The sequence below is a fragment of the Nicotiana sylvestris genome, chromosome 7, assembly GCF_000393655.2.
Source record: "Nicotiana sylvestris chromosome 7, ASM39365v2, whole genome shotgun sequence".
NCBI lineage: Eukaryota > Viridiplantae > Streptophyta > Magnoliopsida > Solanales > Solanaceae > Nicotiana > Nicotiana sylvestris.
The window spans coordinates 130,304,401-130,376,489 of record NC_091063.1 but is presented as its reverse complement, the minus strand read 5'-3'; the positions used below and the strand labels follow the sequence as shown (position 1 = coordinate 130,376,489).

General features: G+C 37.9%; 5 protein-coding genes across 6 annotated transcripts; 2 read left to right on the top strand and 3 right to left on the bottom strand.

Moving 5' to 3' along the window:
- Positions 1-39,453: 39,453 nt before the first annotated feature.
- LOC104237516 (uncharacterized) lies at positions 39,454-41,079 on the bottom strand. The gene is made up of 2 exons (XM_009791675.2): positions 40,828-41,079; positions 39,454-39,889 (listed from the first exon to the last, which is right to left on the bottom strand). Exons 1-2 carry the CDS (start codon positions 41,027-41,029, stop codon positions 39,462-39,464), a joined length of 630 nt encoding a protein of 209 aa, XP_009789977.2. The 5' UTR covers positions 41,030-41,079; the 3' UTR covers positions 39,454-39,461.
- Positions 41,080-42,907: 1,828 nt separating this feature from the next.
- LOC138873779 (uncharacterized) lies at positions 42,908-43,627 on the top strand. Its single transcript, XM_070152257.1, has one exon. It carries the CDS (start codon positions 42,908-42,910, stop codon positions 43,625-43,627), a length of 720 nt encoding a protein of 239 aa, XP_070008358.1.
- A 1,995-nt stretch (positions 43,628-45,622) lies between these two features.
- Positions 45,623-48,221, bottom strand: LOC104237517 (uncharacterized). Of its 2 annotated transcripts, none has more exons than XM_009791678.2 (5): positions 48,014-48,221; positions 47,834-47,926; positions 47,618-47,734; positions 47,055-47,516; positions 45,623-45,730 (listed from the first exon to the last, which is right to left on the bottom strand). In XM_009791678.2, the coding sequence occupies exons 1-5, from the start codon at positions 48,164-48,166 to the stop codon at positions 45,713-45,715; spliced, it is 843 nt and encodes a 280-aa protein (XP_009789980.1). In that variant the 5' UTR covers positions 48,167-48,221; the 3' UTR covers positions 45,623-45,712. The 2 variants fall into 2 exon arrangements, with proteins under 2 accessions (XP_009789980.1, XP_009789981.1); XM_009791679.2 differs by having other exon boundaries at positions 45,623-45,727.
- Positions 48,222-48,501: 280 nt separating this feature from the next.
- Positions 48,502-50,733, bottom strand: LOC104237518 (uncharacterized). Its single transcript, XM_009791680.1, has 2 exons — positions 48,756-50,733; positions 48,502-48,668 (listed from the first exon to the last, which is right to left on the bottom strand). The coding sequence occupies exons 1-2, from the start codon at positions 50,731-50,733 to the stop codon at positions 48,502-48,504; spliced, it is 2,145 nt and encodes a 714-aa protein (XP_009789982.1).
- A 12,702-nt stretch (positions 50,734-63,435) lies between these two features.
- On the top strand, positions 63,436-64,320 carry LOC138873778 (uncharacterized). Its single transcript, XM_070152256.1, has 2 exons — positions 63,436-63,669; positions 63,985-64,320. Exons 1-2 carry the CDS (start codon positions 63,436-63,438, stop codon positions 64,318-64,320), a joined length of 570 nt encoding a protein of 189 aa, XP_070008357.1.
- The last annotated feature ends 7,769 nt before the right edge of the window (positions 64,321-72,089 follow it).

Genomic DNA, 72,089 nt, shown 5'->3' with positions numbered 1-72,089 from the left:
AGACAGGAGGAGCACGAATAGCACCTTCAAGTCATTCTGCAGACTCTAAAAGACAACCAGTTATATGCTAAGTTTTTTAAATGTGAATTTTGATTGAGTTCAATAGCATTCCTGGGTCATGTCATATCAATAGAGGGTATTCATGTGGATCTTAAGAAGATTGAGGCAGTCAAGGACTGGCCTAGACCCACATTAGCTACAGAGATCTGGAGTGTTTTGGGTTTGGCGGGCTATTACCGTCGTTTTATGGAGGGATTTTCATATATTGCAGCCCCGATGACCAGGTTGACCCAAAAGGGTGCCCAGTTCAGGTGGTCAGACGAGTGTGAGGCGAGCTTTTAGAAGCTCAAGACAGCCTTGACCACGACGCCGGTGTTGGTATTGCTCACAGGATCAGGGCCATATATAATGTATTGTGATGCATCTCGTATTGGACTTGGTGCGGTGTTGATGTAGAATGGAAAGGTTATTGCATATGTTTCGCGGCCGTTGAAGATTCACGAGAAGAATTATCCAGTTCATGATTTGGAGCTAGCAGCCATGGTTCACATGCTGAAGATTTGGAGGCATTATTTATATGTCGTGTCGTGTGAGGTATTCTTGCATCACAAGATCTTGCAATACTTGTTCAATATGCGTAGCCTTTCCCGCGATCGCATAAGTCCTTAGGAGGCTGCTCATCGCGAACGCGACGATTCTCACGCGAACGCGATGAACACTATGGCCCAGCACTTAAAACAAAAGCAGAAACAGGAAAGGGCCATAAATTCATATTTTCAAAAACTAGAAGGCATAGAGGCGATTTTCAAGAGACAGGTTCTTCCCCAAAGTGTTGGTATATGATTCTAAACCACTTTCTTTCAATTACCCATTGCATTTCATCAATTTTCATCCAAAAATCTAGGTTTTTCATGGTAGAAATTGGGGGATTTAGGTAGAAATAGGACTTTTTGTATAATTGGGATTCAGACCTTAATTTGGGGTCGGATTTCGAAACTAATTGCCTATCGGGCTCGTGGATGAATGTGTAATCGGGTTTTGGTCTGAACCTCAAGTTTTGACCAAGCGAGCCCGGGGTCAATTTTTGACTTTTAGGGGAAAATGATAGAAAACCTATAATTAAGCATTGGAGTCGAATTCTTTTGAACTTATTGATGTTGTTAAGTTAATTATGGCTAGATACAAGTGAATTGGAGGCAAAATATAAAGGGAAACGGTATTTGAGGCTTTAGTTTGGCCGTGGAACCCGAGGTAAGTGTTTGTCCTAACCTTAGCTTGAGGAAATAGGTGTTATGTCTTATTTGCTACGTGTTAGTGTTGTGTACGACGTATAGGTATGGTGACGAGTATCTATATGTTGGTGTCGAGCATGCCCGTAAGTCTTACACTACGACTGTTATAATTCTTATTATGTACTATTTATGCTTAAGATGACGATTATTCATGTTGGACAAGACTTATGGTATTTTCTTGGTGTTTGACCATTGTTGAGTATTGACCCAAGTTGAGATTTATTTTGTGAAGTTAACTGTTGTAACGAGATTGGTTATAGCTGATTCCCTTGTCGGGATGTAATTGTTTCTATTGCTGACTCCCTTGTTGGGATGTTATTATTTTCTACTATTTGGGTGAGGAAAGAGTGATAAAGCACGAATGGTGATGCCGTGCACATTTACATTATACTGATGCATATGGTGAGGAAGAGAGATAAAGCACAAAGGGTGATGTTGTGCATATTCATACTTATTCATATGGTGAGGAAGAGTGATAAAGCACGAAGGGTGATGTCGTGCATATGTTTATTATTAACTACATGGTGAGGATTGAGAGTAAAAGCACGAAGGGTGGTGTCGTGCATTCATTTTCTGTTTGCTATGATTATTTGTTGTTATCAGTTCAAGTGCATTAATTGTTTCGTTTCCGTTATTTCTGTGTTTCCTTATTCTAGTATTCCCCTATAGCATGTTGCCCCTTCCCATTAATTTCTGTTTAGCTTCTATTATTGTTATTCTGTGAGATATTGTCGAACTACACAGGTTTATGATGTTTGTCGTATCCTAGCCTCATCACACTTCGCCGAGGTTAGGTTCTACACTTACCAGTACATAGGGTCAGTTGTACTGATACTACACTCTGCACCTTTTGTGCAGATCCCGGTACTAGACCCTACGGACCGTAGTTTGAGGTTGTTGCCTTCAATCCAGTAGAGACCCAAGGTAGTTCGCAGGCCTTAGTGTCCCCTTCTATTATATTTCTTTTTTGTTTATCTACTTACGAACATATGTACATTTCCTTGTTTAGACCTTTGTATGTAGTATTCTTAGACCGTAAGTGAGATTGTGACACTAGTTCTGAGTGGAGTTTTATTATGGTTTCGTATTTATACTAAGTTAATCTGTTAAATTCCGTTCTTCCATATTTTGCTCCGCTGTTATTCTTATATTAACTTGTAAATTGTTAAAAGATAAATAAAAAGGTAAATTAATCAGTAATGTTGGCTTGCCCAGCGGGTATAATGTTAGGCACCATCACGGTCCCGACGGTGTGAAATTCGGGTTGTGACAAGTTGGTATCAGAGCTCTAGGTTGCTTAGTTCTCACAATTCACAGACAAGCTTAGTAGAGTTTGAGGGATCAGTACGGAGACGTTTGTGCTTATTCCCCAGAGGCCACAGAGTTAGGAACAGTTTCACTTCTATTCATCTCTGTCGTGCGGTTTGATTTCTCAATGTTAATTGAACTTCTACTCTATTCTTTTGCAGATGGCGAGAACATGTACCACTTCAGCAGCTCGAGCCCCCAGTGGTAGCTCCTACGGCGGGCAGGTGACGAGGATGACGCTGTGCTAGGGGCCGAGGTAGGGGCAGAGCTCAGCCTAGAGCAGTAGCACCAGCGGCGGAGCCTCAAGTACAGTTTGATGATGAGGTTCCGGCCTAGACAGTTCCAACGTGCCCAGCTCAGGTCCTAGAGGGGTTCATCGCTATCCCGATACTCCAGGATGCTCTAGTCCGTCTAGTGGGCCTTATGGAGAGTGTCACTCAAGCAGGCATACTTCCTGTAGCACCAGCCATCTCTCAGGTGGGGGAGGAGCACAGACTCCCGCTACTCGCACTCCGGAGCAAATGGCTCCCCAGTTTTAGTCTCCAGCAGCTCAGCTAGTTTGGGTAGTCCGGCCAGATATTGTAGATCGGACCGGTGATGGATCAGCTATGTCTTTAGATGCTTTGTGGAGATTGGATAGGTTCACCAAGCTCTTCACTACTACGTATGAAGGTACATCTTCAGAGGATCCCCAGGATTACTTGGACAACTGTCATAAGGTTCTTCGGAACATAGGGATAGTGGAGACCAACGGTGTCGACATTGCTGTTTTTCGTCTGTCAGGTTCCGCCAAGAAATGGTGGAGAGATTATTGTTTGGCCAGACCAGTTGGGTCACCAGCTCTCACTTGGGACCAGTTCCCACAACTATTCCTCAAGAAGTTCCTTCCCATCACTTAGATAGAGGAGTACTGCAGGCGGTTCGAGCATCTTCAACAGGGTTCTATGACTGTCACCCAGTACGAGACGAGGTTTATTGATTTGGTTCATCATGCTCGTATGATACTCCCCACTAAGAGAGGAGAGAGAGAGAGAGAGAGTGAGAAGTTTTAATGAGGGACTCGCTCAACCTATTAGACTGCAGATGGCTAAGGAGACAGGGAGCGAGATTTATTTTTTAGGATGCGGCCAATGTGGCCAGGCGGGTTGAGATAGTTCTAGCTCAGGGAAGCTGTCAGGGGTCTTTCAAGAGGCCTCGTCACTTTGGTAGATTCAGTGGTGCCTCATCTGGAGGCAGGGATTCTTTTGGTAGAGGCCATCCTCCCAGGCCATTTTATTCAGCACTTTAGGATTCTCATGTTGCTCCGGGTGGCCGTGGTTCTCATATGCAGTATTCTTATTAGTTGCCCTATAGTGCACCACCAGCTCCTATTAGTGCACCTCCGCTCCAGAGTTTTCAGGGCGGTTACTCAGGCCGTTAGGGCCAGTTTCAGGGTCAGCAGTCTCAGCAGCCGAAGTCTTGTTATACTTGTGGCGATACGAGGCACATTGCTAGATTATGCCCTCGAGCCTCGAGCAGTTCTCAACATCAGGGTTCTTATGCCATGGTTTCGGCACCGGTGTTCCACCGCCTGCTCAACTAGCTAGAGGTAGGGGTAGAGGTGTTAGTGGTGGAGGTCTGGCCATTAGAGGTGGAGGTCAGGCCGCTAGAGGTGGAGGTCAGCCAGTAGGAGGCCGTCTTAGGGATGTCGTTTAGAGTGGTGGGGCCCAGCCCCGATGTTATGATTTCCCAGCCAGGACTGAGGCTGAGTCCTACGATGTAGTTATTATAGGTATTGTTCTGGTTTGTAATAGAGATGTTTCAGTTCTATTTAATCCAGGGTCTACATACTCCTATGTGTGATCGTATTTTGCTTCATATTTGGTTGTGCCTCGTGATTCTTTGAGTGCTCCTATTTATTTGTCTACACCGCTGGGTGATTCTACTATGGTAGATCGTGTATATCATTATGTGTGGTCGTTATTGGGGGTCTTGAGACCCGTGTAGATCTCCTACGTTTCGATATGGTAGACTTCGATATCATTTTGGGATAGATTGGTTATCACCTTATCATGCTATATTGGACTGTCATGCCAAGACCGTAACCTTAGCATTGGTGGGGTTGCCTCGTTTGGAGTAGGAGGGACTCTTGATCATTCTACCAGCAAGGTTATCCCATATATGAAGGCTCGACGTATGGTCGATAAGGGGTGTTTGGCTTATTTGGCTTATGTTTGTGATTCTAGTACCGAGGTTCCTTCGATGGATTCTGTACAAGTTGTTCGAGAGTTTCCAGAGGTATTTCCTTCAGACCTGCCGGGGATGCCATCCGACAGGGATATTGACTTTTGCATTGATTTGGCTCCAGGAACTCAGCCCATTTCTATTCCGCCATATCATATGGCCCCTCTAGAGTTAAAAGGATGGATCGATGAGGATCTGTATAGATTTTCGACAGCTGAACAAGGTCATCATCAAGAACAAGTATCCATTGTCGAGGATTGATGATTTATTTGATCAGCTTTAGGGTGCAGGGGTATTTTTGAAGATTGATTTGAGGTCTGGCTACCATCAGTTGAGGATTAGGGCGCCCAATGTCCCTAAAATAGCTTTTTGCACTCGGTACAGGCATTATGAATTCCTAGTGATGTCATTCGGGTTGACAAACGCCCCAGCAGCTTTTATGGATTTGATGAACCGGGTGTTCAAGACTTATTTGGATTCCTTGGTGATGGTCTTCATTGATGATATTTTGATATATTCCCACAGTCGGGACGAGCACGAGCAGCATCTTCGAGTCGTTCTTCAGACTCTAAGAGACAGCCAGTTATATGCTAAGTTTTCGAAATGTGAGTTTTGGTTGAGTTCAATAGCATTCCTGGGTCATGTCGTATCAATAGAGGGTATTCATGTGGATCTTAAGAAGATTGAGGCAGTCAAGGACTGGCCTAGACCCACATTAGCTACAGAGATCTGGAGTTTTTTGGGTTTGGCGGGCTATTACCGTCGGTTTATGGAGGGGTTTTCATATATTGCAGCCCCGATGACCAGGTTGACCCAAAAGGGTGCCCAGTTCAGGTGGTCAGACAAGTGTGAGGCGAGCTTTTAGAAGCTCAAGACAGCCTTGACCACGACGCCGGTGTTGGTATTGCTCACAGGATCAGGGCCATATATAATGTATTGTGATGCATCTCGTATTGGACTTGGTGCGGTGTTGATGCAGAATGGCAAGGTTATTGCATATGTTTCGCGGCAGTTGAAGATTCACGAGAAGAATTATCCAGTTCATGATTTGGAGCTAGCAGCCATTGTTCACGCGCTAAAGATTTGGAGGCATTATTTATATGGCGTGTCGTGTGAGGTATTCTTGCATCACAAGATCTTGCAATACTTGTTCAATACGCATAGCCTTTCCCGTGATCGCATAAGTCCTTAGGAGGCTGCTCATCGCGAACGCGATAGTGCTTATGCGAACGCGATGAACACTGTGGCCTAGCACTTAAAACAGAAGCAGAAACGGAAAAGGGCCATAATTTCATATTTTCAAAAACTAGAAGGCATAGAGGCGATTTTCAAGAGATAAGTTCTTCCCCAAAGTGTTAGTATATGATTCTAAACCACTTTCTTTCAATTACTCATTGCATTTCATCAATTTCCATCCAAAAGTCTAGGTTTGTCATGGTAGAAATTGGGGATTTAGGTAGAAATAGGACTTTTTGTTTAATTGGGATTCAGACCTCAATTTGGGGTCGAATTTCGAAACTAATTGCATATTCGGGCTCGTGGGTAGATGGGTAATCAGGTTTTAGTCTGAACCTCGAGTTTTGACCAAGCGAGCCCGGGGTCAATTTTTGACTTTTAGGGAAAAATGATAGAAAACATATAATTAAGCATTGGAGTCGAATTCTTTTGCACTTATTGATGTTGTTAAGTTAATTATGGATAGATACATGTGAATTGGAGGTAAAATATAAAGGGAAAGCGGTATTTGAGGCTTGAGTTTGGTCGTGGAACCCGAGGTAAGTGTTTGCCCTGACCTTAGCTTGAGGAAATAGGTGTTATGTCTTATTTGCTACGTGATGAAGTCTTGTGTACGACATATAGGTATGGTCAAGAGTATCTATACGTTGGTGTCGAGCATGCCCGTGAGTCTTACACTGTGACTATTGTGATTGTTATTATGTACTATTTATGCTTAAGTTGACGATTATTCATGTTGGACAAGACTTATGGTATTTTCTTGGTGTTTGACCACAGTTGAGTATTGACCCAAGTTGAGATTTATTTTGTGAAGTTAACTGTTGGAATGAGATTGGTTATAGCTGACTCCCTTGCCGGGATGTATTTGTTTCTATTGCTGACTCCCTTGCCGGGATATTATTTTTTTCTATTGTTTGGGTGAGGAAAGAGTGATAAAGCACGAAGGGTGATGCCGTGCACATTCTACTTATGCATATGGTGAGTGTGAGCAACTAATTTTTGCCCTACATGAAAATAACTCGTAAAAATAAACAAAAAATAATTTTTTAGGGATTTTAGAAGTTTTTGTTTATTTAGTTGCATTTCATGCATTTTAATATTTTAAATCATAAGAAAATGATTAAAAAATTTCACGTTTTAATTTCATGTCAAATTAGGTCCAATTTGCATGTAGGAATTTATTTTATTAATAAAAATCACAAAAAGATCTTTTTACATATTTAGCTTTTAGTCTTTAGAAAGTAGTGTTTTTATTTAGTTTTAAGTTAATTAGTTGTTTTAATAGATAAATAATTTTAATTTTTACAAATTAGATTGATTTAGGATTAATTTAGGATTTTATTAAATTTTAAAATCAAAGAAAAAGAAAGATGAAAAAAAAATGATTTAGTCTTCCTACCCCAAAGTTAATTAGCCTAAATTCATGACCCAATTCCCTAAATCCAAACTCAATTACCCTTAGCCCATGGATCCAAGACCATACTCATTCCCCATTTGACCTAACCTAATTCCTACCACCTATGAAATAATGCCTAAATCCTAGAACTAAAGACCTTGACAAAAATGGAAAAATGGCGGGAGACCCCCCCCCCTTTCCCAAAAGAGATTTGAACCATCTCCTTTTCAAAAATCAAAGGATTGTCATCTCCTCTTTCAAAAGAGACGAAGGATTTTTATTCCTAATTTTCAAAGAAACGAAGGGCCATCACTGTTTCCTAAATCTCGACTCCAAATTACTCCAAAAATCAGCTCCCAAAAACACCCATAAATGAGCTGAAAATCCACCCCAAACAACTATGATAACACCTGATTTTTCTTCCCAAGATATACCATCTTAAGCTTCAAAAAACACAGCTGAAGTAGTAGCTAAAATCAGCCGAAAAAATAGCTCGCAAACAGCCCTAAATCAGCTGCAAAATGCAGCACCCAAACCAGCCAAAAATCTCAATTAAAAGCACCTCGAAGCTGCCCCTATTTTTGAGTTGAGTTCGTCGCATAGTTATGATTTGAGTCGAGGTCTTCAGATGAGTTTTATCCGGCGAGGTTGCTGATCGAGTTTCCATCAAGGCTCAGCTGAATCGCTGAGATACACGAGCTCCAAAATAAGAGTATTGTCTTAAGAAGGTCAGTATCTATAAAATTTCGTCATATTTTTGGGCTATGCTTTGCGAACGTAGAAACTGGAACAAAGAATTTATTTATCTGGTTATTATAATGTTGAATTCAATTAATTCTCCTTGCACTTCTATAGGATTATTAATTATTTGTTGACAACTGTTAGAATTATGGCCTTTTCATTTCTTTGGTCTAAAGCAGAGACGAATTGGTTTAAAAGAAATAGGAGAATTTTGTGGAAGTTTAATGCTTGTTGAATTGTGTTAAGGCTTCAGGCTTCATCTAAAAGTTGTTATAGATAAGATGTTTTTCTTTATATATTTAATCACCAAATTGATAATTACACCATTCATAGACATCGTAGGTTGCTTTAGGCGCACTATAATTAAATCATCGTGGTTATGGGTACAATTCCTATGGCGTAGTCACGATATGTAAATCCCAATTCGGGTGTGCATTTCATGCGACCCGATCATAACAACTTCGAACATCAATAAAAATAAATATGTCGCGAATCGCGAGAGCATTTCATGTAGCGTGGTCTGCGGCGTGTTCCAAAACGGCAAGTTTATGACAATCGTAACTTGTTCAAGAAATAATTCCATAAATCCTAAGAAGGGATTAAAATAATTAAAAGCGATAATAAAGTTTAAAATGCACAATAGGTTTAAAACATGTAATTAATCAGATAATTAGACCAATTTTAATAGTTTAAGCGACCGTGCTCGCACCACGGAATCCGGAAATGCGTAACACCTTCTCCCGGGTTAACCGAATTCCTTATCTAGAATTTCTGGTTCGCAGACTTTTATATAGGTCAAATTTCTTCGACTTGGGATTTTAAAATAAACCGGTGACTTGGGACACCATAAATTATTCCACGTGGCGACTCTGGAAATTTAAATAAAATAATTGTCACGACCCAAACTGGAGGGCCATGACTAGCACCCGGCCATACTTGTCGAGCACCAACGTACATTTTATCTAACCTTCTTTATTATCTTTTAGGGCTGACGAGACAATATAAATGGCAGATATAGATCATGGGCAACCAACAATAAAATATGATGGCATGAACATACATAACATGGGATGACCATACAATCAAGAAACTATATATAAGGTATGAGCTACCACGCTGCCATGAAAGACTATATAACAAAAATTCAGCCTACAAGGCATACCAAACTATACATGAGTCGACACCTATCTATGAGCCTCTAAAGGAACATAAGTGCTACAACATAGCCGGAACCGGGCCTTGACATACCTATAATGTCTATAACAAAAATGCATACCAAGACCACGACAAGTCCGGAGAAGGGATCTCGCCAATCACCGCTGAACTGGATAGCCTACTGTGGTGGGGAGCTGCACCTGCCTGTCTATCAGGACCTCCATCACGACATGCATCATCCACAAATAAAAGGACATCAACATGAATAAAATACTGAGTATGTAAGGCAGAAAACCATAAGTACGAACAGTAATATAAGCAGGGATAGAGAATATACAACTTGTAACATCTGCGTACCTCTGAGGGCTACTGACATGAAATGCATGATACATATGTATATATACATAAACTTTTAAAACATATGCCTCTGTGGGAATCATCATCATCAATCGTACCCGGCCGTAATAGGCTCGGTAAAAAATGTACCCGGCCATTATAAGGCTCGGTAGTATCGTACCCGACCACGTGGAGCTCGATAAAACCCAACTGATTAGTGGTTGCACAATAGGTGCCATACCCGACTTACTATAGCACGGCTCGGTAGAGTAAAATAGATACATATATATAATGCATGCTCGACTCATGGAATCACGTTCTAAACCTTTCGAAGTGACGTAAGGTCGGTATCCTTTGTACACGTTATTAGGACTAACTCTTCACTATGAATCTTATAAGAATCAAGAAGTACTAACAACATTGATAACATAAGAATAAGAGAAGAAACATTAACATCTATCGTTCCATAAGAGGGGAAACAATATAAGTACTGCTAGCTTCTAAGAGTAGAGTATCTTTGGAAGCTCGTTCATTACATTATGTACAATCCCAGTCGTGCAAAAGAAGGAAAGGGGTAGCCTCACATACCTTGTATATACTGCCCCAATCTCAAGCTATGCAATTGTCACAACTCCTTAGTCTACAATAAGAGAAACGATACTATCGTTATCATTTAAGTGTCATAACTATTATGTATCGACCACAACCTATTTTACGATGAAACAGACAACACCTCCCTTATATATGACTTCACACAATTCAAAACAATCACTAAACAGCCCAAACAACATCAATAATAATCATATTGAGCATCCCAAAATAGTCCACGCACAACCTAATCACTTCATACATACGACGGCTACCGTAGTCGTGTCAAATGACCTGGAACTGTTACGAAGAACTACCAGCCCACAACCCTACATATATATGGTGTTTCTACACACCCTTACTCCTCCAAAACTTCACAAAATAGTAGTAAAACATGCAGCCTAACGGCAACACAAAACAATCCGCTACAAGTGAATAACTCGAACTCACGGCTTCCGATCACCATCCCGTGAGTTCTTACATGTATAGAACGTATTACCATGAATTCACAGCAAACAAAATGTATGAAAGAGAGTAGTAAACTTACCTTACTTTTTGGAAAACTTAGCCCTTCCCTTGATTCTTCAAACTCTAGGTTTTACCCCCAAATTAGAACTTGAAAGAGAGGAAAAATCGATTAGGGTTTGTGGATAATTTTTGGGAGGACGTTTGCAGGGTTTTAGGTCTGGTTATTTGTGATATATAACGAGGGTTATATTTCAAAAGATAACCCTTTAAATGGGCTCTTTGGCCGACTCGAAATTTCCTATTTTTGGGCTATCATTTAACCAAGTAGGTGACACACCTACTTTTCACCTAGCAACTTGTGCAGTCTTGAAAAATTCCCTATATCTCTTTACTCCAATGCCATATCGACAAACAGTTTAATGCATTGGAAACTAGACTCATCGATCTTTAGTTTGGTGGGTAGATCACTCCGTAATTACTTTAAAATTGGAAGAAAAGTTTTGTAACATTTGACCTAATGTTTAAGTAAAATTATGAACCTAAGTTGTGACAACTTTTGTCGACCTTTATTTCATAACTCATTTGACTTCAAGACTTATGATACAGATATTATATGATTCAAATACCTTAAAATATGACCTCTTGAGTGTATTAAGCACCTCTAGGTTTACCCGAAAATACGGCTGACAACATCTTTGATTCGTTTAACTTCTAATACTTGTTAACCACTCTTATACACCTTTGTATAATTTAAGACCAATAGGATTAACTTCTTATCCTCTTAAAGATAATTTCTTCATGGATTTACATTGACTACCTTATGGCATAAACTAACGTACGTGAATATAGGTTGTAACACCCTCCCTCCCTTAGGAACATTCGTCCTCGAATGTAAGGGTTTATGGGGAGTCCAAATCATCCTGGATTCCAACGAACATTTCCGGTCAATTTTCTCTTATAAAATGGTCTGCCCAATGTATCGCCTCACAAGGCGACACAAAGCATTATGGATATATACATTATCTGCATATCACCATTTTGTATTTAGGAAGAGTATTCTCAAATTATTGCTTACCTCATAGAGTCGTTTCACCTTCTAATGTATCTTGCGTTCCACCAGCATCCTTGTTATCTTCATTCTGAAATAGGTAAGGGTATTTAAACTTTATCTCCTCTTCTGCTTCCCATGTCATTTCTTCCATATTCTTGTTCCTTCACAATACTTTGACGGAAGCTACATATTTTATTCTCAGCTTGCGGACTTGTCGATCTACTATAGCCACTAGCACTTCTTCATATGATAGATCCTCTGTAACTTGTACATCTTTGATAGGGACAACTCGAGAGGGGTCTCCAATACATTTCCTCAACATAGATACATGGAATACCGGGTGGACAAATTCTAATTCGGATGGAAATTCTAACTCATAAGCAACTTGTCCAATTCGTCGAAGAATTTTATACGGCCCGATATACCTTGGACTCAGCTTACATTTCTTCCCAAAACGCGTAACACCCTTCATTGGTGAGATACTCAGGAAAACCCAATTACCAACCTCAAACTCCATATCATGACGTCGAACATCAGAATAAGACTTTTGCCTGTTTTGCGCCGTCCTCAATCGCTCTTGTATCACTTTCACCTTCTCAATGGCTTGGTGAATCCAATCTGGCCCATATAATTTTGTTTCACCAAATTCGAACCATCCAACTGGTGATCTACATCTCCTCCCGTATAGTGCCTCGTATGGGGCCATTTTAATATTGGAATGGTAGCTATTACTGTAGGTGAATTCTATGAGTGGAAGATGGTCATCCCAATTCCCCTTAAAATCTAGAACACATGCTCGTAGCATATCTTCTAGTGTCTAAATGGTACGTTCAGCCTATCCGTCAGTCTGCGGATGAAATATAGTGCTAAGATTCACTTGTGTGCCTAAACTTTTCTGAAAAGACCTCCAAAAGTTAGCCGTAAATTGAGTTCCTCAGTCTGATATAATAGATATCGGCACACCATGAAGCCTAACAATCTCCTTGATATACAACTTCGCCTAATCTTCAACCGTATAAGTTGTCTTAACTGGCAGATAATGGGCACATTTTGTAAGTCAATCAATTATCACCCAGATGGAGTTAAACTTATGATAAGAGCGAGGTAATCCAATAATGAAGTGCATATTAATCACCTCCCATTTCCAGGTCGGAATCTCTATATTCTAAAGCAATCCACCGGGTTTCTGATGTTCTATCTTTTCTTATTAACAATTGGGACACTGGACTACAAATTCTGCAATGGACTTCTTTATGTTATCCCACCAATACTGCTCCTTGACATCATGATACATCTTTGTTGAGCCGGGATAGGTGGAATATCGGGATTGATGAATCTCATTCATAATCCTCTCTCGCAATCCTGCCACATTAGGCACACATAATCGGCCCTGGTATCTCAGTTCCCCATCTCCTCCGATCTCAAAAGCCGTAATTTTACACTGCTGAATGCTCTATCTCAATCGTACTAAGATATGATCTTCATATTGTTGTGCTTTTACCTTGGCTACCAAAGATGATTCTGATGTATTCTGTACCGTAACACCTCCATCATTAGAGTCTAATAATCTGATTCTCATATTGGCTAGCTGATGAAGTTCTTTAGTCAACCCCCATCTACCTGCCTCAATATGTACTAAGCTTCCCATTGACTTACGGTTGAGAGCGTCTGTCACAATATTAGCTTTACCGGGATGATACAATATCTCGACATCGTAGTCTTTCAGTAATTCAAGCCACATACGCTGTCTCAAATTCAACTCCTTTTGATTGAAGATGTATTGTAAACTCTTTGATCTGTGTAGATATCAACATGGACGTCGTATAAGTAGTGCCACCATATCTTTAAAGCATATATTACTGCAGCTAATTCCAAATCATTGGTTGGATAATTCTTTTCATGCTTCTTCAATTGTCTTGATGCATAAGTAATCACCTTCCCGTGTTGCATCAATACGCACCTCAAACCTATACCTGAGGCATCACAATATACTATATAACCTTCTGTTCCTTCAGGAAGAGTGAGCATTGGTGCAGATGTCAATCGATTCTTCAGCTCCTGAAAACTACGTTCACAAGCGTCAGACCACTGGAACTTGGTAGCTTTCTGTGTTAACTTAGTCAATGGTGCTGATATAGAGGAAAACCCTTCTACAAACTGCCTATAATATCCTGCTAGCCCCAGGAAGCTGCGGACTTCTGATGGTGTTGTAGGTCTCGGCCAATTCTTTACTGCATCGATCTTCTGAGTGTCGATACTAATACCCTTATCATATATCACATGGCCAAGGAATACCACTGAGTTTATCCAGAATTCACATTTGGAGATCTTAGCATATAACTTACGATCCTAAAGCGTCTATATTACTATCCGTAAGTGGCCCGCATATTTTGCCTCCAAACGAGAATACACTAGAATGTCATCAATGAATACGATCACGAACACATCAAGATAGGGCCTGAATACAATATTCATGAGATCCATAAAAGCTTCTGGGGAAATTGTTATCCCGAACGACATCACCAAGAACTCAAAGTGCCTATATCTTGTCCGAAAGGCTGTCTTTGGAACATCCTTATCCTTAACCCTCACCTGATGATACCCTGAACGTAAGTCAATCGTGGAGAAATACTTGGCACACTGGAGTTGGTCAAAAAGGTCGTAAATCCTTGGAAGTGGATACTTGTTCTTTATAGTAAACTTATTCAACTGTCAATAATCGATACACATCCTTAACGACCCATCTTTCTTCCGCACGAACAAAACTGGTGCACCCCATGATGAAGTGCTAGGCCTAATGAAGCCCTTATCCAGCAAGTCCTTCAACTACGCCTTCAACTCTTGCAACTCTACCGGGGTCATTCTGCATGGAGGGATAGAGATCGGTTGAGTGTCAGGCAATACATCAATGCTAAACTCAATCTCCCTTTCCGGAAGAAGGCATGGGAGTTCATCTAGGAAAATATCTGGAAATTCATTGACCACGGAGATTGATTGTAGAGTAGGCGGCTTCACCTATGCATCCCTAACACGAACGAAATGATAAATGTAACCTTTTGAGATAATTTTCCTTTCCTTAAGATAGGAAATAAACCTACCTTTCGGTGTAGCAATGTTTCCCTTCCATTCAATGAAGGGTTTACCAAGAAATTGTAACCTAACCATCTTCGTACGATAGTCAACATTTGCATAGCATGAGGCCAACTAGTCCATTCCCATTACCATATCAAAATCAATCATATCTAACTCAAATAAATTTGCTGAGGTTTGATGACTACAAATCATCACAGTGCAACCTCTATATACCCTTCTATCAATCACAAAATCTCCTATCGGAGTAGATACCGCAAGGGGTTTACTTATCAATTCAGGTTCAACACCAAACTTATTATCCACAAAGGGTGTAACATATGATAATGTAGATCCCAGATCAATCAGCGCATATACATCATAAGAAAACACATACAATATACCTGTAATAACATCTGGAGACGACTCGAGATCATGTCGACCTACTAGAGCATAGGTTCGAGTTTGAGCACCACTCGAACTCGGCACTGCACCTCTACCTCTACCACGACCTGTTGACTGCTGAAAATCTCGTGCTGGAGGTCGAACTAATAAGGAAAAACTAGACATAGATCCAGTCGGCTGAACCATACTACCACCTCCTCTGTTAGGACAATCCCGTATCATATGGCCAAGGCTGTCCACAAGAATAGAACGCATCAGAACCTCGATGGCACAGTCCAAAGTGGGCCTTGTCGCACTGATCATAACGTGGTGTTAGGGGTCTCGTCTGACTACTATCCCTGTGATTTTGCGAGCCTGATGCCCTTGAACTCTAACCTGGACCAGAATAGGTAAATCGATCATATTGAGGCCTCTGAAACTGTGGAGGAGCACTAGCTACAAGAGGCGCCGAACTCCTCGAAGACTGGGGTCTGACACTGCCTCTGAAGTCATCAGAATACCCTGTAAATCTCACCCTCTTATGTTGGCCCCTATCCTGCTCCTTATCTGCCCTCTGCTGAAGCTTACGATCCTTTAGGGTCTGGGCATAAGCCTAAATACGAGAAATATCCATGCCTTCCACAAAGGAGGTTGTCATGCACTCATTTATCAGATGTGGTCCCAACCCGTTCACGAATAGATGCACCCTATCACTTATCTCGGCCACCATATGGGGAGCATACCTTGCTACAGAATCAAACTGCATATTGTACTCTTGCACACTCATATTACCTTGTCTAAGGATCAAGAACTTATCAGCTCTAGCTCGTCGTATCTCAACTGGCAAGTAGTGACGAAGAAAGGCCTCAGAAAATTCCTTCTACATAGCTGGAGGAGCGTTCGGACCCCTGGATCTCTCCAACCTATCATACCAGAGAACCGCTAAATCTCGTAGCCGATAAGAAGCCAACTCTACTGCCTCTGTATCACTAGCATGCATAACCTACAGTGTACGATGAACCTGATTAATAAAAGTGTGTGGTTCCTCCTTGGGGTCTGATCCAGTAAACATAGAAGGGTCTAGATTAACAAAATCACGAACTCTCATACAACAAAAATTAAGCCGACAAGGCATACCAAACTATACATGAGTCGACACCTGTCTATGAGCCTCCAAAGGAACATAAGTGCTGCAACATAGCCGGAATAGGGCCCTGAAATACCCATAATGTCTATAACAAAAATTCATACCAAGACCACGATAAGTTCGGAGAAGGGATCTTGCCAATCACCGCTGAATTGGACAGCCCACTGTGGTGGGAGAGCTGCACCTGCCTGTCTATCAGGACCTGCAACACGACATGAAACATCCACACATAAAAGGAAGTCAACACGAATAAAGTACTGAGTATGTAAGGCAGGGAACCATAAGTACGAACAGTAATGTAAGCAGGGATAGAAAATATACAACTTGTAACATCTGCATACCTCTGAGGGCTACTGACATGAAATGTATGATACATATGTATATATACATAAACTTTTAAAACATACACCTCTGTGGGAATCATCATCATCATATTGTACCCAGCCGTAATAGGCTTAGTAAAAAACGTACCCGGCCATAATAAGGCTCGGTAGTATTGTACCCGACTACGTGGAGCTCGATAAAAACCAACTGGTTGCACAATAGGTTTTGTACCGGCCGACTATAGCGCAGCTCGGTAGAGTAAAATAGATACATATATAATGCATGCTCGACTCATGGAATCACGTTCTAAACCTATCGGAGTGACGTAAGGTTGGTATCCTCTGTACACATTATTAGGGCTAACTCTTCACTATGAACCTTATAAGAATCAGGAAGTACCAACAACATTGATAACATAAGAATAAGAGAAGCAACATTAACATCTATCGTTCCATTAGAGCGGAAATAATGTAAGTACTGCTAGCTTCTAAAAGTAGAGTATCTTTGGAAGCTCGTTCATTACATTATGTACAATCGGAGTTGTGAAAAAGAAGGAAAGGGATAGACTCACATACCTTGTATATACTGACCCAATCTCAAGCTATGAAGTTGTCACCACCCCTTAGTCTACAATAAGAGAAATGATACTACCGTTATCATTTAAGCGTCATAACTATTATGTATCGACCACAACCTATTTTACGATGAAACGGACAACACCTTTCCTATATATATGACTTCACACAATTCAAAACAATCACAAAACATCCCAAACAACATCAATAATAATCATATTGAGCCTCCCAAAACAGTCCACGCACAACCTAATCACTTCATACATACGACGGTCACCGTAGTCGTGTCAAACGATCCGGAAATGTTACGAAGAACTTGCAGACCACAACGCTACATATATATGGTGTTTCTACACACCCTTCCTCCTCCCAAACTCAACAAAACAATAGTAAAACACGCAGCCCAACAGCAACACAAAACAGTCCCACAAAATAGTCCGCTACAGGTGAATAACTCGAACTCACGGCTTCTGATAACCGTCCCTTGAGTTCTTACATGTATAGAATGAATTACCATGAATTCACAGCAGAAAAAATGTATGAAAGAGAGCAGTAAACTTACCTTACTTGTTGGATAACTCAGCTCTTCCCTTGGTTCTTCAAACTCTAGGTTTTACCCCAATTAAAACTTGAAAGAGAGGGGAAATCGATTAGGGTTTGTGGATAATTTTTGGGAGGAAGTTTGCAGGGATTTAGGTCTGGTTATTTTTGATATATAATAAGGGTTATATTTCAGGAGATAACCCTTTAAATGGGTTCTTTGGACGACCCGAAATTTCCTATTTTTGGGCTATGATTTAACAAAGTAGGTGACACACCTACTTGTCACCTAGCAGCTTGTGCAGTCTCGCAAAAATTCTTATATCTCTCTTCTCCGATGTCGTATCGCCAAACGGTTTAATGCGTTGGAAACTAAACTCATAGATCTTTAATTTGGTGGGTATATCACCCCGTAATTCCTTGTAAATTAGGAGAAAAGCTTTGTAACATTTGACCAAATGTTTAAGTAAAATTATGAACCTAAGTTGCGACAACTTTTGTCGACCTTTGTTTCATAACTCATTTGACTTCAAGACTTATGATACGGATATTATATGATTTAAATACCTGAAAACACGACCTCTTGAGTATATTAAGCACCTCTAGGTTTATCCGAAAATACGGCTGACAACATCCTTGATTTGTTTAACTTCTAATATTTGTTAACCACCCTTATACAACTTTGTATAATTTAAGACCAATAGTATTAACTTCTTATCCTCTTAAAGATAATCTCTTCATGAATTTACGTCGACTACCTTATGTCACGAACTAACGTACATGAATATGGGTTGTAACAATAATCCTATTTCGAATTATGTTACTTTAATTAAAAAAACTCCTTTATATTACCCTTGGGTGTAAAAAGGAGGTATGACAGCTCTGATGACTCTACTGGGGAGAGAACCCAGAACTTCTGGTTCAGGGTTCAGAATTTAAGCTTAGAATAACTGTTATAGTTGCTTTTATTTATTATCTGATTTTTATGTGTTTGAGCTTAATGTGCTAAATGTCGTTTTGTACCGCTTTGATATTGTTTGAACTGTATATAAATTGTTACAAGACCCTCTTCTCTCGGAGTCTTCTATATCATCTGGGATGTGTGCATTTCGTGTGACTTCTTTTCTGTTAGAGTCATATGCCAATTTTAGAACGAGGTTTGGACAAGTTGCAAAGCCGGTGAAGTTTCTGTATTCCCGGTACGCTGCCTCCTCTCCCCCCGGTTCGAGCTGTACGCTCGGGTAAGCCAGGTCTAGAACAATACACCCAGGTTTTAAACCTAGAATAACTCATCCTTATGTCAGATCCCTAGTAGGAACGCTTGTTTGCATCATGTGCATTTGACTTTGGGAACTCAACACAAGGGGTTGGGTCCGTCTAGGACAGGTGTACCCAAAAATTACAGACCATCGTGATGTATCCTACGTGCAATGTGAACATTTATTTGTTTCGGCTTGCATGTTGACCGGCTAGGAAAAGAAAATCAAGAGAAAAAACAAGAGTGAGGTAGGTATTTGAAAATCCTGAAACTCTACCGAAAGTTTGAAAACAAAGAATAAAAAGAAAAGGTCATTTCAAAATGAGCCAAAATTTTCAAGTGCCACATTTTCCTAATTCCGTCAAAACTTACCGAACTACGCTGGTCTGATTCTCACCGGATGTACGATACGTAGGCAAACCTCATTGGTTCCAGCACTAATTTAAAAAAAAAAAACAAAAACAATTTCCTTTAATTCTGTCCTTAGAAACATTTCCTTAGAAAATTCAAAAAAAAATAATATTTTAAACCCCAAAAAAATAGTTTCCTTCTTTCTGAAGTCTTTCATATAAAAAATAAAATAAAATAAAGTAATCAATCAAAAATCAAAATCCAAAATACGGGTTTCCTTTATTTTGAACTATTTTGTCAAAAATTCAAAAAATAATGAATTAAAAAAAATCTTTTCCTTGTTTAAAAGTCTTTCTTTCAAAAAAAAAAATTGAACAATTGAAGTCCAAAAATATTTTCGCTTTTCTTTAGAAGTGCTTTTGTAAATAAATAAAAACTCAGAAATCCAAAATATTTTCTTAAAAGTCCCTCTTTCGAAAATTAAGAGGCAACATCCAAAATCCAAAAATATTTTCTTTCTTCTTTAGAAAAAGAGGAAACAAATAAAAATTCAAACAAAAATATTTTATTTTTACTTTTAAAACTCCCGAAGTTCAAATCAAAAGCAAATGAATTTTTAGAAGTCTTTCTTTCAAAAATAAAACAAAAAATAAAATCAAAAAATAAAAAAAAATATTTCCTTTTTTCTTTTAAAGCATTTCTTTCAAAAATTCCAACCAAAAAAAGTTAGTTTATTTACTCCATTTTCGATCTTCCCGAACTACGCAAGATCTGATTCATGCGGCGCCATGATACGTAGGCAATCCTCATCGGATTCGATCATAGCTATAAAATTAACTGAGTGAAGAATAAACTGAAAAAAAGAGAAAGAAAAATTGAGTGTAAACATAAAAGAGTGAAAAAAAGAGAAAAGAAAAGAGAGTGCCAAAAATAAAAGAGCAACAAAAACAACACGAGAAAATCAAGAGTGATTAAAGAGAGGCAGAAATTAAAAGAAAAAAGGTACATATTGAAAGGATTAGTTAAGGCCAGAATGAAACATGCAACCGTGCAAACACATGATAGAAGCGTTTAACCATTAGGTGCATTGCATCTCAACGTGCAATTTCCTATATGTTAAATGCCTCAAAACTAACCAGGTTGTTGGGTGTACAAATTAGCCAGGTTCCATTCAGGTGGTTGGTTTTTTTGGTAATCTGGTTTCCCATCCTTACTTCACAACAATGGAAAGGTTCCTATGGCCTCTGAAAGCTATCTACAAATCATCGATCCTGAGGATAGCCCAGCACCGTCTATTCAACAACTAGAATTCGCAGTTGTTGAAGAGAATAAGATGTTGCATCTCGGCATATTGAAAACGTGGGACGTCTGGTCTAATGGTAGAGAACTGCTAAGTGCAATCCCTGGGTTCTCTGAGTTGATCCCCAGGTCAGGTGAGGTTACCAACGCCCCTGTGCCCAACCCGCTCATCCTATGCGGGCACCTTCCAATGTCGTCCAATGTTCCCGGCATGCCTTCTGTGGTTCGCCCCCATATGCCAGTTTCTAGAGCACCTCCAATATTGTTCTCTGCAGCACCAGTCTGCACCAGAACACAACCAACTTTACCATGGATGTATGTTGAGCCTCCAATGTTCACCTTTCAAGGTCCACAACTTCAATCAGAAATAACATATGTGACCCCGTACTCTTTCACTCAACCTCCGCAATATGATTTCTCAGTGTGTGAGCAAGTGATTTTTGTCCTATATGAAATACTCCTATAAAATTAAAAAAAATAGATTTTTTCCAATTATTTACCATTTTGTAGGATTTTTGTAGGATTGTATTAATTGTTTGCATTTTTGTGCATGTTTAATTTTTATTAAAATCATGAAAAATACCAAAAATAACATGCATTGCATTTAGATTTTGTTTTTATATTTTTTAGGATTAATTAGATAATTATTTGTTTTATGAAAAATGAAAATCACAAAAAATGCTCATTTTTTACATTTTTAGCTTTTAATTTTAGATTAGTAATTTTTCTTTTTAGGATCAAGTAATTGTTATAAATATTATAATTAGATAATTAGCTTAATTTAAAAAAATAGATTAATTTAGGACTTAATTAATTTAATTAGGATTTTAAAATTAAAGAAAAGAAAAAGAAAACAAAGAAAGAAAAGGGGAATTAAGCTATTTTTGGGTCTAATTTCGGACATGGGCCAATTTGCATGGCCCTATTCCCTCAAAAATGCCCGGCCCATCTCTCTAACTTACCCAAATCCCCTACCCTTTAATAAAAACCTAGACAATAATAATAAAAGATCAGATCATATAGACATTAGAAAGGGACCTAGAAGAAAGGCTCTTCTCTTTAACATAGCAAGAAACGGCGCATCTGAAACCATCTTCCTCACAACAAAATTCTCAATTCCCCATTTCTCTTTCCTTAATAACTTTCCCCAATAAAAGATAAAGATATATGGCTGATTATCTTTGATTTTAATTCTTGGAGAATAATATTAAGAGATGGGGCAGCAGCAATCGAAAAACGAGCTTCTGTATCAGCAAGTAAATTGTGGAAATGCCGAAGGCATCAAATCTCTTCACGGTGAAGGCGTTGCCCTGGGGACTGCTGCCATGGCTATTGCTGTCTCGTTGAGCTTCAGTTGGCTCTTTGTCGAGCCTTTATTTGGCGTTTTCTAGTCAATTCTTGCACTGATAGCTTCAGATCTGGGTTTAGTTTGGTTTAGTTGATTTTCCTTACAAATAGGTCAATTCAAGTCCAAGTAAGTATGTTCTCTTTCCTCTGTATTTTCCAGATCTAGTTTAATATAAAGTCATGACTATTTTCCTAGCTAATAGTAGTTTTGAATTTTTTTAGCGATTATGTAGTAAAAGTTGATGTGTGAAATGCATATTATATTAGATTGCTACTAGTTAAAACAAAAATAACAGTAGTGCAAAGCTAAAAAGAAAGTTGGGTTTATTATTTTGACTCTAAAAATTCCTACTGCCATCGGATGTTGATATTCCTGGTCATAATTCGAAATTGCCCTAACATATGACACTTGCTGAGATGAAAGCTCAATTAACCCAAAAGTTGAAAAATAGAGAAATTGGTTTTCCCTTGGTAATTTTGCTGTATTGGTGTTAAATTTTTTATAAAAGAAAAAAAAGTTGGGTAATTTCCCATATCACAACATAAATTATTAGGTAGATCCCATAAAGGCAGCAATACATTTGCCTTGCTCGAAATCTGTGAATCAGTTTGTTTGGATTCTGTGTATTGTAATAATAATTTGATTCCATAAATGAAGAGTGTAGTTTGCGGACATAATTGTAAAGGAAATTTTGACACTAGAACTCTCGTGCTACAACATAAATGTGAAAGATCATGTATTAATGTTGATAACAGTTTCGACTTTGCTCCATGTATCATGTGCTTCACGTCTTGTATATTGGCAGTATCGTTTGTGCATTGTACAAGTATTCTCTTCTTTTCCTCCAGTGATGTATGATGATGAATATACCAATTATTGTGTAGCTTGACCATGTTGAGCTTCCACTTGAACGAATAGAAGCCATCACTTCTGCCACTTTCATATTTTGAGTTCCTGGAGTTAATTTATAATTTTAAAACCTGAGCAATCTTGTATTAATGCTTGTGGAAGTTTGCAACTATTTCCATTTGTTATGTTGATATATGAAAATCATGTGGAAAGGCTAGTCAAAAGCAGCTATACGGCCTCACAATAATCCCAAACTTTAGGAATAATAAATAATTCATAAATATCGTAGCTTGCTTTAGGCGCGATTAAATAAATCATCACAATTACATGTATAGTTCCCGTGGCGTAGTCGTGATACATAATTCCCAAATTCGGGTGTGCATTTCATGTGACCCGATCCTAACAACTTCGAACAATAATAAAATAAACATGTCGCGAATCGCTGGTGCATTTCATGTACCATGATTTGCTTTGTGTTCCAACAAAGGGCAAGTGTACGACAATCGTAACTTGTTCAAGAAATAATTCCATAAATCCTAAAAGCGGTTAAAATAATTAAAAAGCGGTTATAAAGCTAAAAATTCACAATAGGTTTAAAACGTGTAGTTAATCAGATAATAGGCCATTTTTAACAGTTTAAGCAACCATGCTAGAATCAGGAAACCCGGGAATACCTAGCACCTTCTCCCGGGTTAACAAAATTCTTTATCTAGAATTTCTGGTTCGCGGACTTTTAAAAAATTAAAATTTCCTCGATTTGGGCTTTTAAAATAAACCGGTGACTTGAGACACCAAATAAACTATTCCAAGTGGCGACTCTGAAAAATAAATAAAATAATCCCATTTCTATTAATGTCACTTTAATTGGAAAAACTTCCTTATATACCCCTCGGGTGGTAAAAAAGTGTGACAGCTCTGACGACTTTGCTGGGATCGAACCCAGAATCTCTGGTTCAAGGTTTAAGAATTCGAGCTTAGAATAATTTTTATAAATTGACTTTTATTTATTATCTGATTGTTATTACATGTTTGAGCCTAATGTACTAAATGTCGCTTTTTACCACTTTGATATTATTTGAATTGTATATAAACTGTTACGTAACCCTTCTCTTCTCGTCTTCGGGGATGTGCATGCTGGCGTGACTCCTCTTTCTGTTAGTGTCATACCTTAAACTAGAAAGAGGCTCGGACAAGTTACAAAACCTGATGGCTTTTTGAATCTCGGTACGTAGCCCCCCCTCGGCTCGAGTTATCCGCTCGGGTACCCCGGTCTAGAACAATACACCTAGGTTTTTAAACCTAGAATAACGCAACCTCATGCGGGATCCCTAGTAGGAACGCTTGTTTGCATCATATGCATTTGAATTTGGGGACTCAACACAGGGGTTGGGTCCGTCTAGGACAGAAGTACTCGAAAATAAAGAGACAAACCTGATGCATTTTATGTGCTACCTTTGCATTTAATTTGTTTCGGATTGTATGTTGACCGACTTCTAGAATAGGGAAAGAAAATAAAAAAAAAGGAAAAAAGAAAATCAAAAACAAGAGTGAGAGGTAGGTATTTGAAAATCCTGAAACTCTGCCAAAATTTTGAAAAAGAAAAAAGAAAAAGAAAAGTCATTTCAAAATGAGCCAAAAAATTTTCAACTGCCATGTTTCCCGTGTTCCGTCAAAACTGGACCGAACTACGCGGGTCTGATTCTCACCGGATACGAGATACGTAGGCATACCTCATTGGTTCCAACCCCAATTTTCCTTTAGAAATCGTTTCTTAGAAAATTCAAAACAAAAAAAAAGGAAGTTTTTTTAAAAACTCAAAAAAAAAGAGGGTAGTTTCCTTCTTTCTGGAGTATTTCATACGGGTTTTCTTTGCTTTGAAGTATTTTTCCAAAAAAGAGTTTTAAAAAAATAAAATAAAAAAAGAATCCAAAAAAAAATATATTCTTTTCCTTCTTTAAAAGTATTGCTTTCGTAAATGTAAAAAAAAATTGAAAATTGAAGTCCAAAAATATTTTGCTTTTCTCTAGAAGTACTTTTGTAAATAAATAAAAAAACTCAGAAATTCAAAACATTTTCTTAAAAATTCCTCTTTCGAAATTAAGAGGCAACATCCAAAATTCAAAAACATTTTCTTTCTTCTTTAGAAAAAGAGAAAATAAATGAAAATTCAAACAAAAATATTTTCTTTTTACTTTTAAAATTCCCAAAGTTCAAATCAAAAGAAAAGGAATTTTCAGAAGTCTTTCTTTCGGAAAATATAAAAGAAAAAAATAAAAGAGACAAAATCAAAAATCCAAAAATATTTCCTTTCTTCTTTTAAAGCATTTCTTTCGAAAATTCCAAAAAGAAAAAAAATAGCTTATTTACTCCATTCTTAATCTTCCCGAACAATGCAAGATCTGATTCATGCAAGGTCATGATACGTAGACAATCTCCATCGGATTCGATCATAGCTATAAAATTAGTTGAGTGAAAAAGTAGAAGAAAAAAAAAGAAAAGAAAAAAAGAGAGCGAAAAAATAAATAAATGAGTGACAAAAACAAAAAATAAAAGAGAGTGCCAAAAAAAAAGAGCGGTAGAAATGAAATGAAAAAAATCAAGAGTAATTAAAGAGAGGCAGAAATAAAAGGAAAGACATACATACTAAAAGGGTTACTTAAGGCCGGGATGAAATATGCAACCGTTCAAACACATGGTAGAAGCGTTTAACAGTTTAGGAGCATTGCATCCCAACGTGCGATTTCCTATATGTTAAATGTCTCAAAAACTAATAAGGTTGTTGGGTGTGCAAATTAGCCAGGTTTTGGTGGTTGGTTTTGTTGGTAGCCTAGCATCCCCTCCTTCACAAGATCCAAAGGCACAAATGGCCTCCACAAGCAATCCACCAATCATCGGTCCTGAGGATAGCCCGGCATCGGCTATTCTGCAGCTAGAATCAACAGCTGTTGAAGAGAATAAGATGTTGCGTCTCTGCATATTGAAAATGTGGGACGCCTGGTCTAATGGTAGGGAACGGCCAAGTGCAATCCCTGGGTTCCCTGAGTTGATCCCAGGTCAGGTGAGGTTACCAATGCCCCTGTGCCAAACCCGCTCATTCCATGTGGGCACCCTCCAATGCCCTCCAATGATCATGGCATGCCTTCTGTGGTTCGCCCCCAGGCACCAGCTTCAAGGGCACCGCCTCCAATGTTCATCTTTCAGGGTCCACAGCTTCAGTCAGAAATAGTATATGTGACCCAATACTCTTTCACTCAATCTCCGCAATATGATCTCTCGGTGGAACAAGAAAAAGTCGTTAAAAATCCTGAGCAAGAGGAAATGACTCTAAAGATGAAGAGCCTGGAACAAAGCCTGAAAAACATGCAAGGTCTGAGTGGCCAAAAGAGTGTCTCATACTCTAACATCTGTATGTTTCTCCATGTCCACTTGCCAGCTGGCTTCAAGATGCCAAAATTTGAAAAGTATGACGGGCATAGAGACTCGGTCGCTCACCTGAAACGATATTGTAACCAGTTGAGAGGCGCTGGTGGAAAAGAGGAGATGCTAATTGCCTATTTTGGGGGAAGCCTCACCGAAATCGCTCTTGAGTGGTATACGGATCAAGAAATTACTCATTGGCAGTGTGGGATGATATGGCCCGAGATTTTGTCCGCCAGTTCCAGTATAATGTGGACATCGCTCCCGACAGAAACTCTTTGTCCAATTTGAACAAAAAATCGCGTAAAGCTTCCGCGAATATACTGTCAAATGGCGTGAGCAAGCTTCCAGGTTAAACCCTTCAATAGACGAAATTGAAATGGTCACGGTCTTTCTACAGGCCCTAGAGGCGAACTACTTCCAGAACATGATGTCTGTTATGGGTAAGCCGTTCGTTGAGGCTATCAAAATTGGGGAAATGGTTGAAAACGGTTTAAAAACAGGGCGAATCTTGAGTCATGCTACCTTTAAGGCCACGTCACAGGCTGCTCAGAATGGCTCGGAGGGTTTGATGAACAAAAATAGGGTTGAAGAAGGAGCCATGATGGTTTCCAGCTCTACGGAGGCCCGCAGGTCATTCAGCCAATCACATATGCTTCCTGAGGTCCCTCAACACTATTATCCCCTTCAAGATGCTGTTTATACCATGGAACCGCCTCCCTATGCGGTGATGAACGCGCAACCTTACCCGTAGCCATAACATTATCCACAAAACCGAGCTTCACTTCCCAGAAATGCCCATCCTTACCAAGCTCCATATAATCCTCAACCAAATGATCCCCAATACAATCCTCGCCCAAGAGAGCGTTTCAGAAAGAATCAGTTCACACCTATTGGTGAATCGTATTCAAGCTTGTTCCAAAAGCTAATCAAGCTAGATCTATTGCAGCCAGTGGCCCCGAACCGACCAAACCCCGAGTGCCTCTCACACCGAGCTGATGCTAGATGTGAGTACCACGTTGGAGCAGTGGGACACAATACAAATGACTGTTGGACCCTCAAAAGGGCAGTTGAAGATTTTATTGAAGCTGAAAGAATTATTTTTCGGGATGAGGAAGCTCCTGATGTGATGAACAATCTGTTGCCTGCCCACAACATCGGGCCAATAGTCGGAATGATTTGTGAATATGAGGAATTTGATCCAGCACTGAAGGCCATTGCAGTCATTGCCGAGACAGAAGAAAAGCCAAAAAACGGTCGCCAAGCCTGAAAGTTTCCCAACAGATGGGAGTCTCGGTAGCCAGTCTTTGCTATCCTTTCTGCGTCTGGATTATCTCAGGGTGTGATCCGAATGTTTTACCTTGTTGTCTTACTTTCCGATTTAAACAATTCTATCTTCAAAAATTGAAAAAAAAAATTTATCAAAAAATCAAAAATTAAATGAAATTAATATTTCATTGTCCAGGAATGTCTCTTTTCTTAAATCTTGTCATTTTTCTTATTCTCTTGTGAGTTCTGTTAAATGCAGATTTCAATAACATGACATGCTTGCGGACTTCATGCCCAGATCTTAAAATGATGTCCGACTCCGAAATAATGAATCAAGGATTAGAATGCAATGAAGATAAGTTTAAGGAAATAAAACAAAGTGTTGGAACAGCTAAAGAAAAATTGGCTTCAATTTAGAAAGGTCCGTACATTACAACAAGAGTACTGCCAAAAGAGTGCGTTGTACTTGGAACACATCGAAGGAAATGTCCCTGTAACAACTGTCAGTGCAAATGCAGCCAAAAGGTACTATGTTTGATCCTCCATATATTATTAATATTCTCCGGTTGGGATGACGAAGGCTTTCATTCTCGCTACCCAATCACTATCAACCCTTTGCAAACCCTTTGAGCCGGTTACTCTTCTTTGATTACCTTCTTTGGAACTTGAAAGTGTTATTAAAAAAATTTGAAAAAAAAAATGAAAAAAATGAAAAAAGAGAAAAAAAAGAGAGGAAGAAAAGACAAAGAAAATGAAATGAAAAAACGAAAAAAAGAGTGAAAAAGGAAAGTAAAAAAAAACAAAAAAATAAACAAAACAATGTTCCTTGAACTATGTTCGACTTGATTCTGAAAGGATACGTAGTCAGCCTCTTTCTGGGGTTCAGTCACACTAAAACAAAAATCCAAAGTCCCCAAAAAAGTGAAACTGGGGCAGATATTATAATGGTTCGGCGATGATCCCACCCAAAAGGTTCCAAAATTATAACTCAATCCAAATCCTTTTTTACCCAAACCCTTTTCAAGTCCTTGCGATCAATCGGTGAGAATGTTCAAGGACCGAAGAATACAGTTACTTGGATCCGATATAGTCAAAATGAGAGAAATAAAATGAGAGAGTCTTATTGGTGAAAACTCACACGGGCACCGTGAGGCGACAGTAAGAAAAGAAATCAAAATGAGAGAGTCTTGTTTGTGAAAACCCACATGGGCACTATAAGGCGATGGTGAGAAGAGAAATGAGAAAGGTCAGCTCGTGAACCCCGCAAAGGGCACCCCTGATCAAAAAGAGGATCCTCGCAGCCATCAGCACCGGCAAAGTCTTGGCAAGGTTTCTCGATTTTGAGGCAAAAGTTGTGATGATTTTTTGAGAGTCGGATGGTTTACACAGATCAGACAACCAGTCCAAAAGGCATGTCATGTTCATTGAAGTTCGCATGTACCCCAGATAAGTTCTTCCTTCCTTTCCCCGAAAGGGACACATCTTGTTTAAACTCATTCTCCATTCCCTTGTTTGTTTTCTTTGAATCATTTTCGGTCTAACTCTATTCCGAAACTAACACAAAGAAGAGATAGCAAGATTGATTTACAGGGCTTTCGTTTGATGCGAGCTCATGTGCAAAAAGGCACCCAGCCTCGTCAGGGGCATCATGTCGATCTCGACTGGCCATGGCAGACGATGCTTCGAATTCAAAATTCTCAGAAGGAGAAAATCAAATTGAAGTGCGTATAAAGACAAATGAAGTTGAAAAGGTTGAATCCCACGTGGCTATCCGTCTCGGAAAAGATTTGAAAAGCCAAGGTACCCAAATGATCTGAAATTGAAGTTGGAAGAAAAAAGCCAAAAATGAAAGGCCTATGAAGGCGAAATAAAGTTGAAAAAGGCTACGTCCCCCGCGACTAACTATTGCAGCAAAGATTGAGGAGCCAAAAGTTCCCCAATGCTCCGAAGTTATAAAAAAAAGTTAAAAGGGAAAGGCCTATAAAGGAAAATAAAGTCGAAAAGGTTGAGTTCCATCGACCAATCGTCATGGCAAAATCTGAAAAAGCCAGAGTTTCTCCAGGGTCAGAAATGCAGTCGATATTTAGGAAGAAACCAGTTGCAGTTGAAAGGGCCGATATCAAGTGATTGAAATAATCAAGGCCACAAAACCAACTACCGTTTCAAACTAACAATTGTTCTTTATTTGAAAATATGAAACTGGTGCAATCCAAAGCAACCTTGCAAGAAGCAGGTGCAACCAAAGAGAAACTGCGCAAGGGCTAGAAACAGCTTTGCAGCAACAATCCATAAATGGAAGTTCCCTCCAAAATTCTTTCCCGCATTTACTCATTCTAGAAAATAAAAAAAAATGAAAAAAAAGAAGGAAAAAAATGAAAAAAAAGAGAAAAAAAAAGATAAGAAGAAAAAATTCAAAAACATGGTCCCCAATCTCTAGTTACATTTTTTCCAACATAGGGTCTCGACTCCCAAGTTAGTTTTATCTTAGACATCGGGTTTCCACTCCCTAGTTGCTTTTCCAACATAGGGTCTCCACTCCCTAGTTGATTTTATCTTAGACATAGGGTCTCCACTCCCTAGTCGCTTTTTCAACATAGGGTCTTCACTCCCTATTTGATTTTATTTTAGGCATAAGGTCTCCACTCCCTAGTTGATTTTATCTTAGACATAGGGTCTACGCTCCCTAGTCGCTTTTACAACATAGGGTCTCCACTCCCTACTTGATTTTATTTTAGGTATAGGGTCTCCACTCCCTAGTCTGCTTTTCCAACATAGGGTCTCCACTCCCTAGTCGCTTTTCCAATATAGGGTCTCCACTCCCTAGTTGATTTTATTTTAGGCATAGGGTCTCCACTCCCTAGTGTGCTTTTCCAACATAGGGTCTCCACTCCCTAGTTGATTTTATTTTAGGCATAGGGTCTCCACTCCCTAGTCTGCTTTTCCAACACAGGGTCTCCACTCCCTAGTTGATTTTACTTAGACATAAGGTCTCCACTCCCTATTCTGCTTTTCCAACATAGGGTCTCCACACCCTAGTTGAATTTAGTTTAGACATAGGGTCTCCACTTCCTAGTTTGTTTTTTCCAATATATGGTCTCCACTCCCTAGTTGAATTAACTTTAGACATAAGGTCTCTACTCCCTAGTCTGCTTTTCCAACATAGGGTCTCCACTCCCTGGTTAAATTTACTTTAGACATAAGGTCTCCACTCCCTAGTCACTTTTCCAACATAGGGTCTCCACTCCCTAGTTGAATTTCTTTTAGACTTAGAGTCTCCACTCCATAGTTTGCTTTTCCAACATAGGGTTTCCACTCCCTAGTTAAATTTATTTTAAACATAGAGTCTTCACTCCCTTCTCTTCTTTTTCAACATAGGATCTTCACTCCCTAATTGAAGTTATTTTAGACATAGGGTCTCCACTCCCTAGTCTGCTTTTACAACATAGGGTCTTCACTCCCTAGTTGAATTTGCTTTAGACATAAGGTCTCCACTCCCTAGTCTGCTTTTTCAACATAGGGTCTTTACTCCCTAGTTGAATTTATTTTAGATATAGGGTCTCCACTCCCTAGTCTGCTTTTTCCAATATAGGGTCTCCACTCCCTAGTTGAATTAACTTTAGATATAAGGTCTCCACTCCCTAGTCTGCTTTTCCAACATAGGGTCTCCACTCTCTGGTTGAATTTACTTTAGATATAGGATCTCCACTCCCTAGTCTTCTTTTCCAACATAGGGTCTCCACTCCCTAGTTGAATTTCTTTTAGACTTAGAGTCTCCACTCCATAGTCTGCTTTTCCAACATATGGTCTCCACTCCCTAGTGGAATTTATTTTAAATATAGAGTCTTCACTCCCTTCTCTTCTTTTTCAACATAAGACCTCCACTCCCTAGTTGAAGTTATTTTAGACATAGAGTCTCCACTCTCTAGTCTGCTTATACAACATAGGGTGTTCACTCCCTAGTTGAATTTACTTTAGACATAGGGTCTCCACTTCCTAGTCTGCTTTTCTAACATAAGGTCCCCACTCCCTAGTTGATTTTATTTTAGGCATAGGGTCTCCACTCCCTAGTCTGCTTTTCCAACATAGGGTCTCCACTCCTTAGTTGAATTTATTTTAGACATAGGGTCTCCACTCCCTAGTCTACTTTTCCAACATAGAGTCTCCACTTCCTAGTTGAATTTACTTTAGACATGGGGTCTTCACTCCCTAGTCACTTTTCCAACATAGGGTTTCCACTCCCTAGTTGAATTTATTTTAGACATAGGGTCTCCACTCTCTAGTCACATTTCCAACATAGGGTCTCCACTCCCTGTTGATTTCATTATAGATATAGGGCTCCACTCCCTAATCTTTTTTTTTCAAGGATACATAATCCTGATTTTATTGCTTTCAATAAAGAAATAGTTTAGATTTTGTTACAAATAACTCACGAAATTTTCATAGTGAAAACTGGGGTATAAAATTTCGTCCGTTTGTTTGCTTTGGTGCCTGAACAGGTTTTCACTATGAGGCACAAGGTTTGAGGTGACCAAAAGAAGGAGTCTCAACCCAAATAAAAGAAAAGAAGAACAACAAAAGAAGTTGAACTCTAAGTGCAGAAGCGGAGAAAAGATGTGGACTGCCCAAGATATGATTGAAGTCACAAGCTTTGCATGTCCCGCCTTGATCCGAAGAGCTGAAGAAAAATGAACCAGCATTCACAGCTAACAAGCGTCAATATTCAGATCAGAGTTTGCAGGAAGAACCTGCCAAGACTCAAGCTTTAGAAAATTTATAGATAGGAATCTTGTAACTTGTAGCTGATAAGTTTAGTTAGTCTTTTTCATTTTGATTTTGATGTAATAACAAGACCGCGGACTGGAGTCTCGACGGAACCTCACTCGACTCTCGAACTCATCACTCCATCATCCTTCTAAAACTACACCGACCTGATTCCTTTATAGCCAAGGATATGTAAGCAACCTCCGAAGCAAGGTTCGGTCAAACTTTTTCAAAATGCTTTCAAGTGGAGTTTTAAACGGGCAAAAATTGCTCGTAATTTCTCACTTTATCTTTGTCCGAAAACTCTTTATGTTTCCGAGCAAAGAGGAACAACTGTGAGCACATAATTTTTGCCCTACATGAAAATAACTCCTAATAATAAATCAAAAATAATTTTTAAGGGATTTTAGAAGTTTTTCTTTATTTAATTGTATTTCATGCATTTTTAACATTTTAAAATCATAAGAAAATGAAAAAAAATATCACGTTTTAATTTCATGTCATCTTAGGTCCAATTTACATGTAGGAATTAATTTTATTAAGAAAAATCACAAAAAATAGTTATTTTTATATATTTAGCTTTTAGTCCTTAGAAAGTAGTGTTTTTATTTAGTTTTAAGTTAATTAGTTGTTTTAATAGATAAACAATTTTAATTTTTACAAATTAGATTGATTTAGGATTTTATTAGACTTTAAAATCAAAGAAAAAAGAAAAATGAAAAAAAAAATTTGATTTAGTCTTCCTGCCACAAAGTTAATTAACCCAAATTCATGACTCAATTCCCTAAATTCAAGCCCAATCATCCTTAGCCCATGGATCCAAGCCCATACCCATTTCCCATTTGACCTAACATAATTTCTACCCCCTATAAAATAATGCCTAAATCCTAGAACCAAAGGCCTAGACAAAAAAGGAAAAACGGCGGAAGACCCCTTTTCCCAAATGAGATTTGAACCATATCCTTCTCAAAAATCAAAGGACTGTCATCTCCTCTTTCAATAGAGACAAGGATTTTTATTCCTAATTTTCAAAAAAACGAAGGGCCATTCCTAAATCTTGGCTCCAAATTACACCAAAAATCAGCCCCCAAAAACACCCATAAATGAGCCGAAAATCCACCCCAAACAGCTATTAGAACACCAGCTTCTTCTTCCCCAGATATACCATCTTAAGCTTCAAAAAACACAGCTGAAGCAATAGCTAAAATCAGCTGAAAAACCAGCTCGCAAACAGCCCCGAATCAACTGCAAAATGCAACACCTAAACTAGCCAAAAATCTCATTTAAAAGCACCTCGAAGCTGCCCCTACTTTTGAGTCGAGTTCGTCGCATAGTTATATATTTAATCACCAAATTGATAATTACACCATTCATAGACATCATAGGTTGCTTTAGGCGATCTATAATTAAATCATCGTGGTTATGGGTACAGTTCATATGGCGTGGTCACGATATGTAAATCCCAATTTGAGTGTGCATTTCATGCGACCCGATCATAACAACTTCGAACATCAATAAAAATAAACATGTCGCGAATCGCGGGTGCATTTCATGTAGCGTGATTTGCGGCATGTTCCAAAACGGCAAGTGTACGATAATCGTAACTTGTTCAAGAAATAATTCCATAAATCCTAAAAAGTGATTAAAATAATAAAAAGCGGTAATAAGTTAAAAATGCACAATAGGTTTAAAACATGTAATTAATCAGATAATTGGGCCAATTTTAATAGTTTAAGCGACCGTGCTCGAATCACGGAACCCGAAAATTCCTAACACCTTCTCCTGGGTTTACAAAATTCCTTATCTAGAATTTCTGGTCGCAAACTTTTAAATAAAGTCAAATTTCCTTGACTTGAGATTTTAAAATAAATCGGTGACTTGGAACACCATAAATTATTCCAAGTGACGACTCTGAAAATTTAAATAAAATAATCCCATTTCGAATTATGTCACTTTAATTGAAAAAACTTCCTTATATTACCCTCGGGTGTAAAAAGAAGGTGTGACAGTAAGGAAAGAGTGATAAAGCACGAAGGGTGATGTCGTGCACATTTACATTATACTGATGCATATGGTGAGGAAGATAGATAAAACACGAAGGGTGATGCCGTGCACATTCATACTTATTCATACGGTAAGAAAGAGTGATAAAGCACGAAGGGTGATGCCGTGTACATGTTTATTATTGACTGCATGGTGAGGATTGAGAGTAAAAGCACGAAGGGTGGTGCTGTGCATTCATTTTCTGTTTGATGTGATTATTTGCTGTTATCGGTTCAAGTGCCTTAATTGTTTCATTTCCGTTATTTCAGTGTTTTCTTATTCTGGTATTTCCCCATAACATGTTGCCCCTTCCCGTTAATTTCTGTTTAGCTTCTATTATTGTTATTCTGTGAGATATCATTTAACTGCACATATTTATGATGTTTGTCGTGTCCTAGCCTCGTCACTACTTCGCCAAGGTTAGGTTCGACACTTACCAGTACATGGGGTCGGTTGTACTGATACTACACTCTACACTTTTTGTGCAGATCCCAGTACTAGACCCTACGGACCGTAGTTCGAGGTTGTTGCCTTCAGTCCAGTGGAGACCCAAGGTAGTCCTGCAGGTATCCGCAGTCCTTAGCGTCCCCTTCTATCATATTTCTTTTCTGTTTATCTACTTTCGAACATGTGTACATTTCCTTGTTTAGACCTTTGTATGTAGTATTCGTAGACCGTCCGTGAGATTGTGACACCAGTTCTGGGTAGAGTTTTATTATGGTTTCGTATTTGTACTAAGTTAATCTGTTATATTCTGTTCTTTCTTATTTTGCTCCGCTGTTATTCTTATATTAACTTGTAAATTGTTAAAAGATAAAGTAAAAAGGTAAATTAATTAGTAACATTGGCTTGTCTAACGGGTAAAATGTTAGGCGCCATCACGGTCTCGATGGTGGAAAATTCGGGTTGTGACAATCGAGGACTATAAAAGATATGGGAACCCTATAATCATCATCTTCACCAGTCCGTGCTTATCCGATTGGATCGTGGCTGGTGTCGGTAATTGCTATTTAGCCTCTTGCTTTGTATCCAAACTTGGTTCCTTTGATGTTGTGAGTGTTTATATTGGAATCACTTCTTCGACTGCAAACATTTCCTTTGTGGTTGGTTGTTCCTCGTAGATTGTTTTAGTCCCTCCTGGCGTTGGAATTTTAACATTTTGTGAAGAGTCGAGGCCACTGCCCTCATGTTGTATGGCCTCCCGAACAGGGTGTTGTACCTCATGTTTCCTTCAATCACATAAAACTTAGTTTCCAGGATGGTCCCGACGGCATTCACTGGTATCTCTCCCTTAGTTGTTTCACATGACATGTTGAATCTATTTAGAACTCGGATTGAAGGCACGATTTGATCGTGTAGGCCGAGCTGTTCTACGACCCTCAATCGGATGATATTGGCCGAGCTACCTGGATCAATTAATACATGCTTAACTCGAGATTTACTTATGAATGCAGATATTACCAGTGCATCGTTGTGGGGCTGGACGATCCCTTCTGCGTCCTCGTTGTTGAAAGACAAAGTTCCTTCTGGTATATAATCTCGAGTCCATTTCTCCCTTGTGATGGATACTTTGGTGCGTTTTAACATTGGCCCTTGAGGAACATCGACCCCATCGATGATCATGTTAATGACGTGTTGATGTTTTTTTTGTTCGGTCTGTTATTAGAATCCTTATTTCTGAAATGATTCTTGGCTCGGTTGCTCAGGAATTCTCGAAGATGCCCGTTGTTGATAATCGGGCCACCTCCTCCCTCAACTGTCGGCAATCCTTTGTTCTGTGGCCGTGAGTGCCATGATACTTTCACATCTGGTTAGGATACCTTTGGGCTGGGTTGGATTTTAGAGGTCGAGGCCATTTGGTGTCCTTATTGTGTCCGATAGCTGATACGATGGCAGCAACATCAACATTAAAGTTATATTCTGATAACCTTGGTGCTTCTTTAGGCCTGATAGGCATGCCGAAACTGTTCTTTCTCATGAGTCCTCGGCTGCTCTGACCTCGATTATTTCTTCTTTCACTTCGTATAGAATTCCGTCCTAACCCACTGTTTCTTTGATCTCCATTGTACTGCTGGTATCGGTCGCTGTTTGACCTCGGTTCATGGTCGAAATCTCTCTTGACTCTGTCGATGGATCTAAAGGGATAAACGGACTCGGAAGGAGCCCCAAGTTGATCATCTTTGACTTTGATTTTCGATTAATATCGGTTTTGCACATCAACCCAAGTAACAGCTGGTTACTCTATCAGATTCTGCTTCAACTGCTGTGAAGCCACCGAGCTTCGACCATTGATTCCTTGGGTAAAAACTTGAATGACCCAATCATCATCGACCAGTGGAAGATCCATCCGTTCCATTTGAAACCGAGATACGAACTCCCTGAGCATTTCATTATCCTTCTATCTTACTTTTAAAATGTCTGACTTCCTGGTTTCGACCTTGATAGGCCTGGCGTGTGCTTTCATGAAAGAGTCTGTAAGCATAGCAAATGAGTCAATAGTATTAGGAGGCAAGTTGTGATATCATATCATAGCTCCCTTTGACAAGGTCTCTCCGAATTACTTCAACAAGACAGACTCGATCTCATCATCCTCCAAGTCGTTCCCTTTGATAGCACATGTGTAGGAAGTGACATGCTCATTTGGGTCGGTCGTTCCATTGTACTTGGGAATCTCGGGCATGTTGAATTTTTTAGGAATCGGCTTCGGAGCCGCACTTGGAGGAAAAGGTTATTGTACGAACTTTTTGGAATCCAGGCTTTTTAGTAGCGGCAGGGCTCCCGGGATTTGGTCGACCCTGGAATTGTAGGTTTCTACCTTTTTGACATTTGCTTCGATTTTTTTCTCCCCTGATTCTATTCATTTTGTCAGTTCCTCGAGCATTTTTATGATCTTGGGGTTGGTCCCCGACTCGTTTTCATTCGACCTCTTTGGGACCGATTCTTCCCTGCGAATGATTTCTGGGAACAGATCGGGTTCAGTTATGCTCGGTGCGCGGCTTTGGTTCTAGAACTGAGCTATCGCCGCTTGTTGAGGTTGTAACATTTCGACGATCATCCGTAGATTGATTCCATCTCCTCCATTGTTTTGAGTATTCTTTGTTGTCGATCGGGCTCCACCACAGATGTTTTTCTCGGGGTCGGTAGGCATGTTTGTGTCGATAGCCAGATGCTAGTTAGCGTCCAACGGGTCCGCGACTGGAATTCCGATGGGATCAACGGGCGGTACCTCGTTATCGGGCATTATGTTGTTATTTTCACCGTGGTGACCGGACTCATTGTCAACATGTAGGGGTGCCAATTATGAGTTTGACATTTTGAGATTTAACCTGAAATTAGAGGCACTTCAAAGAACAAGTGTAAAGTAGTATGTGTTATGGAAAATTTGTATCAAATAACCACTATTATCCTTAACCCTACGTTGGGCGCCAAACTATTTACCCTCAAACCGGATAACAATTGAATTTGTAAGTGGTTTTAAGCATACGTGGATTAAATTGATACAAAGAGTTAAATTAAATTACAATTGAAATAAAGTAAATTCAAACCACACGAATTGATCAGTTACAACCTTGGGAGGTGAGCCACCCTTGAATAGAATATCTTCGACTAGTGTCACACAATTGAAGAAGAACTTTTAAGAGAAAATAATAGTATATTACTTCTGAATGATTGTTACCATGTCTTTTACAAGTAATCAGACCCCCTTATATAGTAGGGAAGTCCTATATTAGGTATAACTCTATAAAAGGCAAAGATCTCCTGATTTGCCGGTTCCTTATTGATACGTGCCGAGATTCCCGCCGTAATATCTGACTGGTCACGGGTATTTCGGTCTTTTGTTATTGCGGTCTTCTGTTGACAATGTTTCCTCGAGCTCGATCGGAGTCAGAATCGATTCTGGGACCACATACTCATTGTTCTTAAGGACGAAACATTCTGATCTCGGGTTCTGGTCCGGTGGGACCAGGGATCGATCTTCAAATCCTCATGTTTCGAGCCCGCTCTACCATGTTATATACGAGCCCGATTTTTTTAAAGATAATTTTTATGTTCGACTCCCGCTTATTTCATGGGCAGAATTTCAAGATCAAAAATTAAAAGTACTAGCCCATGTAACAAGCGAGAGACAACACTAATTAACTCTAAAGTACTATCCATGAAACAAAGGAAGACAAAAATTTAGGACTATCCACGATTAAAAGCTATTTGTGTGCTTCACCCTAAGCAGAACAATAGGTAAGGCCTGACTAGACTAGTGATTAAATTATGCTAAACCCATAAGCAAAATGGTACGTCAACCCTAACTAAGATCAGTGACGCTTCACTAAATTAGCTACGTCTCCATATGTGTGCATATTTATTAGTGTGTGTAATATTTGTTTTGAGTTTTAGTGACTTTACGGCAAAAACTATAGAAGAATGCCTAGGCAATAAGTTATCTAAAAGAATAAGTAACTATATTTATAATAAATGAAACTAATTACCTGAAAAGAAACGTAAAATCGATTATAACATACCTGATGCTGATAGTATAGAACTTCTTCACACTATCAATTTTTATATATAAAATTATATTTAATTACTTCCTCTTTCCCAATTTATGTAAGAATATATTTAGAGTCAAACGACTTATTTTTTAAACATAATTGTTTCATATGCATTTTAAATATTTTAAATATTAATTATTATAATTTATCTTACTTTTTATAAGTAGTTTCAAAATAAATAAATTTTATTTTGAAAAAATAATTTTATTTTATCCAAATGCATGGTCTAACTTTAAGTTTAAATCTAAAAAAGCAAAAAATATCCACAAATTGAGACAGGAGTAACATTTTAGACGTGCTTCAAAGTTATGAAATTAGACATTTTAGGTATTTCTTGCTTCATGACGAAAATTGCTCCAAGAACAATACTGGTGTTCATTACCTGCCTGTCACTGCTGGTAGACTATGCAAGAATAAAAAAAAAAAACCTTTCTCATATATAATAATTGAATTAGTATTAAAAAAGTTGACACAAAAGTTACTTAATTAAAGCTCAAGTACATAATCATCATCAGCTGTAGGGATAATCAACCACTCATCTGGAAATTGGTAATTAGGATCATCATTCTTATCTATACAATTAGGAGACTCACTGTTTAATCCATGTTCTAATTGACCAAAACCTGTCTTTGAATTTTCCATCAAAACATTTTCTTCTAGAGGAAAATATTTTTCTATGACTACTTCACCATTGTTAGCACTCTTCTTGCCGTCCAACGACTTCAAAAACCCTATCCACCATTCAAACTCTGGAACTTCACCGGAAGAAGAAGACAGCGGCGGAGGTGGCGGCAGCGGCAGCGGCAGCGGTGGCAGTGCATTAAGTATTGCCGGAGCCGTTGTAGACCATGTTGGTTCAGGAATAGGCATAGATTCCACTATTGAGTAATAGTAATATTGTTGAGAGCTTACAACTGCTAAGATAGAAATAGATAGAATAATAGAAAGTAAGAAAAGGGCGTGAAAATAACTTTCTTTAGAAAAATAAAATAGCAGAAAGTATTAAAAAAAAACTTTGATTTTTATAGGGTAGAAAGAAGTCTATTCAGAACTTTAATTTATCTTATTTCATAACAACTTTCTTTAGAAAAACTAGAATGATAGAAAGAAATTAAAGAGAAAAGACTTCGAATTTATTTAACAAATATAGAATAACAAAAAGTAAAAGCAATTAATAATTTGAATTTATAGGGTAGGAAGCAGGCTATTCAGAATTCTTATCTAATTTAATGAGCAATACTTTCTTAAAAAATAAAAATAGAATAAAAGAAAGTCAGAAAAAAGATGGTATCAATTTATAGTCGAAAGAAGACTTCGCTACATTTTTCTAATTTCATGAACATACATGTCATGTTACACTTATTTCTACCTTACGATATTGGGGCTATTTGACTTCACATATATTACAAGCCATTTAACAGTCAAGCGTTAGAACATTATATTATGTAAAAAAAAAATTACGAATACCACCGATGGTAGGGATGGGACTGCTACTCCCTCAACCGATAGTATGAAAAAATTCTTGATAGGGAGCGCTTCCCCACGCAGGAAGAATTCGGATATAATCGGACTCCAATGCAAGTGCCGGATACGGGGAGAAACCAAAAAAATTACGAATACTGGAAGTGTAAAAAGAAAAAAATTATACTACCAAATCATTTAAATAATTTAGTTTAAAGGTAAACTTCCTTAAAATGCGGGATTTAAAATCTCGAAAATAAAACAAGTTATCTGTGGTCTACTACAAAATACTATCTGCTACAAAAATAACCTGATGGTATAAAAATTCTAACCATATATATATTAGTTAAACTCGTCTATAAATCCTTGATTCTATTTTCATTGTTGTTACCTCCTTGACCCAATAATGTGTACTTCTTTGGGCTATTAATAGACGGAGTTGGAGATGAAGATGAAGATCGATGAAGTTGTAAAGCATGAACAATTTCTCTTCTAGCTTCAGCCATGTCCATATAAGAGCTAATAATAGGAGCTTTTCTTGTATGATATTTTCTCAACCTTTTTCTTGGTGAGTTGTTTTTCTTTGAATTCATTTGCTTCTTCTTTCTTGTTTGCTCTTTCTCTGCTAGACACTGTTTCTCGGGAAGAGAAGGTAATAATAATAAGCAGATACGAAAGAGGGAGTGAATAATAAATGAAACAGAAGATGAACAAGTGGCGTAGTAAATGAGAAGGGAAAAGATGGGTCAGCAGCATGCAGTAACAAATCAGTGTGGACACCTGTTTCCTCGGACACACTGCTGCTTACTTTAAAAAAATTCAATTATAATCATAATATTCGAGTTTAGCTTGGTTCATTTCGATTGATTTCTTGAGATATCCGTTATCTTGGCATGAACAAATGAGCATAAATCACGTACTTCTTAAAAAAAAAAAGATTTTTAAAATATTCGGTCCTAAAATATAAAGGATAAAAGTTTTATGGGATCATGATATTTGTATGACTATAAAAAAAATTCATTAAGAGTAAAATTTATAAAATGGGAAGTTTAAAGTTAAATTATTTCCAAATATAAAAATATATCATTTTTTTTGAACGAATTAATAAGAAAAGTGCATCAATTAAATTGAAACGGCAAGACTAGTATTCTTATCGCCTCTGAAATTTGAATCTGAAACAAATCTCAACCCACTCTATTAATTATTTTCATTTCCTTAATTCTCTTTTATCCCTTTTGCTCTCTTTATACCTATTACTTTTTATTTTCACTTGTGTAATTATAATTTATACTATATTAAGAGCACAAAATTCCTTAGCAAAATATCGCTCGTTTTTAACCCATTAGAAATATATTTCACACTAGACAAAATAATTATTGAATTTTTTTCTTAGTATTTAGAACTTCGAATCCATTAATATATCATTTAGTTATTTTCCTAATTTAGGGTTTCAGATCAATTAATATGTTTCTTTTTAATTTAGGTTAGGAATTTTAAAAATATAATTTTAGGCACGTCTTCATGCATATAAACTCTTAAATTATTTCTTTATATATTCAATACTTTGTATAAACGCACAAATTATCCCTTCGTAGAATAATGCCATGTTAGATTTACAACTTTCAAATGGAAGTTATTAATTGTTGAGGAGAAAGAAGTGACTTGATTATGAGAGCAGTTTAGCCTATTTATATATGGTTGATTAGTTAGGAAGTTAGTGAGTTAATGAGGTACTTAATTAGTTTGTTTGCTACAATAGTGATTATATATATATATATATATATATATATATATATATATATATATATAAGAGATGCACTGTATGTGGTGAATACAATTTTCACTGCTTCCTTCATTCTCTTTCTCAAATAACTCAGTTCTTCTTCTTCTCTTTCTCTTCTCCCTCGTAGCTAGGGTTTCTACTGGTGATTAATCACCAAACTTCAGTATGGCATCAGAGCTTTGAGCTCGGAATTGAAGCCCAGAAATTGATACTCACCTTCTTCCCAACCTAATTTCTGGTTCAAAACTGTTATCTCAATTCTTCTAGTTTTAAAACTCGAAATTGCTCAACAATTGCGGTTGATGATTTATCTCATGAAAACACAACGATTACTGCTGAAAATGCTTCGCATGCATCATCAGATGATGAATTTGAGGAAGAAGTGACAGTAGAAGTCACTCATCCTCTGTACTTAGCTCCCAGCGATACAAGTGGAATCTCTTTGATTTCGTTTCAGTTAACCGACACTGACAATTACTCCATGTGGCATCGATCTATGCGAATTGCCCAACTTTGCCGTAATAAGCTTGGGATTATTGATGGACGATGGCCTTATGAGCGATTTCATGAGAAGTACTTGTATCAATGAGAGATATGCAATGCCATTATGCTATCATGGTTGATGAATTCAGTGTCTCCGACCTTAATTAGTGGCATTGCATACGCTACTAGCGCACAGGTAGTGTGGATGGATATTCAGGAATGCTTTGATAAGGTGAATGATACACGTTGCTACAATTTGCACATGAAAATTCCCACCTTAAATCAAGGTACTGCATCTATCTTTGTTTACTACTCGAAGCTCAAAGATCTCTGGGATGAGACTGAATCTATAGTACCTACTCCTGGCTGTGATTGTGTTAAGACAAAAGAATTTATTGTGCATCTACAAAAACAGAAGGTGTACCAATTTCTAATGGGATTAAATGACTCTAACTCTCAAGCTCGTAGTCAAATTCTTATGATGAAATCCCCAACCGTGAATAAAGTTTATGCAATGCTCATGAGTGATAAGAGTCAAAGAACTATAGCAGCTAGTGCTGGAGTGTTAGGATATGCTCCTAATGTAAGCACAAATTCGTATGATTCCACTGCTTTGTATAGTGCTAAGCCTAATTTCAACCAAAAGTTTAGGAAGAATTACAACGTTCAGTATGAGTTATGTAAAATGAAAGGCCCCAATAAGGAAAACTGCTACAAAATAATAGGATATCCACAAGACTATAAGTTTAAAAAGCAAAGGGGAGCTGGAACACACAATGCTATGATAGAACCTAGTCATGCTATGCCTTTGCACACAAATCATGTCTCTCAGAATATGTCAATGACACCTATGCCAATGCAATCCATGTCCACATATCATGGCCATCAGTATGTGAGCCAAGCTACTGAAGGATTACAGGGTTAAGGAAACTCTGGCACTCAGAATCAAGTAGGTTCTTCTTCCGCACAACCTCAGGGATCAGCAAGTACTGCTTCACAAGGAGGTGGCTTTCCTTTCAATAAGGAACAATATGATCAAATAATGCATATTTTGAATAATATCCCAACTCCTCCTACTCAAGCAAATTCAGCAGGTATTGATACTGCCCCTTTAGCATCCATTAAGTACAAGAATAGATCATTGATACAAGTGCCACCAACCATATGATGTTAGATGTTAATTTACTGACCAAAACATCCCTAATCACACCTTCTCATCCTAGAAGAGTTCTACTACCTAATGGAGATGTCACTCAAGTTACTCAGATTGGAGAGTCATATTTCAGATAGAAACACTAGTAAAGAAGTGCTCTATGTACCTCAATTCTAATTCAACTTATTGTCGGTCTCCAAGGCGACAAGAGATCTAAGATGCTTTGCTTCCTTTTATCCTGATTTTTGTGTATTTTAGAATCTCTTCAGTGGCAAGGTGAGGGAGATTGGTAGGAAAAGAGATGGCCTATATTTCCTATTGAAACATGGGGCCAAGAAGCTTACTACTACCACTTTAGTTGCAACTGGAATAAAGTCAAGAAATACTGATATTACTTTGTGGCATAAAAGACTAGGTCATATCTCTAGTATGGTACTCATAAAATTATTTCCTGCTAAACTAGCAAGTATTAATAGCATTATAAATAAATGCACTATATGTCCATGTGCTCAACAAACCAGGTTGTCATTCCCTACTAGCTGCATTAAGAGCACTGAAGCATTTGATCTGATTGATGTGGATGTTTGGGGTCCTTACAAATATGCAACTTTTGATGAAAATAGATATTTCTTGACTGTTGTTGATGATTTTACCAGAATGACTTGGTTATTTCTTCTGAAATTAAATCTGATGTATGTGTTTTACTTGCACATTTTATTGTGTTTGTTCAAACTCAATTTAACAAAACCTTGAAGGCAGTTAGATCTGACAATGGGTCTGAATTTGTCAATTCTGTATGCAATACCTTGTTCCACAAATATGACATTTTTTATCTGAAGACATGTTCTTACACTCCTCAGTAAAATGAAGTTGCTGAGAGGAAACACATGCATATCCTAGAGGTAACTAGAGCCTTAAGGTTTCAGGCCCATATTCCTATTAAGTACTGAGGTCATTGTGTTCTTTATGCAATATATATTATCAATAGAATGTCATCTTCTGTACTCAATGGACTGTCTCCTTTTGAATTGTTGTATGGTAGAGCACCCACTACAAGAAATCAACCTTATTGCGGCGACCAAAGTCGCTACAAAATCCATGATAGTCGCTGCTAAATATTATCAGTGGCGACATTTGTGTTGCTACAAGGAAAACCGTAACTGAAAGGTTTTTGTGGCGACACCAAAAGGTCGCCGCTAAAAGCTCATATTTAGCGGCGACATAGTTGCCACAAAAGGTGACAAAACCCGCTACAAAATAGTTCCACAAGAATAAAATTTTAGCTGGGTCGCCACTACTATTCCCTTTTAGCGGCGACTACTATCGCTACCAAAACATATTTTCAGTGGCAAGTTCATATCGCCACTATAAATGACTTTTAGTAGCAACTCATATCGCTACAAAATAATTAACCAAGAAAGGCACAATAACTTTCTGTGGCGACTAAAGTCGCTGCAAAAGAAATAAACTAACAGTGGCAATTTTAACATTGCAACAATTACTAATATTTTGTGACAAAATAATGTCGCCACTAAAACCTATCTTCTCAAAACCTATAATGACCAAAATTATATATATTTCCGGTAGGAACCTAATTCTCTAAATTTAATAACTGGATATTCACATCTATTGACTACCAATATTAAAAGCAACCAATAATATTTAAAAAAACACCAAAAGAATTTCTCAAACTAAATATTATAAATATTTTCATTACAAAGAAGTCAATTACATAATACTACATGACACTTCATTGTGCATTGTAATTGTACGCATATACATATCCCAAAAAAGATAAAATATTAAGTGCCTTGTAGTTGCTCCTTGGTCGACACCATCCTTGAACGATACCATTGTTTAAGTACTTTGACCCTGCTAAAAAAATAATATATATACATATAAGGAACATAATGATATTTTTATATCAAAAAACATATATAGAAAAACTTATTAGAATAACAATGACTTCCTTTAGAATAATGCTCATTCAGAAGTTAGGTTTTGGAGTCGACTACTCGTTATTGAATTGGTTTGGATGCATTATCATTCTTTTAAAAATTAGTCTATTAAGAGGAAAGATAACAAGGATGCATTGCCCAATCAACAAGGATACATTGCACAAGCAGAAATAACATATTGGTTTGGATGCATTGTCATTCTTTATCCTACTTTCACCTTTGATCTAGAAAACTCTGTATCTATAGTAAAACATTTAGCACTGCCCAAGCAGGAAAAAAAGCTAATGTACATGACAATTACTACATTTTATAGCCCGATCATGGAGTATTAAGCATCTAACATTATAGCAATCGCAAGTCAAAATGATTTTACTATTAAAATAAACACATAAGCAGGAAACAATAAACACATAAGCAGGAATCGCAAGTCAAAATGATTTTACACTAGTCAAATTCTTCTAAGCATTGCACTAGTCAGATAACAACAGGAGCTACAAAGCGGCTGTAATCAAATTTGAACAGGAATTCTAGCTTAAGCTTATTTTCATCCTTCAAACAGGACCTATAAATGGTCCCGAAAATTTTCACAATTATCATGTAAAGCATATCCACAAGCAAAACCGTAGAAGCGTGTACTGTCTTGACAAAAGGTTTCTACTCTTTAACTATCTCACAGCAGAAAAATGTAGTATGGCAAAAGCAACAAAGAAATGCCAAAAAGTTGAAGGACACTCATCTCTGTTATAATCATACTAACATTGAGCTAAAAGAAAAAGAAAGAAAAAAAGAGCCAAAAGACCACTATCTTCTTTAGAATAATACTCATTCAGAAGTTAGACCACCAAACATTTAAAGCTTTAGTTAGCAGATCTGAAAATTCTTATCCAGATGCTACTTGATCAAATTACAAGTTCATAACATAACCAGCACATCGTCCCTTCACATAGAAATTCAATATAGCTGTTTTATTTCATCAGCAACATGCATTTACGGTGTTTTCTTCATATTAACTGCCATAAACGTAACTAATTACGAGATTAAGAGAATTGAATTGGTTTGTAAAAATTCAGATTTCACATAAACAAAAAATAGCCCAATAGTCTATTATCAAGAGGATGAAATTTAAAGAATGAGAAGTTGAAAAGAAGATAGGGAGCAAGTGACAGAAGAATTATCCAGAATTAAGGAAGAAGAAATGCCGAGAAGGAAGAAAAATTGTTAAGAAGCAGCGGAGCAAGTACCTGTTGTTGCATTCTGATCATGAAACTAGCAAATTGTTCATACATCCTCTTGTCCACTTCTAGATGGATCCTCTTGCCTACTTCTGCATTTGCGTGTTCACGCTCCTCTGCCAACTTCCTTTGCACTTCTGCATTTGCGTGTTCACGCTCCTCTGCCAACTTCCTTTGAAATTCAAGCTCCATATTTCTTTTCAACTCAGCAGCCATTTGTTCACGTTCTTCTTGCAACTTCCTATCCATCTCGGCTTGCATCTCTTGATGCACAATTTCCATAGCTGAAGACACGCTGGACTCTATGTTTGCATGCTGCATGTTACTCTTTTTAGGAGGCTTCTTTCCGTATCCTTTTCCGCGAACATAGCCTGTTCTCTCACCAAGAACGATGGATAAAATCTCATCTCTAGTCATGGGATGCTCGATCTCTTCAGATTGTTGTTGAGTGACAACTTCTTGGAGTTGACCCTGCATTAATGCATAATCATTTACATCGAAACATAATAAAACACACTGAACGTACCTTTCAGAAACAGAAAGATAACAAGTCTATGCTTTTAGATAATTACATGAATTTGTTGGGATTGTGAATCCACCCACACCAGTTCTCCTCTATCATCCTTGCGTGTATGTTGGATCTCCCAAACTTTATCTGGTGTGTCTATTTCTCCAGTAATAGGATTTCTCTGCAATAGAATTTCAGAGAAAAAATGGGTAAGAAAATATATAAATATGTGAATAACAAAGAAGCATATGTGATATTAGGGGATTAAATATATTTTTACCGTAGATTCCTCTACTTCTGCAAAAGACCTTGTACCACAAGTATGTTTAGTTATTTGCTTTTCTCTATTTCTTTTGTTCCTATCACTTACAACCTGTAAGTCAATAGATTAATAAATCACCTTTCAAAGATGTGAATGGTGCCCTTTGGTTGACAGAATCTTTATGTATTAAGTTAGTACCTTAAAATCCTGACTTCCAAAATATTGTATTAGGTATTTCCAGTCCTCAAGCTCAACATCTTCAGGTCGATGAGACAATCTTTCTTCATTAGTATTGTACTTAGAGTATAACCTGCTGAGTCGAGCTTTCCATGCTCTAAAAAGTCTTTGCATAGTACTAATTACGAAGGCTTGAAACCTATGCTCTTGCAGCCCGCTGTAAACTTCAAATTTATCTTGTTATTGGTAAGCACAAGCATGTTAGCTAAGGAGTGGACTGGGCAGGTTGGTCTGTCTAACACTGAAGACACTACTGCCCATTCCAACCTCATTCATGTCATTGTTGTGGGAATATCAAGCAAAAAATAAACTACAAAACAACAAGCCAACAGTGGACCAACAAAAGGAAAATCTACTGAAACAGATTCCTTGCTTGCAACTTAAAGCTTTTCATATTATTTAATATATGTCATTCTAAAACTATAGCATCGAAATTATTAAGCAATAAATTACCTCTCTATAGGATACATATTCCGATATTGAGCTGGTCCACCAAGCTTTGCCTCACTTGGCAAGTGAATTGGCAAATGAACCATGACATCAAAGAACGCCGGAGGGAAAACAAGTTGAAGTTTGCACAAAATAATAGGAATTTCTGCCTCTAGGATATCAAGATCTTCAATCGTCAATCACTTAGAGTATATATTCTTGAAAATTTTTCCTAAGGCTATAATTGTATCACACACTTCCTTGGGTAGCAAACCACGTATAGCTACTGGAAAAATGTCTTGCAATAATACATGATGATCATGACATTTCAATCTGTGTATCCTTTTTTCCTGTACATTGACACACCTTGAAATGTTTGAGGAAAAGGCATCAGGAACCTTTAGATTAGCCAAGAAACTGCATACCTTCAGCTTCTCTTCCGGGGACAATGCATAACATGCTGCAGGTAACAGAATATTGATCTCATCCTCAATTGGATGCAACCTTTGTCTGATTCCAAGGTCCATCAAGTCATATCTACTTTTCAATGTGTCTTTTGTTTTTCCAACCATATTCATGACATTTGATATAATATTGTCGGACACATTTCTTTCGATGTGCATCACATCAAGGTTATGTCGTAATATAAGACTCTTCCAATAAGGCAATTGGAAAAAGATACTTTTCTTCTTCCAGTTGTATGCATTGTTATGAACATCACGCTTTCTCTTTTGTCCTTTACCAAAAGTCACATTACCTAAAGCTTGTAATTGCATAAGTGCTTCATCACCTGTTAAAGGGTTAGGCTTAACTCCCATTTCAACTTTCCCATCAAATAACATCCTACTTCTACGCCATGGATGGTCCATGGAAAGAAAGCGGTGATGACCCATATAACACAACTTACTACGTAAGGAAGTCGATTGTGTATCTTTATGGCAACAAGGGCATGCAAGCTTGCCTTTGGTTGACCATCCTGAAAGATTTCCATATGCAGGAAAGTCATTGATCGTCCACATGATAGCCACATACATCAAAAAATTAGATTTTGAGTGTGCATCATAAGTATCCACCCCGAACCATAATTCTTTCAACTCTTCAATCATTGGTTGTAAATATACATCGATATCATTGCCTGGACACTTGAGGCCTGGAATAAGAAGTGTCATCATGAAATACGGATTTTTCATACAATCCCATGGTGGAAAATTATACGTAGCTAGTACGACGGGCCAAATACTATGATTAGAACTCATGTTCCCATATGGTTGGAACCCATCACTCTCTAAGCCTAGTCGAACATTTCTTAACTCAGCCGAAAAGGTGGGATGTTGTGCATCAAAGGATTTCCATGCTATTGAGTCAGACGGATGTCGCAAGACACCATCATCAATATTTTCCTCCTTATGCCACCTCATCTTTTTAGCTGTCTCTCTTGCCATGTACAATCTTTGAAGTCTTGGTTTGATTGGAAAATGCCGCAAGATTTTATGAGCTACTTTCTTGCCTCCGTGTCCTTCGGACTTCCATCTAGACTTACCGCACTTAGGACATGCTTGAATATCGGCATAATCACGCCAATATAAAATACAATCATTTCGACATGCATCTATTTTGGTGTACCCCAAGCCGAGGTCACAAAGAACTTTCTTTGCTTCATAGAAAGAATTTGGCACAAATGACCCATCTGGAAGAACTTCTTTAAAGAAGCTCAATAATGCATCCATAGATTTGTTGCTCCAACGGTTAAGACACTTCAAGTGAAGTAGTTTAACAACAAAAGACAACTTTGAGACTTTTTCACAACCAGGATAAAGTTCTGTCTCAGCATCTTCTAACAATTCGTAGAACTTTGTTGCATGTATATTTGGTTCTTCGTTGTCCTCTGAATTATTATTATCCTCCACATTCGTATATCCACAAGCATCGTGAATCATTTCACTAATATTGTCCTCTTCAATGCTATCATCTTCTGCTCCATCATCACTAACTACAACACTAGAAGTTTCAACTCTAACTGACACTTCTCCATGCAAGTCCCACACTTTATAAGAACCCCAAAATCCCTTCCTCAATAAATCTCCTCTTACACCAACCCGTAGCTTGAACTCGGTATTCATACACCCTTTACAAGGACACCGAATCATAGTGCTCACCGTAGGTTGACTGAATGCCCAATTAAGAAAGTTGTCAACTCCATCTCTATACCTTTGGTCGACTCTATTCCTAATATTCAACCAACCTTTATCCATCCTTTCTATTTAAAAAAAAGAAAGAAAGTTAATTAAATAAAAGTGCAGCGTTGATAATAATCAAAACATATATAATACATAGAGTGATGATCTTAAATCAGACAACATTGATCCTTGCAAGGAACTTGGAAACATGTTTTAAATTGCCAACTTGAATGACAAAAGTTGGAATTGACTTCTTGTTATATCTTGTTTCCCATATTAGGTTTTTCTCTTCTCTATAATGGAAGTAGACATGGCGTCGTTTCTGTTGCATAATTTGTTATAGACAATAAGAAGAGGTTAATGATAAGAGTATATTATGAAAGAATGATATTATTGTAACTATTTTTCCAAACTTAAGCACATGATTACAACTTATCAATGTTTTATTTATGGTTATAGACTAGTTATGTTTACGACGTGGTTGCAAGATTCTACTAATTAAATGCAATAATTTTTGTGATTAATGTCAACCAGAACTTGTGGGTGATGAAGAAACCTCTAAAAACAATGTCTACAGAAGATTGCATAACTCAAAAAAAATGCCAAGTCTTAAATCCTCACAAAAGATATTGGAGAGACGACAACAACATAGCCCATGGGAAGAAACAATGTTAAGAATACAAGCATACTTCGAATCTAGTGATTAACCTTAATTGATAAGTAATGACAGTAAAAAACAAAGAATATCAAATAATTTAACTCTATCTGTTTGTAAATGGTCTTTATTCTCATACAAATCTGAGATCACTATGAATTTCAAAAATCTACATAATAAAAATGAATACACCACAATAGAAACACATTGGATACAACCGCTAAAGGAAAATTATGGCAGCGATTCAACCAGCCCTTACGAGTATGGAATACCAACATACAATAGGTCTCTCAACAAGAAGCTTTTAACTTACCCAAACTAAGATAGTCGAGTTCTGTCAAGACTGAAAATCAACAACAACAACATCAAATACGCCTCAAATGAGTCTTCATGTGAGGCTCTTTTTTGTTGTATTCCTGTAGATTATCAAATGTTTCAGAGAAATTCAAGATGAAATCTAAGAATACAACTATTAAATTACTGAAATAACAATAATCCTTAACTGCATGTTGAAAATTTTGCCTTAAAGAATCCTTATAAAAAAATCCATACATAAATTTATATATAAACTAGTATGGGTATAAACAAAAAAGAAAGGATTAGGTTCACTAGCAGCTATATCAGATTTTTCGTTCCTAAAAGAAAAAGGAAAAGAATAGGGATTTGAACACATACCTGATAAATGAGATTCACATTTTGATTAGAAAGATTTAGAGCTAGGTCATGAAATTTTAGCAAAGATGTGATTTTAGAGAGAGGGGGGAGGGATTTCTAGAGAGAGGCCTGTTTGTATGTCTGAAGGCTTCGTATCTTTTAATTAGAAAGAAGGGGCTTTTTAAATTTTTTGTTGTTATTTTAAATTAAAATTTCTAGGGTATAGCAGTGACCTAGTCGCTGCGAAATATCTTTAGCGGCGATTGGTTAAAAGTCGCCACAAATAATTTGGAGCCAAAATTTTATTCTTAGCGGGACCGAAAATTTCAGTCACATCATAGGCGACCTTAGAGAAGTCGTTGCTAAATATTCACCATCTGTAGCGACCTTTTATGTTGCTGCTAATACTATAAATGTTGTAGCAACTTATAGGGTCGCCACTATATGTTGCCACTAAAAATTCAAATTCTTGTAGTGACCCACCTTGGAGCATCTGAGAGTTCTTGGCTGTCTGTGTTATGCCAAACAGGTTCAAGAAACAGACAAACTTCTTCCCAGAGCTAAGCCTACTGTCCTTATAGGGTTTTCTGTTACTCAAAAAGGATGTATCCTGTTAAATTTGGACACTCATTGCTTTCTGATTAACATAGATGTTTCCTTTAGGGAAGATGTTTTCCCTTTCAAGGACTCTTCAGCATTTGTACCACCTATGTTCTTGCCCCCTGAATCATCCACTTTTGATGCAGAACTCCTCTCACCTCATTCTTTTATCAATTCTGACCATGCAGCTAGCAGATCAGAACACGACTCATCTTTATAGCACCACTCACTATCAGAAGTGGTGCCAACTTCCTTGCCTTCCCAGGATTAGAGCTTCACTAGTCTGAGAAGATCATTAAAGAGCAATCAAGCTCCTATTTGTATGAAAGACTTTGCGTCTTTGCCAGGACACAAGTTTGTGTCTTATTCTATTACCAACTATGTGTCATATGATGGACTCTCTGCCAAATATCAAGCCTATCTAGCAGCCTTCTATACTATAGTGGAACCTACCTCCTTTGAGGAAACTGTTAAAAATCCTATGTGGGTGGATGCAATGCAGGCTAAGATTGCCGTCTTAGTGTCACAATCCAAAATCTCTCCAAAGGAGTCGTGATGAAACCTAGTCACTAAACTAGGTAAGCCTAACATTAATTGAGATAACATTGACATTTACTAACTTCAAATTTAAATAACTTTGAAAAATCACGATTTTCCAAAATCGATGGTACAAGTCATAAGCCTTTCTAAGAGTAGTTATACAAAATAAATACAACATTATTCCAAAACGAGAAGGAATCAATGGAACGTAATTAAAAACGAAGGTGACTCCGAGGCCTGCGAACGCAGCATCAGGTTGCCTTGAGTCTCCACCGTGATGATCTGCACAGCTACTATCGATCAATACTTGGATCTGTACACAAAAATATACAGAAGTGTAATATGAGCACACCACGGCAGTGCCCAGTATGTATCAAGACTAACCTCAGTGGGGTAGTGACGAGGAATAGTCGAGACACCTACTGGTCAGATAGATTAAACAAGATATGATATCAAATTTTAAGATAAAGGTAACAGAGTAATATCAACATCAGGGATTAATCAAACTACAATAAGTTGAATTAATAAAATAAAACTCGGATGGAAATGAAAGATAACCAAGTAAATAAACACTAACATAGCTGGAACATAGTGAAGTAGAATGAACTCAAGAAAGGAAGGCGATGTCAGCTCAATAAATCATATCATTTCTGATGCACAATTCCAACCATTTAAAACCCGATGTCTCCTATCATAACCTCAATTACCAAACCTTTAGCGCACCAGGCATCTTGTACCCACATATTTCTATCTCTCTTTGCACAACAATGTTCTCATGTTACTCAGTGCATACGGTCCATAACCACTACAATTAAGATGTTTAAAGAGTCTCATTTACATAACATAAAGTAGAGTACAACCTTTAAGCCAATTAGGAACTTAGCAAGAAAAGATGAAGTTATTTTTAGAAATCATTTGAATAAAGAAAGTACCATTTTAAATTAAAATACGACATCGAATGAATTATTACCTTTAACATCGGATTTAATAAATTAACTTAGCAGAAATTCCTTTTTAAGTAAAATACAACCTTAGACGGTTTAAGGGAATTTAATTGAGTAACTAATTAAATTAAAAATGAACAATTATTGAAACTTAAAGTATTGAAATATGTATATAAATACGGAAAAGTAGTGAAAATACTATGAGGTTCCATCAAAAAGGATCACAACAGTAAAGGAATCTGAACGATTAAAACACTTGAATTGATAACCACAAATAAGCACAACAAACAGAAAGTGCACGACATCACCCTTCGTGCTTTATCACTCTTCCCCACCATATGAAAAAAAGGAAATGTGCGTGGCATCACCCTTCGTGCTTTAACTCTCTCATAATCATGGCATGTCATCCCCTTTCGTGCTTTTACTCTCAATAATGTGGCACGGTATCACCGTTCGTGCTTTTACTCTTAATAATGTGGCACGGCATCACCCTTCGTGCTTTTACACTCATAATATCAGCATGACATCAACCTTCGTGCATTAACAATCACTCACAATATCATGCATGACATCACCCTTCGTGCTTTACACTCTTCCTCATAACATCATGCATGACATCACCCTTCATGCTTTACACACTTCCTCACCCAAGCAATAAAAATAATAACATCCTGGTAAGGGAATCAACAATAGAAATAATAACATTCCTGTAAGGGATTCAACAATAGAAATAATAACCTCCCAGCAAGGGAATCAACAATAAAAACAATAACCTTCCAGCAAGGGAATTAATAATAACCAATCATGTTTCAACAGTTAGCTTCACAAAATAGATCTCAACTTGTGTCAATGCTCAACAATGGTCAATTACTAAGAGAATGTCATAAGTCTTATTCAACATGAATAAATGTCAATTTAAGCATGAATAATACATAATAAAGATCACGAAAAAACCAAGAAGTTCAATAGCCTTAACAAAACAACAAAACATAATAAATATATGATACTACACCGGTAACCACAACAATTGGATATGTAACATATTTGCACGACGTCATAGAGGAACTCACAACCAAGAAGTATCAAAACAATAAGGAAGGCAATCACTTCAATTAAGGCAATTAGGGGTCAAGTAACACGTAAGAATTAGAGGAAAACTGACAACATCATATGGAGCATATAGATGTAATTTAAGCAATTAGGAAACTCAATCATAACCGAATACTTTTCACATAATGAACATAAGGATCTAAGAACCCTAGAGGCAAATTTCCCACAAATAAGTCCGAGCACACGCTCGTCACCTCGCGTGCACAGACTACAACTAGCATATAAGACTTAAATCCTAAGGGGAAGTCCCCTACACAAGGTTAGGCAAGATACTTACCTCAAATTTCATAAAACTATTCCAAAACCATTCCGAAACTCACCGAGCCCTCGGGGCTCTAAACCAAACACCCGCACAAGTCTGAACGCACAACACGAACTCGCTCACGCGATCAGAACATCAAAATAACTTCTAAAACGACAAATCGAAAGCCAAAACGCATGAAAATCCCTGTGAACCTCAAGAACTTCTAGAATTGCAACCACACGTCCGAACTATACCAAATCAACTCCAAACGACACCAAATTTTGCAGACAAGTCCAAAATGAGATAACGGAGTTGTTCCATCTTTCGGAATCACATTCCGACCTCGATAACACAAAAGTCAACTATGGGTCAAACCTCTCCATTTTCCAAACTTCAACTTTTCCAACTTTTGCATAAATGTCTCAAATTACCCTAGGGGCCTCCAAATCCAAATCTGAATGCACGCTTAAGTCCAAAATCACCATACGAATCTATTGAGATCATCCAAAGCTCATTCTGGAGCCGTTTACTCAAAAGTCAAATTCCGGTCAAATTTTCTCCGCTTAAGCTTCCAAAACTGTATTCCTTTTTCCAATTCGATTCCGATTCATCCGGAAACTGAATCCAACCATGCGCACAAGTCGATATAGATAATATGAAACTGCTCGTGACCTCAAATTGCCGAACCAGATGCAATTTCTCAAAACGACCAGTCGGGTCGTTACATCCTCCTCCACTTAAACATACGTTCGTCCTCGAACGTGCCCGGAGTCGTTCCAAAGCCATTGAACCACTTCATGAGCTCACTATACATACACCTGGGGGCGATTCCCCCATCACCCAGCTTATGTAAGACTGGCCCTTCAACTTAACTGAAGGTCTCACCCCATCCTTAGTCCATAACCTTAGGACATAACCTAAACTTCAACATCTGACATTCATCATAGGACCTGAATTCCACATCATCACACTGCATGAACCTGAACAAGCTGAACCGAGCCCAAATTCCAATCCAGAATATAATCACATGTTGTCCCACACAACTCAAATGCCCGAAACAATAACCTCTAACTACCACAGCTGCTTAATAACATCCTGGATGCCGGAAATACACTTCACATTGAATATAACCTTGTTCCGGATTCCCACAACACTGCCCATGATAAAGAAACATGTGGATATTCATATCTGCTCATGAAGTCAACAAGTCAAGAAATTCTCTCGCCCGCCAAGGACCATTACCCAACTCTTAGTAGAGACAACCACATACATCCAAGCACTCCTCACCCCCAATACCATAATACAAATCTCAAGTCTAAGAACCTAATCTCAGTCAATATAAGTAGCCTAACTAAAACTCATCACGGAACCATACAGATTCTCACACTACACAGTGCGTACACCAACCCAACAATAACTCAATTATGCAGCATAATAAAGGAAAATAAGGTATAAGAATTATCAAACAAATACAACATGTGTAGCAACAAAAGTATAGTTTTTTATCAAATCGTCCCACAGAGGGAAAACACAACACCAAATAACACAAGGAAAGGGGTATCCCTCATAACATCCGCTGCGGCGTGCAACCCGCTCCCAAATACTCATCAAGACAAAATGCTAGGACTCACTGATCATATGAATACTGATATTAAGTACAACAGAGTGCACAAATAAAATTGTAGGAAAAGTGAACAGAAGTAATAAAATATGAGAGAAGCAAGCACATATAAGGTGCAATGAGCAAATCAACATCACGAGGGCTATCTCGCCTGCCTCGCCCTAAGGCCTGAACAGAATTACAACATGTGTAGGATATAATCATACAACCTCACAGCCTAACACAACATAAAAGAGTAGTACATAATATAGGCTAGGGGCACAAATAATATCCCTTTTGCCTAGTAACATAACCAAAATGTTAATCTCACAAAGGCACACAAACTTGATCTGACACAACATACATATTCTCGCTGATCCTCCAAATAGCCCACAACCAAATCCTGGCCCTTCCCAATTAGATAAATATTCTTCAAAAGATCCACAGCAACCCATCGATAATACATGCTATTAATTATCCCATTCTCATCATTTCTTCATAATCCACAAACGGAAATAGTCCACATATAAGGGCATCTAGCCCCAAACCTCAGGAATACCCAAATTTTCGTACCCAACTCAACTACGCAAATCGAATGGCTAATATATCATTCACACCCTATCATTCTGCTGAAGCACCCATATAGGATTTCTGGTCACGTAACAAAACATGAACCTCAAAAGCCTAAAAACTCAGTAATCACCATGCTACTAGCCATGCACCCGCAAACCAAAACTCAAGGTCCTTTCCAAAAATGGCACACTCTTCAAATATGATGGCCAACAATTCCACCCTCTATTAATTCCAAATACTGATCCAGGAGAAAACCACAATGCACCATATATTTCTTACGCCCATAGAAGACAACCAGCTCTAGCTATTGCCAAACCACCGAGAACCCTCCGAGATCCGCCCGCACGCAACTAAGCCATCATGACTTCACCTCCCCAACTCAACCGAGTCACACAAATTGTCCAATCCAAGAGTGCTGCCACAAATGCCAGTAGAGAATTCCTATTCAAAGGACCAATTACTTCATTGATGTGCTAACCTAACACCACAAAGCTGACCCATTCCTTCGGATAGTCAATATGCAATAATCCCAATCAAAGCCCCAAATACATATGATCCTAACACGAACCACGTAGCCTAGAAGCTTATAAACCACTGCATTTCCTCTGAAACACCCCATCCTGCCGCAACCACGGTACCTACGCTGCATAGACCTTCTATGAATCTGAAGTTATTCCTCCGACTCTCACAAAATGTAGATCCATTAACACAAAAACACTGTAATCCCCAACATCATCCCATGCAATATCTCAGACCTTGGTCATACACAAGATCTGGGTACCTACTAATACCACATATATATATACCTCAGGCCAAATCTGACTCTGCAATCTGAATGCCGCTATTGAACTCCTCTACTTGGTGCAAAGCCAAAGAAAATAACGTCTGATGATCCGCAAAACTAACCTTCACAGCTCGTACAACACAAATCACAAGGTACTCCAATACCACCAACTATTCCCAATCAACACCCACATTGTGGCCTTGCCACAATCGCGATGACTAGTCGACCAATTAAACCTTCCCAAGCTCGCACTCATCAACCAGATGCCGGAAACCGCTGCGCCTCCGTATGAACAACTAAATAGCCTCTCAATGCCTCTGTATTTTCAGTCTGGACAACACGTTGAGACAATGTCTGAGCATCCCTAACTCCCTCGTAGCCCATCTGCAACATCACGAACCACTGGTGCATAGCGGATACTAAGAGCGTAATATTATGCAGGAGTAAATGTAAAGGAACATATGTTATATACTACGAGCTGAATCAATATTGCACGATAAGGAATGAAAGAAGTGAAATTTCCTAACAGTTCTGTAGCCTCTCGAAGATAAGTACAGACGTCTTCATACCAATCCGCAAGACTCTACTAAACTTGCTTATGACTCGTAGCACCTATGAACCTAGAGCTCTGATACATACTTGTCACGACCCAAAAATCCCTCCGAATGAGTCGTGATGGCACCTAGTCTCTAAACTAGGTAAGCCTAACATTAACTGAAATAACATTGATATTTACTAACTTCAAATTTAAATAACATTGAATAAATCACAATTTCCCAAAACCGGTGGTAAAAGTCATAAACCTTTCTAAGAGTAGTTATACAACATAAATATAACATTATTCCAGAACGAGAAGGAATTAATGGAATGTAATTACATACGAAGGTGACTATGAGGCCTACGAACGCAGCAGCAAGGTGCCTTGAGTCTCTACCACGACGATCCGCATAGCTACTATCGATCAATACCTGGATCTGTACACAAAAATGTACAGAAGTATAATATAAGCACACCACGGTGGTGCCCAGTAAGTATAGAGACTAACCTCAGTGGGGTAGTGTCGAGGAACAGTCGAGACACCTACTGGTCAGATAGATTAAACAGGATATGATATCAAATTTCAAGATAAAGGTAACGAAGTAAATCAACAACAGGGATTAATCAAACTACAATCAGTTGAAATAATAAAATAAAACTCGGATGGAAATGAAAGATAACCAAGTAAATAAACACTAACATAGCTGGAACACAGTGAAGTAGAATGAACTCAAGAAAGGAAGGCGATGTCAGCTCAATAAATCATATCATTTCTGATGCACAATTCCAGCCATTTAAAACTCGATGTCTCCTATCATAACCTCAATTACCAAACCTTTAGCAAACCCGACACCTTGTACCCACATATTTCTATCTCTCTTTGCACAACAATATTCTCATGTTACTCAGTACATACGGTCCATAACCAATACAATTAAGATGTTTAAAGAGTCTCATTTACATAACATAAAGTAGAGTACAACCTTTAATCCAATTAGGAAATTAGCAAAAAATGATGAAGTTATTTTTAGAAATCATTTGAATGAAGAAAGTACCATTTTCAATTAAAATACAACATCTAATGAATTATTACCTTTAACATCGGATTTAATAAATTAACTTAGTAGAAATTCCTTTTTAAGTAAAATACAACCTTAGACAGTTTAAGAAAATTTAATTGAGTAACTAATTGAATTAAAAATGAACAATTATTGAAACTTGAAGTATTGAAATATGTATATAAATACCGTGAAGTAGTGAAAACACTATGGGGTTCCATCCCAAATGATCACAGCAGTAAAGGAATCTGAACAATTAAAACACTTGAATTGATAACCACAAATAATCACAACAAACAGAAAGTGCACGGCATCACCCTTCATGCTTTATCAATCTTCCTCGCCATATTCATAAATAGAAATGTGCAGGGCATCGCCCTTCGTGCTTTAAATTTCTCATAATAATGGCACGGCTTAACCCTTTGTGCTTTTACTCTCAATAATGTGGCACGGCATCACCCTTCATGCTTTTACGCTCACAATATCGGCACGGCATCACCCTTCGTGCATTAACAATCACTCACAATATCATGCACGACATCACTCTTAGTACTTTACACTCTTCATCACAACATCATGCACGACATCACCCTATTACTCACCGAAGCAATAGAAACAATAACATCCCGGCAAAGGAATCAATAATAGAAAAAATAACATCCCGACAAGGGATTTAACAATTGCAACAATAACCTCCTGGCAAGGGAATCAACAATAAAAACAATAACCTCCCAGCAAGGGAATCAACAATAACCAATCATGTTTCAACAGTTAGCTTCACAATATAGATCTCAACTTGAGTCTGGTCAATTACCAAGAGAATGTCATAAGTCTTGTTCAACATGAATAATCGTCAATTTAAGCATGAATAGTACATAATTAGGATCACAGAAAAACCAAGAAGCACAATAGTCTTAACAAATCAAGAAGACATAATAAGCACTTGATAACTACACCCATAACCACAACAATTGGACATGTAACATATTTTCACGACGTCATAGAGGAACTCACAACCAAGAAGTATCAAAACAATAAGGAAAGCAATCACTTCAATTAAGGCAATTAGGGGTCAAGTAACACGTAAGAATTAGAGAAAAACTAAAAATATCATATGGAGAATATAGAGGTAATTTAATCAATTAGGAAACTCAATCATAACCGAATACTTTCCACATAATGAACATAAGGATCTAAGAACCCTAGAGGCATATTTCTCACAAATAAGTCCAAGCACACACTCGTCACCTCACGTGCACGGACTACAATTAGCATAGAAGACTCAAATCCTAAGGGGAAGTCCCCCACACAAGGTTAGGTAAGATACTTACCTCAAATACAACAAACTGATACTCTAAAATGTACTTCTCGGGGTGAAAAAACATCCGTACAACTCAAATCTAACCAAATACGACTTGAATATATCAAACAATACAAGAGAAAATAATTTTAGTTAACAAAAGTATGATTGTTATACAATTTGCAAAAAGTCAACAAAAGTCAAATCCCCAGACCCGCACCTCGGAACCCGATAAAATTTATAAAAACTGAATGCTCATTCTGATAAGAGTTCACCCATACAAAAATTATCCAATTCCGATACTATTTGGTCCTTCAAATCATCATTTTACATTTTTGAATGATTTTACAATTTTTCCCAAATTTTCCTTTAGATTCTTGTGAATTTGATGTTAAATCTAAGATATAATCACAAAATGTAGTTGAAAATTGATTAAAGATACTTACCTAATGATTTGGTATGAAAATCTCTCCACAAAATCGCCTCACCGCGACTCTAGGGTTCAAAAATATGAAAAATGAGCAAAAACTCAGAATACTTAGCTTTTAGCAGGCTACAGATGTCGCATTTGCGACACTGGGTTCACAATGCGAACTCGCAAATGCAAAGAAAACTTCCCAAATGGAAGCCTAGAATTACCCTACTAAGGTCGCATTTGCGATAGAAACTCCGCAAATGCGAAGGCCGGCTTTCGCAAATGCGGCAGCCTCATCACAAATGTGAGAACATGCCCAGCCGCTCAGGCATCGCAAATGCGATGGTTCTTCGCAATTGCGATGGCTGCATTTGTGACCAGAAGATTGCAAATGCGAAGATACTAGAACTAGAAAAATCTAATTTCACGAAACTATTCCAAAACCATTCCGAAACTCACCCGAGCCCTCGGGGCTCTAAACCAAACACCCGCACAAGTTTGAACACACAACACGAACTCGCTCACGCAATCTAAACATCAATTCTAAAACCACGAATCGAAAGCTAAAACGCATGAAATCCCTACGAACCTCAAGAACTTCTAGACTTACAACCACGCGTACGAACCATATCAAATCAACTCCATAAGATGCCAAATTTTGCAGACAAGTCTAAAATGACATAATGAAGTTTTTCCAACTTTTAGAATCTCATTCTAACCTCGATAACACAAAAGTCAACTATGGGTCAAACCTCTCCATTTTCCAAACTTCAACTTTTCCAACTTTTGCCGAAATGACTCAAATTACCCTACGGGCCTCCAAATCCAAATCCGAATGCACGCTTAAGTACAAAATTACCATACGAAGCTACTAAGATCATCCAAAGCTCATTTTAGAGTTGTTTACTCAAAAGTTAAATTCTGGTCAAATTCTCTCCGCTTAAGCTTCCAAAACTGTATTCCTTCTTCCAATTTGACTCCGATTTATCCGGAAACTAAATCCAACCATGCACACAAGTTGATATACATAATATGAAATTGCTCGTGACCTAAAACTGCCGAACTAGATGTAATTGCTCAAAACAACCAATCGGGTCGTTATACTTAGACTTTAACCATACTTAGGATGTGGTCTCCTTGCCTGATGGCAAAGTTCCTATTGGATGCAAGTGGATATACAAAGTAAAGTACAAGGCCTCAGGAGAAGTTGAGAGGTTCAAGGTCAGGCTTGTGGCCAGGGGGTATAGTCAACAAGAGGGTGTTGATTATCAGGAAATATTTAGTCTAGTGGTTAAAATAGTTACAGTCAGAACAATTCTTGTTGTTGATACATCTGAGCATTGACACATTCATCAGATGGGTGTGTACATTTCTTTTCTCCAAGATGACTTGTATCATGAGATATATATGACTCTACCACAAGGCTTTCAAAGTTGAGGGGAGAGTAGACCAACATGCAGACTCTTGAAATCTTTGTATGGTCTTAAACATGCACCAAGATAGTGGAATGCTAAGCTATCTAAAGCACTGGTGCACTTGGGCTTCATGTAGAGTCAACATGATCACTCCTTGTTTGTAAGAGGAATAGGCAAACACACTGTCATCATCTTGGTCTATATGGATGGCATGCTTCTCACTGGACCCGACTTGACACTAATAGATGAAGTCAAAGTTAAGCTCAACTGACTTTTAAGATGAAGAACTTGGGATAGTTTAAATACTTTCTTGGCCTTGAATTTGCCAGGTCACAGTAAGGCATCATGATGCATAAAAGGAAATACACACTAGATCTCATCTCTGAACTTGGACTAGGAGTTGCAAAGCCTGCAGTTACACCTATTGAAAGTAATATCAAGCTTACTACTAAGGAATATGATGAACCCACCGGCATCCTCGATGGCACATCAGATGAAACCTTGATAGAACTTAGGAAGTACCAGAGGCTACTAGGAAAGCTGCTCTACTTGACGGTCACTCGACCAGACATAACATTCAATGTTAAAATCCTAAGTCAATTTATGTAGAAGCCAAAGAGGTCTCATATGGAAGCTGCACAAAGAATGGTCAGGTATGTGAAGGGGTATCATGCACAAGGCATGCTACTGTCTAGCAGAAAGGAAAACATTATCACAACATACTGTGATGCTGACTGGGCAGCCTGTCCTCTCACTAGGAAATCAGTAACTAGATTCTTTATCAAGTATGGTGAGTCATTAGTGTTACGGAAGTCAAAGAAGCAAAGTACTATCTCCAGGAGCTCTGCAGAATCAGAGTACATGAGCATTACATCAACTGTGGCATAATTGGTTTAGATACTTGGCTTATTCAAGGATATTGGGGTAGATGTTGAACTCTATGTGAACATACTCATAGACAGTAAAGTAGCAATTCAAATAGCTGCCAACCCAGTGTTTTATGAACTCACCAAACACATTGAGATTGACTATCATTTTAGAAGAGAGAAGATAAAAAATGGGCCGGTGAAGGCTGAATATGTAGCAACTAAGGAACAACTAGCAGATATTCTAACCAAGGGCTTAACTAGAATTCAACATGATTATTTGTTGTCCAAGCTAGGAGTACTTGATGTATTCATACCACTTAGCATGAGGGAAAGTGTTGAGGAGAAAGGAGTAACTTTATTATGAGAGTAGTTTAGCATATTTATGTATCGTTGATTTGTTAGGAAGTTAGCGAGGTTACTAAGGTACTTAGTTAGTTAGTTTGTTACAATAGTGGTTAGTCATACGTGTGTATATGTATCCGTAAGTTTAAGAGATGCACTGTAAGCGGTGAATACAATTTTCACTATTTCATTCATTATATTTCTCAGATAACTTCTTCTTCTTCTTCTCTTTCTCTTCTCCTTTGTAGCTAGGGCTTCTACTGGTGATTAATCACCAAACTTCAGTATTAACGAATGGTGGTATTTTAATATGTTTTGTATTTGGTTATTGATATGTCTTGGAAAGCTTGATATTCTCATCTTCAGCTCATACAAATATTTTTTGCGGCAATTCATAAAGAACTCTAATTGAGGAACTATGTCAGTGATGTAAAGATGGAAACGGGAGACTTAACTTATGGTTGCATCTTAAGTTATCGTTACATCGATTGAAGGTCCAATTTGTCTTTAGTACTACCATATTAAAAGCATGACACAATTAAGAAGTGTCGTTTATTTTTTTATTCTTTAAAAATTACATTAACTAAATATATAATTTGAATTATTTTTGTAATATTAATAACTTTGAAATTAAGTAAAAATTTAATTTTGCCTAATAGATAGGAATTTAAAATCAACTGAATAAGGACAAAAGATATTTGAAAAATAAAAGAGAATACAAAGTAGTAAAAGGAAAGTTTCTTTTCACACAACGAATCTCCAGCGCAAAATATTGTGATTTGTGTTCTTTGTCCTTATATTTTATCATACTGATTTTAGGATAGGCGCTTCGCACATGTACCCTATATCAATAAATACATTTTTTTAATTACATAAATATTATTAAATAATATATTTAACATATAAGATAAAAATTAACGAAAAATAAAAAGTCATAAAAATAACAAATTTGATCTTATTTAGGTAGCTCAATAAAAAAAGAAATTTTGCTCATAAAAGTCATCAGATGACTTATAGTAAATTTTAAGAATGTCTATAAAAGTATTTTATGGATATTATTTTTATTTCTATGACCTGATACAAAATAAACAAAACACAAACAGAATTTTTTATCAACAAAGATTTGTCAAATAAAACAAATTAAAAACTTAGATTTCTCTTTCTTTTAGAGAATTAAGAGGTTCCACTATAAAAAAATGGCTTTAGCAACGGACGAATTCCCTAGTAAAATAGTATATTTCTGTCGCTATACAGGTTTTGTAATGATCCGATCGGTTGTTTTGCTTTCTAGAATCATATTCCCTAAATAAGACTTTTTGTACATGCTTTTACTGTTTTATGACTTGGGGGGATGGTTAGTTCAGGATTTGGAAGGGTTATGGTTGAAATCGGAACACTTGGTTCCTTAAGGTTGGCTTAAAAGGCTAAGTTTGACTTCGGTCAATATTTTGAGTAATAGACTGCGTAATCGGGATTTGACGATTCTAATAGGTTTGTATGATGATTCCAGACATGGGCGCATACCCGATCCGGGAGCGTTTCAGTGCCTAATAATGAAAGTTAGCATTTTGAGTGAATTTCATAAGTTTGGGTTGAAATGGATTTTTACATTCTAGATGTCCGTTTGGGATTTCGAGTCTGGGAATAGCTCCGTATGGTGATTATGGACTTAGGAGCGCAATCAAAAGTGGATTTGGAGGTCCGTAGGTCGTTTCGGAGTTATTTGGCGAAAGTTATAAATTTGAAGTTTTTGGAAATTTTGACTGATGGTGGACTTTTTGATATCGGGTTCGGATTCCAGTTCCGAAAGTTAGAGTAGGTTCGTAATGTCAGTTAAGAGTTGCACACAAAATTTGGCGTCATTCCGAGTTGATTTGATAGGAATCAGGCGCACAGAAGTACTTCTAGGAGTTTTGAGTTCATGAGTTAATCCATGCGTTTTGGTGTCCGATTCGTGGTTGTTGATGTTATTTCAGTGTTTCGATCGCACAATCTAGTTTGTATGAAGTTGTTAGACATTTGTGGGTGTTTGGTGTAGAGCTCCGAGGGCTTGGCTGAGTTTCAGATGTTCGGAAGGTTGGGAAAAACTTCAGTTTTTCTGGTGTTTTATTGCTGGTGCTTCAGGTTTCGCAAATGCGAGAATTGTTCACATTTGCGAGAAAGGCTTCGCAATTGCGATGGAGCCTGACCTGGGGCACTATTCACATTTGCGACCTCAACTTCGCATTTGTGACCTTGGCAACCAAGTGTCGCAAATGCGACATCTGAAGCTTCTGAACAACTCTATTAAATGCCGGACTTAGGCCATTTGACTCATTTTCTTTCAACTCTTGGGCCATTTTTGGAGCTCTTGGAAGGGGGTTTTCACCTCACACCTTGAGGTAAGTAATTTATATGCGACATGAGTTAAATACATAGATTATGGGTAGATTAACATGTAGAAATTTGTGAAAATCAAGGGTTTAGATGAAAATCTAGGTTTTTAATAAAAATGAGATTTAACCACGAAATTTGTTATGGAATTTAGTGAAAATCATATATTTGATTTCATGGGGTTATGGGTAATAACTTTCTTCGAAAATTTCCGGAATCCAGGCCCGGGGGCCCGAGGGTGAATTTTAGGAATTTTGCAAATAGGCTTGGGAAAATTACTTTGATAGTTAGAATATTAACTTTTGAGTATGTATTGACTATTTTATATAATATTTGACTAGTTTCGAGTTGTTTCGCACCAAATTGAGGGTTTGGGCACTATCTTGGACCGGAAAGTAGACTTTGAGGCGAGGTATGTCTCTTTTCTAATCTTATAAGAGGGAATTAACCTCATAGGTGGACTTAATTAATATGTGCTTCTATTTGTGGAGGCTACGTACGCACGAGGTGATGAGAGTCCGTACGTAGCTACTATTCATGCGTCTGTCCATGTAGTTTTAGGCCTAAACTATGCTTTGTGGACCCTGTTATTTGATTATGTTTGTTAAATGTCTTGAATAAAGCTAGGGTTGAGGATTTTCAGATTTTCAACTTGAATTTCTTCATTTTGAAAAGAATTAAGAGATGTTATGATTAACTTGAGAAATTTATATTTAACCGCATCGCAAGTATATTTCGCGAGTTGGGTGACTTCTCCACTACTCTCATGGGAGCGGGTCGTTCTCCTCGGCAGGTTAATAGATGAATCTATGGTTCATGCTGTTCGACCATCGGCAGTGCACACAGTATATGTATATGTATATGTATATTTGGATCGGGCCACACGTTCTTGGTATAATTCATGCGTAATAATACTGGAACTCCCCTTTATATTTGATATATTTTTCATTGGCTAAGAATTATATGTTTAAATGAGGGAAATGATTCGATTCTTGCTCACGGAAAAATGATTGTTTGTTTATTTCTTACTCTGAGTTCTATTGTCATTTATATCTATCATGTTTAATTAAAATTTCACATTATTATATTGTTTGCCCATAGTAAGTGTCGAAGTCGACCCCTCGTCACTACTTCTTCAAGGTTAGACTAGATACTTACTGGGTACATGTAGTTTATGTACTCACGCTACACTTCTATATTTAAATGTGCAGGATATGAGGCAAGTGCATCTAGATATCAGTACGACGTGCACACTTGATTACCATTTGAGGCTTCACGGTGAGCTGCCTTCTGAGCCCGATCTACAGTAGCCAGAGTTTTCTTTTGATTATATTTTTCTATCTATTCCTCTTCGGACAGTAGAATAGTATTCTTTGGTATATTCTACTAGATGTTCATACACTCGTGACACCAGGTCTTTCCACACACTAGTAGACTTGTGGTTTTTGTTTTTATTCTATGATTATAATTGCACTCAGTTGCTATCATGTTATTTATTTTAAATCCACTATTTCTCAAATCTTTTAATTTAAGAAAAGTTTAATTACTTGGAAAATTTTGTTAAAATGAAGAAATCACGTGGCTAGTTCACAGTTGACTTGCCTAGCAGCGACGTTAGGTGCCATCACGACCTATTATAGAATTGGGTCGTGACAACATGGTAATAGAGCACTAGGTTCATGTAGGTCTCACAAGTTATGGGCAAGCCTCATAGAGTCTTGCGGATCAGTGCAGAGACGTTCGTACTTATCTTTGAGAGGCTATAGGGTGTTAGAAAACTACTCTTTATTCATCTCCTATCATTCAGTTGATGGTGTACTAAGTTTCTTCTCGTATTCTCTCACAGATGGTGAGAACGCGCACGACAGACGTTTCGGACCTAGGAGGAGTTGCTCCCCCTATTGCGAGAGGTCGAGGCAGAAGCCGGGGGAAGGCACCAGTTCGAGGTGGGGGACGAGGACGTCCCATAGTTTCCCCAGTTGTATCACCAGCTGACCCAGTAGAGGATCCCATTTTTGAGGAGCAGGATGAGGTGCCCGCATCAGAGCCCGCCCCGGTCGATTTCATGACAGCACAGGGCTTTCAGAAGGTCATGGGCGGTATGCTACGATTCATGGATTCTATGACCCAGACTGGTTTATTTCCAGCAGACCCAGACACATCTCAAACGGGAGGGGGGCATAAACCCCTACTGCTCAGGCTCTTGGGCATGCAACTGCGGAATATCAGACCCCGGGCATACTACCCATGGGCGGAGCCTAGCCAGTTGGAGCAGTTGTACGTGATCCTAGAGAGCCATAGAAGCTACTTGATAGATGGATCGGGCTTCACCCTCCTGTCTTCAGGGGTGAGCGACATGAGGATCCCCAGGACTTCAATGATAGGTGCAGGGACAGACGACACAATATTAGTATATTGGAGTTCCAAGGGGTGGATTTCACTACCTTTCAGCTGGAGGGCAGGGATCATAGATGGTTGGAGTCTTATCTTCTTGGTAGACCAGCAGGTTCTCCTCCCATGACTTGGGACCAGTTTACATGCCTTTCTTGGATAGGTATATGCCACCCTCTCAGAGGGAATAGTTGCGGTGTTAGTTTGAGCAGCTCTAGTAGTGTCAGAGGCCAGTGACCGATTATGAGGTGAGATTCTTTGAACTGTCTCGCTATGCATTTATGATACTTTCTACTGACGAAGAGAGAGTGCAGAGGTTTGTTGTGGGGTTGCACTCTGGTATTTAGGCTAGTATGGCCCGTGAGGTTGAGATAGGGACTTCATATAAGCTAGTAGTGGAAATTGCTCAGAGGATTGAGGGTTACCGTCAGAAGGGTAGAGAGCAGATGCAATGGGACAAGAGGTTCCGTGTTTCTGGAGAGTTAGAGGTGACCCGGCTGGGGGAAGAGGTCAGCCTGGGAGGGGTCAGCCTAGGAGGCCCACATATCCAGCACCACCACCTCCTCGGGGTGCTCCGACGAGACCCTATTTCAGTGCCATGTGTTGATACACATTTTTTTCCTGTATATTTTTATATGCAAATTACCTTTCAAATAGCATATGTATGCATATGTCCAAGGGTTTTCATATTTTTCATTAACTTTTAAAGATTTTTAGATCAATTTATTGCCCTATTTTATAAAGAAAAACTCAATAATTATTTCCAAAATTGTCATTTTGGCAATTCACATATTAGATTCTCACATTTATACTAAAATATAGCTAACATAATTTTTGCATAATTTTACAAATTTATTTAGTATTTTTAAAAGCTAAATTGCATATAATTGCAATATTAGCCTATTTTAAAATTTAATTGTGTTTATAATTATAAAATTGACTCCAGTATTTTTATTTTTATAATTATATCTTATTAATCATTTAGTACCTTTAAATTATTTTACTATTTTTTATAAAATAAATAAGGGAAATGGCTATTTAAATGATAGCCCATTAGTATTTAAATTTTGGCCAGATTGGGCACCCCTAATTGAACCCAATTTCAGATCCCATTACCCTGCCCAAATCTTAAATTTACCCAACCCACGACCCTCTTAATAACCCACACGGATCCTCCTTTCAATCCTAGTCGTTGATCAGTTAGATCAACGGCTTATACTCATCCTTTCCTTTTTAATTTCCCAATACCCCCAAACCATAATCATTTCTCACCGGTAGCCGCCCCCTGATTCACCCTCTCCCAAGTTCTCTCTCAGAAACCCTAGATGCCTACCTCCACTTCCACCCTAAAACCACCGGAATCCATGGCTTCCAAGGCCATAGAAGTCCTATACCGGCCTCCTATAACTCCTACACGTTTGGTTACTGAAGTTTAAAGGCCTGACCACGAAGAAGCTTGGCCCAGAGCTTGTTTGATTCGGGTTCTATGGCCACCTACGACCTTTCTTCGGCAAGCCATGGCTATTCGAGCCTGATCTCGACTTCTCCTGCTCAGATCAACGACTCTCCAAGCCTTTCTCACCATCTGGTTTCTTCTGAAACCCTATCTTTTGAGGTTCTTCTAATTTCTTTAGATCTGTTCTAGATTCGTGTTTTCCCTAAACTTTTAAATGATTTCTCGAGATTTCTTTCAACAGACTATGCTTTCAAAACCTTTATCTTTCCGATTTAGGGTTTTTGTTAAGTTATTTAGATGCTTCTCTGATTTTCTTTTTCTCTTGTGTATTTCTTCTACTATGTTTCTTATTAGTTTCTTCTACTATGAATTTTATGTGTCTCTCCTAGTGTGTTCTTACGAGTTCTTCTACTGTGTCTTCCTATGTGTTTCTTCTACTATTTTCTTATGAGTTCTTCTACTGTATTTCACATATTGTTCTTTTACTATGTTTTTCATGAGTTTCTTCTTCTGAAATATGCATGTTAAATGTCACAGTTCCTTTCTGAAATATCTGAACTTGTTTGATTTCAAAAGAAAAAAAGCCCTAACTTCTTTGAACCTATTTCGAGTTGTTGAAGTTATCTCATCTACTACTCGATTAGGCTTCCAAAGCTTTGTTTCAACCTTTGTTTCTTTATATGGTTCTGATTCCCTGTTAAACTCTTCTAAGGTCTTTCTACTGGACCCTTTGTATGCTATTTGATACTCTCTCTCTTCTACATTGCTGAGTTACTGAGACTGACCTATGTGACTGCCATGTTCCTATAGTTTACTACTTACTAATTTTGCAATTGCATGACGTTTTTTCTTTGTCATAAATTCAGCCTCACATACTTGTGTGCTCTTTATATATGCCGAACTTCCCTCTAAAATGGCTTTTAATTTTTGATTAATTTCAGACTTCCTTTGTGTAAGCCTGATTGATTTCTTTCCGTGTTTGCTGATTTCCCTGTTACTTGGTCGAAAACTTTCCTTAGCCTTTATGACTTGGTTTATTCATGGACCAGTAATTACCAATCTCTGACTCCTTGATTTACTATGTACTAATTGATTTTTACCTTATTTATTTAATCGTGTATTTAAAAATTCTTCCCTTAAATAAACTCCTATGTATCTATCCCAAATTGCCTACTTTGCACAAGATGCTTACTTGATCCTTTTCCATAAATAATTTTGTTCATTACCATTTAAGTTTAAACTCCTTAATTAAAGGAAGTCTCGTACTAATTGATTTTAATTGATACCCAGTTCCTTAATTATTTTCTTACCTTCTTTCCGCATGTTTTCACACTATAAATACTTGCTCTTCATTGACACAAACACACCAACACTCGTAGTTTTTTGAACTCATACTCACACTTAAAAGTATTCTCTCTTGTTACTTGTGGCCTGTTTGCAAATCCTGCTGCCTTCTTCTCTCTCTATTTGCTTTCTTTGAACTAGTATGTTCTAATTAAGATTCAGCACCACAACAATGTGTTTGTTTAACATTTTTTCTTCCTGTCTGCCTACTGCTTGTGTTTAGTTCA

Bases quoted from the DNA above. Each gene is read 5' to 3' on its own strand.
- LOC104237517 (XM_009791678.2), bottom strand. From the start codon at position 48,166: ATGCAAAGACTTTTTAGAGCATGGAAAGCTCGACTCAGCAGGTTATAC. The intron at 47,927-48,013 runs GTACTAACTTAA...ATTGACTTACAG, and splicing joins TTGGAAGTCAGGATTTTAAG to GTTGTAAGTGATAGGAACAA. The intron at 47,735-47,833 runs GTAAAAATATAT...ATTCTATTGCAG, and splicing joins CAGAAGTAGAGGAATCTACG to AGAAATCCTATTACTGGAGA.
- LOC138873779 (XM_070152257.1), top strand. From the start codon at position 42,908: ATGGATATTCAGGAATGCTTTGATAAGGTGAATGATACACGTTGCTAC.
- LOC138873778 (XM_070152256.1), top strand. From the start codon at position 63,436: ATGCATAAAAGGAAATACACACTAGATCTCATCTCTGAACTTGGACTA. The intron at 63,670-63,984 runs GTTAAAATCCTA...TAATTGGTTTAG, and splicing joins GACCAGACATAACATTCAAT to ATACTTGGCTTATTCAAGGA.
- LOC104237518 (XM_009791680.1), bottom strand. From the start codon at position 50,733: ATGGATAAAGGTTGGTTGAATATTAGGAATAGAGTCGACCAAAGGTAT. The intron at 48,669-48,755 runs GTTTGCTACCCA...TGACGATTGAAG, and splicing joins TTTTCCAGTAGCTATACGTG to ATCTTGATATCCTAGAGGCA.
- LOC104237516 (XM_009791675.2), bottom strand. From the start codon at position 41,029: ATGAATTCAAAGAAAAACAACTCACCAAGAAAAAGGTTGAGAAAATAT. The intron at 39,890-40,827 runs GTAACAACAATG...CTATCTTAGCAG, and splicing joins CACATTATTGGGTCAAGGAG to TTGTAAGCTCTCAACAATAT.